A 72,089-nucleotide genomic window follows, 5' to 3' on the forward strand; every position below is an offset into this window, starting at 1 on the left:
GACTAAACAAACATGAGGAAGCACAGACAATAAGGCCCACAGCATGTGGACTGCAAAAAACAAGGCCAGAACTTATCTTAGAAGAAATGAACAGCCAAGCAGCAGAGACCAAGCAGGAATGTGAATCCTCCATGAACAATGGACAACTGGCATTAACTAAAGGGTGAAGCAAGACTAAATAGCCCAGTCCAAATTGCAATCAGTGGACACACCTGACAACTGCTGTGATCCACAGACATCAGCACTACCACTTATAACCACTGGAGGGAGCCCGAGAGCAGAATTCACAACAGTACCCCCCTTGAGGAGGGGTCACCGAACCCTCACCAGAGCCCCCAGGCCGATCAGGACGAGCCAAATGAAAGGCACGAACCAAATCGTCAGCATGAACATCGGAGGCAACAACCCAAGAATTATCCTCCTGGCCATAACCCTTCCATTTAACAAGATACTGAAGCTTCCGCCTCGAAAAACGAGAATCCAAAATCTTCTTAACCACATACTCCAACTCCCCATCAATCAACACCGGGACTGGAGGATCAGCAGAGGGAACAACGGGCACCACATATTTCCATAACAAAGATCTATGAAAAACATTATGGATAGAGAAAGAGGCCGGAAGGGTCAAACAAAAAGACACTGGATTGATAATCTCAGAAATCCTATAGGGACCAATAAACCGAGGCTTAAACTTAGGAGAAGAAACCTTCATAGGAACATGACGAGAAGACAACCAGACCAAATCCCCAACCCGAAGCCGGGAACCAACACACCGGCGACGGTTAGCAAAACGCTGAGCCTTCTCCTGAGACAACACCAAATTGTCAACAACATGAGACCAAATTTGCTGCATCCTGTCAACCACAGAGTCCACCCCAGGACAATCAGAAGGCTCAACCTGTTCTGAAGAAAAAAGAGGGTGAAAACCAGAACTACAAAAGAAGGGTGAAACCAAGGTAGCAGAACTAGCCCGGTTATTAAGGGCAAACTCAGCCAATGGCAAGAAAGCCACCCAATCATCCTGATCAGCAGACACAAAGCATCTCAAATAAGTTTCCAAAGTCTGATTAGTTCGCTCGCTTTGGCCATTTGTCTGAGGATGGAACGCGGAAGAAAAAGACAAATCAATGCCCAGCTTAGCACAAAAGGCCCGCCAAAACCTAGAAACAAACTGGGAACCTCTATCAGACACAATATTCTCCGGAATGCCATGCAAACGAACCACATGCTGAAAGAACAACGGAACCAAATCAGAAGAGGAAGGCAATTTAGGCAAAGGTACCAAATGAACCATCTTAGAAAACTGGTCACAAACCACCCAGATAACCGACATCTTCTGGGAAACCGGAAGATCTGAAATAAAATCCATAGAAATATGCGTCCAAGGCCTCTCAGGGACCTGCAAAGGCAAAAGCAACCCACTAGCGTGGGAACAGCAAGGCTTGGCCCGCGCACAAGTCCCACAGGACTGCACAAAAGAACGCACATCCTGCGACAAAGAAGGTCACCAAAAGGACCTACCAACCAAGTCTCTGGTACCGAAAATCCCCGGATGACCAGCCAACACAGAACAATGAACCTCAGAAATCACTCTACTAGTCCATCTATCAGGAACAAACAGTTTCCCCACAGGACAGCGGTCAGGTTTATCAGCCTGAAATTCCTGAAGAACCCATCGCAAATCATGGGAGATGGCAGAAAGAATCACCCCTTCCTTCAAAATACCGACCGGCTCAAGGACCCCAGGAGAATCAGGCAAAAAGCTCCTAGAGAGGGCATCCGCCTTAACATTCTTAGAACCCAGAAGATACGAGACCACAAAATCAAAATGGGAGAAAAACAGGGACCATCGGGCCTGTCTAGGATTCAGCCGTTTGGCAGACTCGAGGTAAGTCAGGTTCTTATGATCGGTCAAGACCACAATACGGTGCTTGGCCCCCTCAAGCCAATGTCGCCACTCCTCAAATGCCCACTTCATAGCCAACAATTCACGATTGCCGACATCATAATTGCGTTCCGCAGGCGAAAACTTTCGAGAGAAGGCACACGGCTTCATCACGGAACCATCAGAATTCTTTTTTTTTTTTTTTTTTTAATTTTTTATTTTCAAATTTTTCAACACATATAAACAAGTAAACAGTTATCAGTCATTCAGGTTACATGAATCAGATGAAGGTGGATACATATTTAAAATGAAATATACTGTCACGTTTCGGCCGAACCCTCATTGCGGATTAATAGCCGGAAGTGTCCCCAGTTCTGTTAATGGTAGTTCTGATGTGCGATCCAAGTAATAGGCCACGCACGCCGTAACCTGAATCTCAAGAAGAAGTCGTTCAGAAATTAAACCAAAAATACAATCAAAGAAAAATAAAAATTAAGAAGGGAGGGGAGAGGGGGTGGGGAATGTACCGGGGGGCGGGGGGGAGAGAGGCGGTCAAAGCAGAGCTCCTTATACAAATATACCCCATCAGAGATAAAAAACGGTCAGAACGAAACCAAAAACATATGGGGAGCAGAACAGACAATTTTGACCAATTAGGAAGCAGAGAAGCAAGTCGAATATCAAGTATGACATAAACAATTAGGAAGTTGAGCTGTATCCGGGTCCATCACAGTGCACTAAAAGAGCCTTAGGAGAAACCAGTTAGTACAACTATATGTTGTATAGGAAGAGTAGTGAATGAGAGGCTACGGGGTAGTTTGAGATGATAACTGCCAGGGCAACCATATACGAAAGAATTTGTCATGCGTACCATCAGAATTCTTTGGAGACAAAACAGCCCCTGCCCCAATCTCAGAAGCGTCAACCTCAACCTGAAATGGAAGAGAAACATCCGGCTGACGCAACACAGGGGCAGAAGTAAATCGGCGTTTAAGCTCCTGAAAGGCAGAGACAGCCGCAGAGGGCCAATTCCCCACATCAGCGCCTTTCTTGGTCAAATTGGTCAGGGGTTTAACCACACTGGAGAAGTTGGCAATGAAACGGTGATAAAAATTAGCAAAGCCCCAAAATTTCTGAAGGCTTTTCACGGATGTGGGCTGAATCCAATCATGAATGGCCTGGACCTTAACCGGATCCATTTTCATGGATGAGGGAGAAAAAATGAAGCCCAAAAAAGAAACCTTCTGTACTCCAAAGAGACACTTAGACCCCTTCACAAACAAGGCATTATCACGAAGGATCTGAAATACCATCCTGACTTGTTGCACATGAGACTCCCATTCATCTGAAAAAATCAAAATATCATCCAAATATACAATCATGAATTTATCAAGATAATTCCGAAAGATATCATGCATGAAGGACTGAAAAACAGATGGAGCATTAGAGAGCCCGAATGGCATCACAAGGTATTCAAAATGACCTTCGGGCGTATTAAACGCAGTTTTCCATTCGTCACCCTGCTTAATACGAACAAGATTATATGACCCTCGATGGTCAATCTTAGTAAACCAACTAGCCCCCTTAATCCTAGCAAACAAGTCAGAAAGCAAAGGCAAAGGGTATTGGAATTTGACCGTGATCTTATTCAAGAGGCGATAATCAATACAGGGTCTCAAGGAGCCATCCTTCTTAGCAACAAAAAAGAACCCCGCTCCCAACGGTGAAGAAGATGGCCGAATATGCCCTTTCTCCAAAGACTCCTTAACATAGCTCCGCATAGCGGCATGTTCTGGCACAGACAGGTTGAAAAGTCGGCCCTTAGGAAACTTACAGCCTAGAATTAAATCAATCGCACAATCACAGTCCCTGTGCGGTGGGAGGAAACTGGACTTGGGTTCATCAAATACATCCTGGAAATAAGACAAAAACTCAGGAATTTCAGAAGAGGGGGAGGAGGCAATTGACATCAAAGGAACGTCACCATGAACCCCCTGACAACCCCAACTAGTCACAGACATACTGTAGATTTCCAGTCCAATACCGGATTATGCATCTGTAACCATGGGAAACCCAGCACAACAGCATCATGCAAATTATGCAACACCAGAAAACGACAATCTTCCTGATGGGCTGGTGCCATGCACATGGTCAGCCGCGTCCAAAACTGAGGTTTATTCTTAGCCAAAGGTGTAGCGTCAATGTCCCTCAAAGGAATAGGACTCTGCAAAGGCTGCAAAGGAAAACCACAACGTCTGGCAAATTCTAAGTCCATCAAGTTTAAAGCGGCTCCTGAATCCACAAATGCCATGACAGAAAAAGACGATAATGAGCAGATCAGGGTCACAGACAACAGGAATTTAGGTTGTACAGTACTGATAGTAACGGAACTAGCGATTCTCTTAGTACGCTTAGGGCAATCAGAAATAACATGAGCAGGGTCGCCGCAGTAAAAACACAACCCATTCTGACGTCTGAATCTTTGTCGTTCAGCTCTAGACACAATCCTATCACACTGCATAGGCTCAGGACTCCACTCGGAAGACTGCGACACAGTGTGCACAACTCTGCGCTCACGCAAGCGCCGATCAATCTGAATGGCCAGAGACATAGAATCATTCAGACCAGCAGGCGTGGGGAACCCCACCATAACATCTTTAACAGATTCACAAAGACCCTTTCTGAAAATTGCCGCCAAGGCATCCTCATTCCATTTAGTCAGCACGGACCATTTTCTAAATTTCTGGCAATATGATTCCGCCGCTTCTTGACCCTGACACAGGGCCAACAAGATTTTCTCAGCATGCTCCACCGAATTAGGTTCATCGTACAATAACCCTAGCGCCTGAAAAAATGTATCAACATTAAGCAAGGCCGGATTCCCAGATTCTAGGGAAAATGCCCAATCCTGAGGGTCACCACGCAGCAGAGAGATGACAATCTTAACCTGTTGAGTGGGATCACCAGAGGAACGGGGTTTCAGAGCAAAAAACAGTTTACAATTATTTTTAAAGCTCAAAAATTTGGACCTGTCCCCAAAAAACAAATCAGGAGTTGGAATTCTAGGCTCCAAAACCGGAGTCTGAACGATATAATCGGAAATACCCTGTACTCTAGCAGCAAGCTGATCCACACGAGAAGACAATCCCTGAACATCCATGTCAGCACCACACTCCAGCGCCACCCAGACGTAAAGAGGGAAAAAAAGACAAAACAGACTACAGAAAAAAAATTGCTCAGCACTTTCTTTCCCTTCTTCTGAGATGCAATTAACTCATTGTAGGCCAGTTGTACTGTTATGATCTGGTGGCCCAGGAGCAACATGAGACGATCTCTGGAGTAGGTGGTACCTGTACTGACCGCAACCCTGAACCTAACGCTGCAACTAGCAGTAGCCGTGGAATGTACCTAGCGCTCCCTAGACATCTCGACTCAGCCGGAGGACTAATTACCCCTAAAGATAGAAAAGGGAAAACTATCTTGCCTCAGAGAAAATTCCCAAAGTATAGACAGCCCCCCACAAATATTGACTGTGAGAGAAGAGGGAAATAACATACGCGTACTTGAAATCAGGATTTAGCAAAGGAGGCCATTCTAGCTAGATAGAAAGGATAGGACAGAGTACTGTGCGGTCAGCATTAAAACACTAGAAAATATCCACCACAGAAGATACAAAAATCTCCACAACTAACTAAAGGCATGGAGGGTATATTTCTGCATCTCCAGAGATACCAGCTTGGATAAACAAATCCTTATACAGACCAAGCTGGACTAAACAAACATGAGGAAGCACAGACAATAAGGCCCACAGCATGTGGACTGCAAAAAACAAGGCCAGAACTTATCTTAGAAGAAATGAACAGCCAAGCAGCAGAGACCAAGCAGGAATGTGAATCCTCCATGAACAATGGACAACTGGCATTAACTAAAGGGTGAAGCAAGACTAAATAGCCCAGTCCAAATTGCAATCAGTGGACACACCTGACAACTGCTGTGATCCACAGACAGCAGCACTACCACTTATAACCACCGGAGGGAGCCCGAGAGCAAAATTCACAACAACAGGGGCTGTGATAGCACTTTTTTTAATAAAAAAAAGGACCCCACTTTGGGAAATTGGGCATGACATTACATTGGACCTACTTCTTAACTCTGTCTCCTGCAATGTCTCTTCTTTAACTGCCACTAGATCACCAGGGTGAACGTACTTTGAAGTACTTGAAGTTTGGGCTGTGATGGCCATAGTATATTTTTAAAAAGGGTACCCCCATTGGTGAAATCACATCCTTGTTGGCAAAGACTTCATAACATTTGTGTACCTTAAAGAGCTCACTTGAAAAACTCCTTTTTGTGTTGCCTGGTTGCTCACATTGGACACAATACACTTCATATAAATTTGATAAAGCAATGCTGTTAGTTTGGCTCAGCAGTTCATTAAAAATATTTTTTGCCCACTATATTACTTTCTCTCCTTGAGAGCCTTAACTTTGGCTGCTTCAAATGTACAAATGGCGAATATACCAAAGGTAATTTGGAATCCAGATTAAAATACTGTATAATGAATGCATTCAGACAATCACATAGCTGCATTTCTTGTAAAACATTTACAGATGTGACAGACAATGCTCATAGTGACACAATCTTGAGAAATGTTTGTTTATTCACTTCACAAACAGTTCTAAGCCTCTATATGTTTGCTGTTTGTCATTGTAAAACATTAAGGTTTACTGAATCTATGCCTGCGGTGGTGTGATTTAAATCCTTGTGGCTTTTATTTTCTAATGGTTTATGGCCCCTCGTCTGATGACTCCATGATATCTCAGTTTCATCCAACCTTGAAAAGTGGCCACTTGAAGGTCTGGGTGAAACTAGAGTTACTACATAGTGTAAATCACTATATAAGACCAGAGAAACATGACAAAGACAGATGCCAAAACTGGGGTACCTGTACATGTACAGTGTGCTGATACCTGTATTATTGGGGATGCCCATGCAGTGTAGGTAATCTCCCAGGGGTTCTCTGTCTTGGTGTTGCTTCTCTGATATTCCAGATGGATGATGTTTAAAAGCCTCTTGGTGATGATCTAAGTAGTATATTGTATGTACTTAATCTTCATATATATGTAATCACTATATGTATTTAATCCTTATTATGTACTTATTAACCTTTGTATGTTAACATTTACAAAAGTGTACGCACTCACACTACTCAATCATACTACTTTTGTAGTTTGCAATAAAATTGCGTTGGATTGCAAGTATTAGCCTTATTTAAAGATGTATCTGAACCGTAGTGTTAAAAACATGGCAAATACAATTGCCAAATTCTCCTGTAAATAATTTTGCAAAGAAGGAACCATCATACCATTAAAAAATACAAGTGAATTTTCATGGGCCCATCCAGTATGTGGGTTCCAAGGCGTAAAGGGCTGCATATGACTATGCAGCAGGGCTGGCCTTGCTGCCAATGGGTAAAACAAAAGAGTACGGGAGTACAAAATGAATTATGTGAAGTGAATTTTCCTGTGGCCATCCAGTACCTGGGTTCAAAAACTTATTGGGATGCATATGACTTGGTAGCAGGGCAGGCCTTGCTATTAATACATAAGAAAACAGTATGGCACAACCAATTGAATAATGTGAAGTGGGTTTTCCTGTAGCCATCCAGTACCTGGGTTCAAAGTCTTATTGGGGTGCATATGACTTAATAGCAGGGCAGACCTTGCATTCAATGCAACATTTTTTTAGGAAGCCCTCCTGTACATCTCGTGAAAGGGGTATTGGGTGCGTCATAATTCTTGCCAGCCCAGCCACTCACTGCATAGGCAATAACAGCATAGGAGACCCACTGTTTAATAATGGCCCATTAAGAATATTAATGTCGCCTGATGCCCCACTAAAAATAGGCTTCATGACTTTAAGAGTCCCTCCTTTCTAAATGAAACAAGATGGGTCTGCTTAAGTGTCACACACCACATGGCCAGCTAGGGGTGTTACATGTTACAATGACATTTCCCAGTGAATGCATTTGTAGTGGTTGAAAGCAATGTTAAAGTTGAAAAATGCTTCAAAAACGCTGCGTGTTCACTAAGCCTAAGTGGGGGAGGAAATTTTCAGTCTGGGGTTAAGTATTTGGCCTTACAGGCAAGTCATTAACCTGCAAAGGATGTACCTTGACATTTTTCCCAGCAAAACCCTTTTTGGTTTCCTTTTAATGTGTTTTTTGTGGCACTGGGAAAAATGGCATGAATTTTGGAAAAAATGATTAAAGCTGTGAACTAGGAGTCAGGAATGCTTCCAGGGGCGATCCACATGATGTTCCTGTGTCATTTGAGCCGTGTTTCCATCATTTTTAGATGTTTTTAGACCTTAAAAGGACCCCCAGGGGTGATAGCAGTAAAAATACTTGGGTTTTCCATAGACTTACATTGGGCTTGTTGCTCGGGTCGAGTACCCGAGTATTCCCATCTGTTTGAACCAAGCAACGAGCACCCGAGCATTTTAGTGCTCTCTCATCACTAGTGAACTGAACACCCTTGGTTGTGTCTCCTTCAGGTGTGTTGCCTGTAACTGTCAGGCTTCCACTTCCTTGGACTCAGCTACTTATGTTACTATCCTTACATTTTTCTGACAATGGCAGTCTAGAAAACTGACATTTGTGCCAACTGAGTGTGGCTCAGCATTAAAGCAGGTAGAAGTGTTGCATGCTGTATCAAGGCTTCCAGCAAAGGGGACCTACACTGATCCCTCACCCACCTCGTCTTTCTGTGATGTTCAATTGAAAGCTGTAAATGCTGTCCAGACCCCGATACCTCAGGCCTGGCTGATTGCTGCAGTTCCATGCTAAAATTTGTACTGTTAGTGAATTGAGGCCACGTTCTTGGTGTCTGTCCCTCAGTTGATGTATTTTGCCAGCATTTTGGGCCATTATAAGGTGTTGTACATGCATTTGTTTTTGCCTCCCTTTGACTATAATGGCGTTCTGTTATGTTCAACAAATATTTGATGAATTAATTAGCGAATATTGCAAATTCGGCGATTGTAATCCGAACTGAACATTGAAATATTTGCTCCTCTCTAGTCACTACCCCCTGTGTTTATACCATTTGTAGTGATGAGGCTATGATGCCAGCATCCTTTACAGTGCACTAGCCAGGGTATAGTAAGGTGACAGCTAGGGACTAGGCATCTGACAGCTGCGGGGGGAAGGACTTGCATAGGGCGTTAGGGGCAATTCTCCTGGGATCCTCAGAAATCTGCTTTGCTCATGCTATGAAACACTTCCACCAACATGAGTTGTGAAGATTAGATTTTGATATATCTCTGTTCTTTAAGTAGCACAGGTTGATTATTCACACATGATTTTCACTCATTTGATTAAAGACGCTGGACTCTAATTTCACCTTCTACTTATTTGCCAATTCAAAGGTTCACATTCTTTTGCCACTCACAGATATATGACATTTGATCATTTTTTTCAATAAAGTCTTATAAAACCTAATACGTTTTTACTTGTTTGATGTGGTTTTCTTTGTCTACTTTTAGGACTTTTGTGAGAAGTTTTGTCAAATTTATACTGAAATGTGAATAATTCTGAAATGTTATACTTTCAAGCACCACTACATAGCTATTGATAAATGGACTGCATGGTAATCAGTAGTATCAAACAGCATATTTAAAAACAATGTATTTTTTGAATTTTTTTATACATTAAAAACAGTCCAAAGACCAATTTTTAATGAGGGCACACCCATCTTAATTATGTAGTTTATTTTAGTCAGTCAATGACGATTTACATTTTATTTTTTTTTACAGAAGTAGATAAATATTTTGTAGAATTTTATTATAAAAAAAAGGTTTGCAGTGTGCCAATTTAGATTCCTTTTTCAAAAGTGGGAAAAATTCCCTTTCGCCTTTAAAGTGAGGATCTGAAAGCATGCCTTTGCAATAGTCAACTTTTCCCTTGATTCTAACAATGCACTTGTTAACCCACAAGAATTCCAGCATCCAACTTGCCGTGTTAACCGGTATGACTAAGAGTCTTTTTGGTTCTCTTCACCACCTCCTCTCTAGATGGTGAGTGTCATTATCTCAGTCATATTTTTCACACTAGCTGGCAATCTAAAAATCCTTTCAACTACATATTTTATCTAGAGAATATCATATTGTTGCTAAATATTCCATATTTATTGATCATTTCCCATAGAGATTTTTTGATGTCCTTATTTCTCAGACTGTAGATAATGGGGTTGATCAACGGGGTGAATACAGTATATAGAAGTGATAGGAGTTTACTAAAGTTTAAGGTCTCTTCTCCTTTAGGAAATAGATAAACACTTAATAGAGTAGAGTAGAAGATGGAGACTACAATGAGGTGGGAGCTACAGGTGGAGAAGGCTTTCTGTCTACTGATATTGGACTGGAACCGTACGATAGTGACAACTATATTAATATAAGATATTATAATCACTGTGAGAGGGATGAAGAGGATCGGAAAACACATTATGAAGACCTCCAACTCAATAGCGTAAGTGCTAGAGCAGGCTCTTTCTAGTAAAGGAACAAGATCACAGAAAAAGTGGTTAATAATATTCGGTCCACAAAACGTCAGCATCGATATTGTTATACAGTACATCAATGCAATAGAAAAACCCAGCACCCAACAGATGGCAGCCAACATCACACAGCGGTCACTTGTCATGGTAGACATGTAACGGAGGGGATTACAGATGGCCACATATCTGTCATAGGACATCACCGTGAGGAGGAAACATTCAAAAGCTTCTGCTGCACAGAAAAAATAAAACTGAGTGATACATGCATTAACAGTAATGGACGCCCCATTATTCAGTAGGATGTGAAACATGTTGGGAACAATATCTGTGGGCAACAAGATGTCACTGATGGACAGTTGTGAGATGAAGTAGTACATTGGAGTGTGGAGGTTCTTGCTGGTGGACACCAGGGTGATGATCAGGAGATTCCCACATATTGTTCCACCATAAATTACCAGGAGAAGACAGGACAAGAAAATAGTTGAACGTTGGTCATATTGATATCCTAATAGGAAAAATTCTGAATTCACAGTCAGATTGATCTCCTGAAAAAATAGTAAAAAAAAAATGTCATTAGCTATAATATCAGACAGGTCAAAACCAGAAATACTGTAATGGTGACAGCCTGAAACTATTGGTGGGCACAGCACATGCGGTATTAAGATAGTTATGTATAGAGGTATCCAAATTACACAAAGTGTTTTTATTGTGCTAGAATATCTAAACATAGATCCAGAGTAGTGATGAGCGAACGTGCTCGCCAATACTCGGTACTCGCCTGAGTATCACTATGCTTGGTGTACTCAGCGAGCAACGAGAATTTCTGAGATTATTCGGCAGGAGCTCGGGTCTCTGCCCTGCAATTATAGAACTATTTAGTGTGCCAATGACTATTCAGGGATTGTCTGCCATGTACTGTAATGCCGCAGCCATATTTGTTGTGGTATTACAACAAAGGGGAGCCAGGGGAGCAGGGCGCAAGCATATCCAGGATGGTTCTACAGCCTCAGGACACCGTTACCACCATTGGCCACCAATGATTGGCACTATTCTGACTATAAGTACGAAACAATATTTATATCTTACCAGACATGGAAAATATATCACATACAAAAAGCAACGCTTTCTTCTGCACAGGACTCTACCGGGCCTCCATTCAAAGCCTCTTAAGGTTACCTCTGACCTACTATCATTACCTGGTACATTTCATATTCTCCAAAGGTTACCATTTATTTACAGCCTACCACTATCTGCATGGATACTTATATACGGCTATTCCCTAACCCTGGCTCCCATTCCTTTTGAACCCAATTAAACCCCATGATAAAGACCCGGAAGGGTCGAAATGTTGCGTGTCTCTACTTTACTGGGTTTTGGACCAATTTTTGTAACTTGGCACTTTTATTTTTTCTTTGTCTAAAATAAAATTCCACAGATGGTTGCAAGTCATTCCACTGCTGAACAGTATTATTCAGAGCTTAGGCGGTGGTCTGTTGAGGTGTCTTGGGGTGATTCTGCTCTGAGATGCCTGTTTGAGAGAGGACTTTGTGATCATCTCAATGATGCCCTGGCCCTTCATACGCCACCCAGTTCCCTGGAGGAGGCCATGACCCAGGCCATTCATATTGACTGGAGGTTACGGGAGAGAATTATCCTGCATGAGATTCCTGTATTGCTTGACAAGTCTGAGGTGATGTAATTCAAGGAGACTATGGAAGTTGGTGCCACCAACTTCAAGGAGAAAGAGAGGAAGCGATGACGTGATGGGAAATAATGTTTATATTGTGGAGATCCGGGACTTTGGAAGAAGGTCTGCCCCTCTTTTCTATCGAGTAACAAGCTGCTGTGTCTGGATGATGGTCTTGGATGTCATCCAGACTCTCAAGTACCATTTTCATAATTTCAAAAAGTTTGTTAGAGGTGGAACTGTGTTATGGATGTAATTTTGCATCCACTTCAGCATTTGTGGACTGTGGATCTTCCATGAACTTCATTGACTCTAACCTGGTGTCCAAGTTAAAGTTAGGGACAGTTAGGCTAGAGACTCCTATCCATATCGCTCAAAATGTCCTTAAGTTTGTCTCTGAGGAGTTCCTCCTCAAGATGGGTTCTTTGCACCAGGAACGAATTTCATGTTATGCTATGAATAATATTCCTGCGGGACTGGTGTTGGGGTTCCCCTGGTTGCAGTGGCATAATCCTGTTATAAATTGGGGATCTTGTGATATTGTTAAATTGGGTCCTAACTGTTCCAATGTCTTTCTGCTGTTTTTGTGTCTGCCATTAGTCCAGAGGGTATTATTATTATTATTATTTATTGTTATAGCGCCATTTATTCCATGGCGCTTTACATGTGAGGAGGAGTATGCATAATAAAAACAAGTACAATAATCTTAAACAAGTCATAACTGGTACAGGAGGAGAGGACCCTGCCCGCGAGGGCTCACAATCTACAAGGGATGGGTGAGAATACAGTAGTGAGGATAGAGCTGGTCATGCAGCGGTTTGGTCATTCCGGAGTATCTAAAGGACTTTGGGGATGTGTTCTCCGAAAAAGAGGCTGCGGTCCTGCCACCCCATTGTCCTTATGATTGTACCATTAATCTTGTTCCGGGTTCTAAATTGCCCATAGACTGTTTGTACAATCTTTCAGGCCCGGAACGTACTGCTATGAAAAACTATATCTCTGAAAGTCTACGCAAAGGTCACACCCATCCCTCTGTCTCACCTATGGCCACGGGATTCTTTTTTGTCAAGAAAAAAGATGGTGGTTTATGCCCGTGCGTCAATTTCCGGGAACTAAATAAAATTATGGCTAAGTGGTTTTCCAAACTTGATCTCAGGTGAGCATATAACCTTATCCCCAATCAGGAAGGGGATGAGTGGAAAACGGCATTTCTCACCTCCGAGGGTCTGTTTGAACATTTGGTCATGCCCTTCAATCTCACGAACACGCCCGCGGTGTTTCAGAACTTCATGAATGATGTTCTTTTTGATTTTATTAGGCGCTTTATGGTTGTATACCTGGATGATATCCTTGTTTTCTCGCCTGACAAGGAATCCCACATTGGTCATTTATGTGCTGTTCTTCACAGGTTACAGGGAAATTCTGTGTTCGCTAAACCGGAGAAATGTTTGATTTGTGTCCAGGAACTTTCCTTTCTGAGGATCATCCTTTCTGCCAATGGGTTTTGGATAGATCCCGGAAAGGTACAGGCCATTGATGATTGGGTGCAACACAGAGACCTCAAGGGGTTGCAGCATTTTCTGGGTTTCACTAATTATTATCAAAAAATCATCAAGAGGTTTCTTAGGTGGTCAAGCCACTCACCGATCTCACTCACAAGGGGGCTGATCTCAAAGTTTGGTCACCCTTGGCAGTTGAAGCTTTTTTAACATTAAAGAAGTGTTTTATGTCTGCTCCTGTATTGGTTCAGCCCGATCCATCTGAATCGTTCATTGCAGAGGTGGACGCATCAGAGGTGAGAGTTGGGGTGGTGTTGTCTCAGGGACCCGTTACTTTGACCAATTTGAGACCATGTGCCTTTTTCTCCCAGAAGTTTTCGTCTGCAGAGAGGAACTATGACATTGGTAACCGGGAGTTATTGGCCATAAAATTGTCTTCTGAAGAATGAAGGCATTTTTTGGAGGGACAGTTCATCGGATACCGGTGATTACGGACCACAAGAACTTGTCTTATATTAAATCTACCAAAAGGTTATCTCCTAGACAGGCCAGGTGGTCGCTTTTTTTTCTTGTTTTAATTATTCAATCACTTTTCGGCCTGGTTCCAAGAATGTCAAGGCTGATGCCTTATCTCGCAGATTTGATCTGATATCACCCCCCGAACCTCCTTCCTCCATTCTTCAGCATGGGTTGGTGGTTTCCGGGGTATCCTCTGAATTGGAGCAGGAAATTCGAAAGGCTCTGTCTCTTGCTCCTCCCTCTTTGCCTGATAATAAGCTCTTTGTCCCGGTTCAGTACTGGTTTATGGTTCTCCGGGAATTCTACGATTCTGCTCTCAGTGGACACCCGAGGATCTCAGCCACCTGAAAAGCCATTGCTAGGCTGTTTTGGTGGCCTTCCATGACCTCTGATGTCACTGTGTTTGTGTCTGCTTGTGATACCTGTGCCGTGCTAAGAGCTCCCATAACCGGCCGGCTGGGGAATTGGTGTCATTGCCAATTCCAGATAGACCTTGGACTCATTTGTCCATAGATTTTATCATTGATCTCCCTCCTTCCAATGGCAAAACTGTAATCTGGCTAGTGCTTGACAGATTCAGTAAACAGGCACATTTTTTACCTCTAGCAGGATTGCCTAATGCTGAAGCACTATCTAAGTTGTTTGTTGAGCACATTGTATGGCTGTATGGCGTGCCTTTGAGTGTGGTATCTGATAGAGGGGTACAATTTGTGTCAAAATTTTGGAGGGAATTTTGTAAAAGTTGGGAATTTGTTTGTTTGCTTACCATCCTGAGACCTTCCTGAGACCAACTGTCAGACGGAGAGGACCAATCAGTCACTTGAACAGATTTTGAGGTGTCTTGCTATGTCTCAGCAGGATAATTGGTGTTCTTTGTTGCCTGTGGCTGAGTTTGCATTTAACAATCAGATTAACCAGTCCACTGTCACCTCTCCATTCTTCTGTGACTACGTTTTTCATCCCCATTTTGGCAAATTTTCTAGGCTGGATTCAGGATGTCCAGGGGCTGATACGGCAGTGCAATGATTGGATGAGGTGTGGAGGGAGGTCCAGAAGAACATTGGGGAGGCTCAGGGCAAACATAAACTTTTTGCGGATAAGCAACGGTCTGTAGGACCTATATTCCACATAGGAGAAGTGTGGTTGTCTATCAAAAACATTCTTTTAAAGGTTCCTTCTGCTAAGTTGGGTCCCTGATTTATTGGTCCTTACGAGATCATTGAGGTGGTCAATCCAGTTGTCTTTCGCTTACGCCTGCCTCTGTCGCTTCGGATTCCCAATGTGTTCCATAAATCACTTCTTAAGTAATTTGTACCATCCTCTACTGGGCTTCCATCCCCTCCACCTCCTGTGTCTGTGGATGGTCAGACCGAGTATGAAGTGGAACGGATTGTGGATTCTATCATGGTCCGTAGTTCACTTCAGTATATGGTTCTGAGGATCGATCTTGAGTCCCGATGCGATCTGTCCATGCTGATCGTTTGGCTCAGGTATTTCACGCATGTTATCCTGGGAAGCCAGGGGGTCCGGTGGCCCCCCTTAAGAGAAAGGTACTGTCATGATCCGTTCCAGGGTTTAATCCTGTTTGCCCTTTTTCCGGGTGGATCATTTCAAGGGTTAACTTTGCTCTGCCACATACTGGGTTAAGGTTTGCTATTTAGCTCCTATGCATTCTGCTGGCGGTGTCAGCTATAGTTCTGCCTTTGGCGTGTGAACCTGACTCTGGTAGCTCTTGATTTGTTCTGCTGTGATCCCTGACTTGCCCCCATGTCTGTTGACTCCCTCTGTCTGCCCTTTTCCCAGCGTTTCCCGGTTTGTTGGTTTGATTCTCTGGTTTCTGACTTGGCTTGTATTCAGACTCGCTTCTGCCTTCTGTCTTTGTCTTATCCGCTTATGACCGTTGCTGAACCTCCTGGCTTGACCCTGACCATGTGTACTGCTGATACTTTTTTTACTTCTGCTTCTGACTGTTTTTTGACTTGGCATATCTGACCACTCACTTGTCAATTGGTTGCGCCTGTGCAGTTGCTCTGTGGTGCTACTCTGTGTACACAGTCTCACTTCCCTCTCAAGCTCCATTTGGTGGAGGTTGCACTATGCTGCACTGCAGCAGCATGACAATGCCTAGCTGCAGTTATCCGTGGCAATTTTTTTTTCACAGCCTATACCTGCTAATTTTATTATAAAGCAATCTATATGGTTTTGTCCCAGGCACCATATGTGAGTGCACCAAAAAATGTGTCCTTTTTTGGTACTATCTAATATTTTGTAGTGGCTTACAACTGTGCTGCCCACAGTTCAAAACAGATACCAAGAGGAGTGAGGGTCCTGCTTGCAAGCTTACAATCTATGAGGAAAAAGGCGAGACAGGAGAGGTGGATGGTAACAATTGCTTTCGTTGTTCGGACCGGCCATAGTGTAAGGATCGAGTGTTTATGTAAAGATGCATGAACCAGTTAACAGCCTAAATATGTAACAGTACAGACACAGAGGGCTAATACTGCATAAAGTGTATGAGAACATGATGTGATGAACCTGATTATGGTTTAACTTATATGAATGGGACACACAGGGATAGTTAGGTTAATGCGTTGAGGCGGTAGGCCAGTCTAAACAAATGCGGTTTTAGGGCATGCTTAAAACTTTGGGGATTGGGGATTAATCATATTATCCTGGGTAGTGCATTCCAAAGAATTGGTGATACACGTGAAAATTCTTGCAGACGGGAGTGGGAGGTTCTGATTATTGAGGATGCTAGCCTGAGGTCATTAGCAGAACGGAGAACAACATTTGTGGACACAATTTTGCTGCCCCAGAAATCTGTAGCTGGCCCAAAAATATTTAGCTACAGTTCTTATATTTATCACTGTGAGTTGTACGCCACACGCATCGCATATACGCCATGCTCCAAATTATTATGCAAATGACATTTTTCACGGATTTTCCTAAATGGTCGGTGCAAATGACAGTCAGTCTAATAAAAGTCATCACCCGTTAGATTATACATCGAATTTTATTGAAGAAACCTCCCAATGATAACAGTATAATCTCCAAAATGAATAAAAGCTCACAATGCACTGTTCCAAATTATTAGGCCCAGTAGAATTTCTAAACATTTGATATGTTTTAAAGAACTGAAAATGCTCATTTGTGGAATTTGCAGCATTAGGAGGTCACATTCACTGAACAAAAAAGCTATTTAACTCCAAAACAACCTAACTGGCCAAGTTACATGTTATCATAGGACCCTTCTTTGATATCACCTTCACAATTCTTGGATCCATTGATCTTGTGAGTTTTTGGAGAGTTTCTGCTTGTATTTCTTTGCATGAAGTCAGAATAACCTCCCAGAGCCGCTGTTTTGAGGTGAACTGCCTCCAACCCTCATAGATCTTTTGCTTGATGATACTCCAAAGGTTCTCTATAGGGTTGAGGTCAGGTGAAGATGGTGGCCACACCATGAGTTTATCTCCTTTTATGCCCATAGCAGCCAATGACTCAGAAGTATTCTATGCAGCTTGAGATGGTGCATTGTCAGCATGAAGATGATTTTGCTCCTGAAGGCACGTTTCTGCTTTTTATAACATGGAAGAAAGTTGTCAGTCAGAAACTCTATATACTCGAGTATAAGCCAAGATTTTCAGCCCATTTTTGGGGGCTGAAAGTCCCCCTCTCGGCTTATACTCGAGTCATACCCAGGGGTCGGCAGGGGAGGATTAGCGGGAGCGGGGAATGTCTAATTATACTCACCTTCTCCTGGCGCGGTCCCTGCAGGTCCCTGGCTCCTTGGCACCCCAGCTTCTTCCTGTACTGAGTGGACAATTGTACCTACAATAGGGGTGGAGCGGCATATTCATTACTGTAATGAGTGGTAACGGTGACCGCTCAGTACAGGAGGAAGCTGCGTCGCCGGGGAACCAGGGACTGCACAGCGCCAGTTGCAGGTGAATATAACGGGGAGGGGAGTGCAGCGCGATAGTCACCTCTTCCCATTCCAGGCACCGCTCCATCTTCAGCGTCTTCTGCAGTGACACTCAGGTCAGAGGGTGCGATGACGTGGTTAGTGCGCGCCCTCTGCCTGAATGTCAGTGCAGAAGATGCTGAAGATGGAGCGGCGCCGGAACGAGGAGCAGGTGAATATTGAAAGTGCCGGGGGCCTGAGCGACGGAGATGTGAGTATGTGATTTTCTTTTTTTATCGCAGCAACAGCAAATGGGGCAATTGTCTGTATGGAGCATCTTATAGGGCCGTAACCTTTGTGCAGCACTATATGGGGCAAGTGTCTGTATGGGGCCATAATCAACGTTTGTGCAGCACTATATGGGGCAAATATCTTTATGGAGCATCTTATGGGGCCATGATTAACATTTGTGGAGCATTATATGGGGCAAGTATCTGTATGGAGCATCTTATGGGGCCATAATCAAGGTTTGTGCAGCACTATATGGGGCACATATCTTTTTGGAGCATCTTATGGGGCCATTATTAACCTTTATGCAGGATTATATGGGGCATATTTTAATATGGAGCATCTTATGGGGCCATCATAAACTTTATGGAGCATTATATGGGGCTCCTGATTCAATATGGATATTCAAAAACACTTAACCTACTGATGTCTCAATTAATTTTACTTTTATCGGTGTTTATTTTTACTTTTGACATTTACCGGTAGCTGCTGCATTTCCCACCCTAGGCTTATACTAGAGTCACTAAGTTTTCCCAGTTTTTTGTGGCAAAATTAGGGGGGTCGGCTTATACTCGGGTCGGCTTATACTCGAGTATATACGGTACTTTGTAGAGGTCATTTTCACACCTTCAGGAACCTTAAAGGGCCCTACCAGCTGTTTTCCCATGATTCCGGCCCAAAACATGACTCCTTCACTTCCTTGCTAATGTCGCAGCCTTGTGGGGACATGGTGGCCATCCACCAACCATCATCCACTACTCCATCCATCTGGATCATCCAGGGTTGTTCGACACTCATCAGTAAACAAGACTGTTTGGAAATTAGTCTTCATGTAAGTCTGGGCCCACTGCAACTGATTCTGCTTGTGAACACTATTTAGTGGAGGCCAAATAGTTTGTTTATATACCACAGCAAGCCTTTGAAGGCTTCTACACCTTGAGGTTCGGGGGACTCCAGAGGCACCAGCAGCTTCAAATATCTGTTTGCTGCTTTGAAATAGTATTTTGGCAGCTGCTCTCTTAATCCAATGAATTTGTCTGGCAGAAACCTTCCTCATTATGCCTTTATCCAGATGAACTCTGTATGTGCTCTGTTTCAGTCACAAATCTCTTCACAGTATGATGATCACTCTTAAGTTTTCATGAAATAGCTAATGTTTCATACCTTGTCCAAGGTATTGCACTATTTAACACTTTTCAGCTGCAGAGACATCCTTTTTAGTTCCCATATTGCTTGAAACCTGTGGCCTGCTTAAAAATGTGGAATAACATTTTTAAGTAGTTTTAATTTAATTAGAATCACTTGGAAACCTACTTATCACATGTTCTTAAGATTGATTTCAGTGATCCATTGAGCCCTGAGACACAATACCATCCATGAGTTTATTTGAAAAACAAAACAATTAAATCTTTATGACATTTAAACCCAATTTGCATGATAATTTGGATAATGGTATAATTGCGATAAATATCTTACAATTTTACCACTCCATTTTTTTTAGTGTCATCATAACTACAAGTTTGGCGTGCCCAAACAAATCAAGGCCACATTTTGATCAGTCTGTTATCTCAGGCTAACGCCTGGTGTATCTGTGATGTAAAAATCTTTACTTCGCAGGCATACATTGCATAGTTCTGTCTGCTAGCCTTGTTCTACTTAGAATTTATTGTTTTCCAAAATTACCAAAAAACATTTAAAAAAATGTATACAGTCTGTTATCTCCATCAGAGGCCTGGTGTATCTGTGGTGGAAAAATCTTGGGTTCGCAAGCATACGTTGCATAGGTCTGTCTGCTAACCTTGTTCTACTCAGTATTTTTTATTTTCAAAAAATTATCAAAAAACATACCCAAACATTTATACAGTCTGTTATCTCTGTCAGACGCCTGGTGTATGTGTGGTGGAAAAATCTTTGCTTTGCAGGCATACTGATCACATATCATTTTTGCCCAAATAAATCCATTTGTATTGAGCTTTTCAAACATTTCAGTAATCCATTTAAAATGGGCAAGGCAAGGGGCAAGGGATGGGGAAGAGGGCGTGATGCTGATATTGCATGCAGAGGATGAGGCCGTGGCCAAGCAGAAAGTGGGCTACAACAAAGACCCATATCTTCGCACTCGACCTTCCTGTCTCAGTTTCTAGGGGACCGCAGCACACCACTATTGAAGCCAGAGCAGTGTGACACAGTTGTTGGTTGGTTAGAAGATAATGCTTCCAGTCACTTAGCCACCACCACCACCATGTTTTCCACATGGTCAAGTCTGAGTAGCTGTGAGTGTGGACCGGATATTACTCACCCTGATCCTCCTTCCTCCCACCATGCCAAGTGCCCTGAGACAACTGATCCCACACTTGGACACTCCGAGGAGCTGTTCAGTTTTCCCTTTAAAGATTCTGGACTCTCGGCCGGTCAACTTGACATGGGGCCAGATGAGATCTAATGTAACAATGCCCAAAGATTTGAACAGCCACAGTCACATGAAGGCGATGGTGGGAAAGTGTCCCAAGAGTTGGATGATGATGAGACACAATTGCCAGAAAGTCAGGAGGAGGAGCAGGGTGCGGATGTGGATGATGAGGTGGTGGATGACATAGTGACTGACCCAACCTGGCAGGAGGACCTGCAGAGTGAGAATGGCAGCACACATGGGGAAGGACGCATATCACCCAAAAGGCAGAAGAAGTGTGGTGGCCACAGACAGAAGGTGTGCTTCCATTCCCCGTAACACCAACATGACAGAAGATGCCATTCCAACTGTTAGACCTTCCCGAGTCTGGTTATTTTTTAAAGTCTCTGCCGATAACGCCAAACAGGCCATTTGCAGTACCTGCAATGCCCGCATCAGCAGGGGTAGCAAAACTACCAGCCTGACAACCACCAGCATGATCAGGCACATGGCAGCAAAGCACCTGACTTTGTGGGCCAAATTCCAGGCTCCAGGAACACTTTCTGCAGGTGACACCACTGCTTCTTCCACTGTTTTGCGTAGAAGCCAATTACCAGTTCACTGTGCCTGTGAAGATGCTTCGGCACATGAACCTGTTGTTTCCCACAGTCAACCAGCGCCATCATCTAGCCCGTCCATGTCCTTGTCACAGCACAGCCTTCAGTTGTCTGTACTCCAGTCATTGGAATGCAAGGTTAAATACCCAGCCAATGACCCAAAGGCCAGAGTACTAAGTTCTCAAATTTCTCATCTGCTTGTGCTCAAAATGTTGCCTTTTAGGCTTGTTGAGATGGAAGCTTTCTGCCGCCTTATGGCGGCGGCTGTCCCCAAGTACTCGGTCCTCAGTCACCACTGTTTCTCCCAGTGTGCCGTACCAGCATTATGCCAGCATGTGTCCCACAACATTACCTATGTCCTCAACAATTTTGATAATGGGAAAGTCCACGTAACCACGGACACGTGAACAAGTGCTTGTGGGCAGGGACGGTACATCTCACTGATGGCACACTGGGCTAACATACTGGAAGCCAGGACCCAGTTGGACCTTGTGTCACGATTTGGTATAGAATATCACATAAGTAGTAGTTTCTCTGCCTGTTAGCACCATAGCTGAGGGATTTTTGGCACTTTTGACCATGGTTCCAAAAACACATGGCAGACCCTGGGCTCAAACCCCCCCCCTTCCCATTACTTCAGAGTTTAGCTTTCCTTCTCAGAGAGTGTGGGGGTTTTAGGAGAGCCAAGGTATTTACGACCGGCATTTCCTGCCGTGTAAGCTCTTGTCCAGCTATAAGTGAACTAGAGACTTCTAGGATTCATGAAAGTTCTTTGTTTTGGTTTTGTAAGATATTGTGCCAACCGTTTAAGGTACGAACGCAAAAATATATATTCTTAATCTCACTCGGTGGACCTACCCATCCCTCGAAACCCGGGCTTCTAACTCCATCTGGTAAAGAAGTAGGGTTTTCTCTGTAAATATGTATCCCAGACAGGACATATTTGATCTCATTAGAATGCCCACGTGAATCAGGGATGAATGCTGGGTTTGTTATGACTATGACATGTGTTGTAGCGAAGTTATAGAAATTAGATATAGATTAGGGTAAGATTAGTTAACTGAAGAGGTAGGAGGAACGAGGTGATCCAACCCCTTTCTGGGATGTTACAGGCTTAGCTATAACTGTCTGCCCACATCCCCAGCTCTTTCTTCTTGTCTGTTTTTCCTGGAAGAGCTGAGCACGTCCCATGAACTGGGACGTATGGAAAACTGCACTAGCCTGGGTGCCTGCCATGCTTTGAACATGTGAGTGTTATCTTTTCTCCTTTATTCCCTTTATGTTATAATTACCGTGTACATATTTGCAATTGTCTCATTTGTAACATCTTTGTAAAATATTTTGATAAAGCACTGCCTAAATTTGTGGGGTATATTATTTCATGCCAGTTCTTTCTCCATGCTCTAAAAACGTACCCTAAGTCTTCTGAAGGGAATTACGCTACTGTGTTGGGTTAGCTTCGGACCCGTTTATTCGAAGCTGGTGGTGGCGATACCGTGTGCAGGCTTTTGGGGTGCTGCTGTAGCGACTGCGGCATTGATAATTATTGTTCCTGCCTAAGTGGGAGTAGTTAATCGCGTCGCTGCAGCGTGCCCAATAGCCAGTACATAGCAGGCAGCCTGTCTGGTGACTAATTACCCAGGGTGCAGTACCTAATCTGACCTGAGAGTAAGGGGGGCACCAGAGAGCAGCAAGTGTTAAGTGGAACTGTAAGCGGGATATACATAAATCCCTGCAGTTCGTGGTATATTGAAAGCAGTGGGATACCTAAAATAAGCCCCTGCTGTAAACTAAGAGGTCAATAGCCTTGTGTGTGTTGTTTCATCACATCGTGGAGTGGAGGGATAACTAAGATAAGCCCCCCTGCACATGTGATAGCCGTCTGTTGGCCTAAAGTCACCTCGATCCGTGACGTAGGGGTGATGGTCACGGTGTGAATCGTGACAAATTGGTGACAGCGGTCAGGGGATTCCTGACAAATTGGTGGCAAGGCGGTGGAATATCTTAAAGCATTAGTGATTTGGTTTGAGTAATCATTCCTCTCACTAAAAACTTGCAGATAGTTCTTGTGAGGACTCTGCACAAATAAGTTTGGAGAACGAACTCAGTGTTTTATTAGTCTTGAGACAATTGCGTACTGGTAATTATCCCCTCCCTTCCTCTTCGTTTTTCTATCCTATCTTTTATATGGCAACCATGGCTGCGAAAGGGGAAGCCTGGTACAACCAGCAGAAGAAGGTCTTTCTTGCTGGGATATGCACATGCCATGGCCTGAACCCCCAGGGTAAGACCAAGACTCAAATGGTCACTGAACTGGTGCAATTTGAAGCAGATCAAGCCAGGCCACAGAGCCCAGAGGCCGCAGAAGCCAGCACAAGCGAACATGGTGCTGCAGCAGAGGTCCAACCACTGAATACGGGCCCTACTGGCAACCAGGAGGGCGCAGACCTCCTCCTGCAGCTGGCTCTGCAGCAAGGCTCCGCAGATGACCTAGAGAGACGTCTGCAGCTGATCCAGCAATACCAGGAGCGAGCTGAGAGGGAGGCCCGAGCCGAGCGGCAAGCGGAGCGGGAGTACCAGCTGCAGTTAGCCCAACTGCAAATGCAGGGGACGTCCCAGACCAACCGTGAGCCCAGCAGCGCTCAGATACCTAAGCCCCGGCCCAATCACTTTCCTGTTATGGAGAAGGACGGAGACTTGGACACTTTTCTGCGGGCCTTTGAGAAAGCCTGCAGACAGTACCGGCTGCCTACAGATGAATGGGCACGATACCTGACACCAGGGCTGAGAGGCAAAGCTCTGGAGGCGTTTGCTGCCCTCCCTCAAGAATGGATGGACAAATGTCTTTTTTCGGCCTTACTAACTATGTTACTATGTAAGAACAAGATGGTGACTATGAGGCCATCAAGCCGGCTCTGATAGCCAAGTACCAGCTTACACCCGAGGTGTACCGTAGAAAGTTCCGGACCCTCCAACGTGGCCCACACGACAGTTACAGTGATGTGGTGCATGGACTGGGGACCCACTTTGACCAGTGGACCCAAGGACAGTCAGTGACCACCTTTCCACAGCTGCGAGACCTGATGATCAAAGACCAGTTCTTTCATCTTTGCCCAGCTGAGGTGCGACAGTTCGTGATGGACAGAGAACCCAAAGACGTGACGAAAGCAGCACAGATTGCCGATGCCTACGAGGCCAACCGTAGATCGGAAGTGCGGAAGCCAGTCACCACCAGCTGGAGAGGGGGTAAGCCTGCACCCAACGCCAGTATCCCTGCCAGCCAACACACCAGAGGTCCTGGCCCCGTGGCCAACAGCACCAGACCTACCACCGAACCTCGCAAGTGTTACACCTGCAATCAGACTGGTCATCTCAGTTCCTCCTGCCCAACCAAGCAGAAGAACCCCCCAGCCTAAGGCCCCAGGGCCTAATGCAACAGTTCATTTGGTGGGTGGTGTGGTTGGGAGGGTGTGTGACAACGTACAGCACGTCACTGTGGGAGGCCATGTTGCTACAGGCCTCAAAGACACCGGGGCTGAACGAACCCTCATCCGACCCGAACTGGCGGCCCCTGAAGAAATCATTCCGGGGAAAACCCTAACTGTCACTGGGATTGGGGGCATCAGCTGTCCCTTACCGATGGCCCGGGTTTTTATTGATTGGGGTGCCGGGAGCGGGGTGAAAGAAGTGGGGCTGTCTGATAATTTGCCCACTGATGTTTTGTTGAAGACTGATTTGGGAAGGTTGGTTGCACACTACGTCCCTGACACCCCTCCCCAATCTACTAATAAGGGTAACGTTAACCCTGATGATGATGATGATGATGATGATGATGATGATGGGAAATCGCATGTGTTACCTGACCATGCTTTATCTTGTAATGATGCATCTAATAACCATTTTTTTCCTAGGATTGATGGTGAAAATGTTGTACCTGTGCCAGCTGAACCTGATAATGATTTCTCTGTGAAGGTTAATGTGTCCATAGGTACAGGCGTGCCCAGCCACGTCGCTCTGCGGAGTGAGACGGCTGAGGAACCCCTAACAGGGGCAAGTGTCGGTGCTACAGGAAATGGGGAGATGCATGGGAACCGTGAGGAAGGTGACGCCATGATAGTGACAAGTGCCACTGAGGAAGGTAACTGGCCCATAAGTAGCACTGCCCCTGGAGTGTTGGGGGTGGATGGGGAGGTCGAGCCCATAGCAGTGCCGGCTGATGGGACTGTAGAGACCCCCGGGGAGACAGCCTACGTAGCTGCTGTCACCCGCAGTCAGAGTGCCAGGAACGCAGATAACTGTCTGCCTTCCGGACCCTCCTCAGTCCTCACTGTGACTGAACCAGAGGTGGACCCAGAGCAGGTCCAAGAGGGTTCCCGTGGGGAATGGACCCTGACATCGCTTTTGGCTTCCCCTAGCCAGGAGTTTCAGGCCGCTCTGCACATAGATGCGAGCCTAGAGAGGTTGAGACAACTTGCCGGGACGCTCTTCTCCGAGACTGATAAGGAGAAGGTGTCCTGGGAACGAGGAAGGTTGTACCGGGAGACAGTACCCGGAGAATCACAAAAGGAGTGGTTGAGGGAAAGACAGCTGGTCGTCCCACAGCAATTCCGGGGTGAGTTGTTGCGGATTGCCCATGAGATCCCGCTAGCTGGACACTTGGGGATCAGCAAAACTAAGGCCGGCTGTCTCAACACTTCTATTGGCCTAAGATGGGGACAGATGTGTCAAACTACTGCCGCTCCTGTGTCACCTGTCAAAGGGTGGGGAAGGCGGGGCCTGCTATTAAGGCTCCCCTGATCCCTTTGCCAGTGATAGAGGAGCCTTTCCAGAGGATCGCGGTGGACATTGTGGGCCCGCTGGCCGTCCCCAGCAGCTCTGGAAAGCAATACATCCTTACTGTGGTAGACTATGCTACCCGGTACCCAGAGGCAGTAGCTCTGTCGTCAACTAGGGCAGATAAGGTGGTGGATGCCCTGTTGGCCATCTTTTCACGTGTAGGATTTCCCAGGGAAATGCTTACTGATCAAGGGACCCAATTTATGTCTCGCCTAATGGAGGCTCTCTGTAAGAGAATGCAGGTGAAGCACCTGGTATCGAGTGCGTATCATCCACAGACCAATGGCTTGTGTGAACGCTTCAATGGTACCCTCAAACAGATGCTACGCATGCTGGTTGAGACTCAAGGGCGCGACTGGGAGCGGTACCTTCCACACCTGCTGTTCGCTTACCGAGAGGTTCCGCAGGCCTCGACGGGGTTCTCCCCCTTCGAGCTCCTGTACGGCAGGTGAGTCCGGGGACCCCTTGGGTTGGTAAGAGAATCCTGGGAAGAGGAGTCAAACCCTTCTGAAGTGTCCATAGTGGAGTATGTCATGCGCTTCCGTGACAAGATGCAGACCTTGACGCAGTTGGTGCATGACAACATGACGCAGGCTCAGGCTGACCAGAAGCACTGGTACGACCAGAACGCCCGGGAGCGGACCTACCACGTGGGTCAAAAGGTGTGGGTGCTGGTTCCCGTATCAACGGATAAGCTTCAGGCAGCCTGGGAGGGCCCGTACGTCGTCCACCAACAGCTCAACCCGGTCACTTACGTGGTCACGCTTGACCACGCTCGGGGTAGGCGAAAGGCCTTTCACATCAACATGATGAACCTTTCGTCCTACCGGTCTGCAGCTTGCCCGAAGATGGTGAGGAAGACACCCTCCTGGACATGCTGGCCCAAGCCAAGGCCAATGGGTCCATCGAGGACGTGGAGGTAAGCGCCTCGTTAACTGAACCCCAGCGGTTGCAGTTGCAAACCACACTGGAACCCTTCCGGTCGTGTTCTCCAACCGACCTGGGAGGACTGAGTTAGCAGTCCACGAGGTGGACACCGGGAATCACGCCCCACTACGGTGAACACCCTATCGAATCTCTGACCAGGTGCAGCAGATTATGCGCCAAGAGATCGATGAGATGTTACAGCTGGGGGTGATTCGATGGTCAAAGAGCGCATGGGCATCACCTGTAGTTCTCGTGCCAAAGAAGGACCAGACCACCCGGTTCTGCGTGGACTACAGGGGGCTCAACGCCATTACAGCCTCCGATGCACACCCCATGCCGCGCATCGAGGAGCTGCTTGAGAAGTTAGCTGGCGCAAATTACCTAACAATAAAGGATCTGAGTCGAGGATACTGGCAGATTCCCCTGTGCCCTGAGGCACAGGAGAAGTCTGCCTTTATCACACCCTTTGGACTGTACGAGTCCACGGTCATGCCCTTCGGCATGAAGAATGCCCCTGCCACTTTCCAGCGGATGGTCAAACTCCTGCTTCAGGGACTGGAGAAGTATGCCGTGGCGCACTTGGATGACATTGCCATCCTCAGCCCCTCCTGGATGGAACACCTGCAGCATCTCGAGGAGGTGCTCAGGCGAATTCACCAAGCAGGACTGACTATCAAGCCGGGAAAGTGCCACATGGGCATGAGGGAGGTTCACTACCTGGGGCACCGGGTAGGCGGGAACACCCTGAAGCCAGAGCCGGAGAAAGTGGGCGCGATCGTGAACTGGCCCACTCCCGTGACCAAGAAACAGGTGATGTCCTTCCTGGGCACTGCAGGGTACTATAGGCGCTTCGTACAGCACTATAGTAGCCTAGCAAAACCTTTGACGGACCTCACCAGGAAGAAGCTACCCCACATTTGCAACTGGACAGATGGCTGTGAGGGGGCCTTCCAGGCGTTGAAAACCGCACTGTGCAACACCCCTGTGTTGAAAGCAGTCGGCAGCAGTCGACCGTTCTTGGTGCAAACCGACGCCAGCGAGTTTGGCCTTGGTGCTGTACTCAGCCAGGTTGACTCGGAGGACCAAGAGCACCCCGTGTTATACCTGAGCCAGAAACTTTTGCCGAGGGAAGTGGCCTACTCCACCATCGAGAAGGAGTGCCTGGCCATAGTCTGGGCCCTGCAGCGCTTGCAGCCCTACTTGTACGGTCGCACCTTCACTGTGGTGACCGACCACGACCCTCTACGCTGGCTAAACACCATGTGTGGAACCAATGGCAGGTTGCTACGCTGGAGCCTTGCCCTTCAGCAGTTTGACTTCACCATTGAACACAAAAGGGGCAGGGAGCATGGGAATGCAGATGGACTGTCCCACCAGGGTGAACCTACTGAGGTGCTCATGGAGGCATACCATGGGGTTCTACCTCCCTAGCGCACACCAAAAGGGGGAGGTGTCACGATATGGTATGGAATATCACGTAAGTAGTAGTTTCTCTGCCTGTTAGCACCATAGCTGAGGGATTTTTGGCACTTCTGACCATGGTTCCAAAAACACATGGCAGACCCTGGGCTCAAAACCCCCCTTTCCATTACTTCAGGGTATAGCTTTCCTTCTCAGAGAGTGTGGGGATTTTAGGAGAGCCAAGGTATTTACGACCGGCATTTCCTGCCGGGTAAGCTCTTGTCCAGCTATAAGTTAACTAGAGACTTCTAGGATTCATGAAAGTTCTTTGTTTTGTTTTTTTAAGATATTATGCCAACCGTTTACGGTACGAATGCAAAAATATATATTCTTAATCTCACTCAGTGGACCTACCCATCCCTCGAAACCCGGGCTTCTAACTCCATCTGGTAAAGAAGTAGGGTTTTCTCTGTAAATATGTATCCCAGACAGGACATATTTGATCTTATTAGAATGCCCACGTGAATCCGAGATGAATGCTGGGTTTGTTATGACTATGACATGTGTTGTAGCGAAGTTATAGAAATTAGATATAGATTAGGGTAAGATTAGTTAACTGAAGAGGTAGGAGGGACGAGGTGATCCAACCCCTTTCTGGGATGTTACAGGCTTAGCTATAACTGTCTGCCCACATCCCCAGCTCTTTCTTCTTGTCTGTTTTTCCTGGAAGAGCTGAGCACGTCCCATGAACTGGGACGTATGGAAAACTGCACTAGCCTGGGTGCCTGCCATGCTTTGAACATGTGAGTGTTATCTTTTCTCCTTTATTCCCTTAATGTTATAATTACCGTGTACATATTTGCAATTGTCTCATTTGTAACATCTTTGTAAAATATTTTGATAAAACACTGCCTAAATTTGTGGGGTATATTATTTCATGCCAGTTCTTTCTCCATGCTCTAAAAACGTACCCTAAGTCTTCTGAAGGGAATTACGCTACTGTGTTGGGTTAGCTTCGGACCCGTTTAATCGAAGCTGGTGGCGGCGATACCGTGTGCAGGCTTTTGGGGTGCTGCTGTAGCGACTGCGGCGTTGATAATTATTGTTCCTGCCTAAGTGGAAGTTGTTAATCGCGTCGCTGCAGCGTGCCCAATAGCCAGTACATAGCAGGCAGCCTGTCTGGTGACTAATTACCCAGGGTGCAGTACCTAATCTGACCTGAGAGTAAGGGGGCGCCAGAGAGCTGCAAGTGTTAAGTGGAACTGTAAGCGGGATATACATAAATCCCTGCAGTTCGTGGTATATTGAAAGCAGTGGGATACCTAAAATAAGCCCCTGCTGTAAACTAAGAGGTCAATAGCCTTGTGTGTGTTGTTTCACCACATCATGGAGTGGAGGGATAACTAAGATAAGCCCCCCTGCACATGTGATAGCTGTCTGTTGGCCTAAAGTCACCTCGATCCGTGACGTAGGGGTGACGGTCACGGTGTGAATCGTGACAAATTGGTGACAGCGGTCAGGGGATTCCTGACACCTTGGGATGGAACACATCCTCCCCATGCCCAGGATTGGGGCCATACGTCAATCAGGGCTGCCCCCACAGTCTACTCCTCCTGCTCCTCCTCTTCTGCCTCCTCCTCCTCTGCAGCCTCCATCTCTGAAATGAGCACATAAGTCAAAACCTGGAAGCACTGCAGCACTGCCTCAGCCAACACCAACAGGCTGTACTGAAGCTAATCTGCTTAGGTGACAAAACGCACAATGCTGAAGAGTTGTGGACAGCTCTGAAAGAGCAGTCAGATCTGTGGCTGACAACGCTTAACCTACATCCAGGCATGGTCATGTGTGACAATGACCGGAAACTGGTGGTGGCTCTGAAGCGAGGCAAGCTCACACACGCGTCATGCCTGACCCTTGTGAATTAACAATGTACGTCATGGTTCATAATGCAGTCAAATATCATGCTTAAGCCACCATAGTAGGTCACTTAGGCTACGTTCACATTGGCGTTCCGCCAATGTGCGTCGCTGTTGCGCCGGCGATGCAGCGGCGACGCAGCGGCGACGCGCCCCTATGTTTAACATAGGGGACGCGTGCGTTTTTAGGGTGGCGTTTTTCGACACTTGCGTCGTTTCTGACGCTAGCGTCGGACGCAAGAAAATGCAACAAGTTGCATTTTCTGTGCGTCCGATTTTGGTCAAAAAACGACGCACGCGTCGCAAAACGTTTTTTCGTGCGTCGCGCGTTGCGTCGCCGACGCAGGGCGGCACAACGCTAGTGTGAACGTAGCCTTATCTGGTCATTTCTGATCATTTGTCCAAGTCTTTTATATGGTGTCCCTATGAACCATGACGTACATTGTGTGACACCGTGACACCAGGTTGCCCTATTTTTGATTGGACATTGAGCCCAGAGGTACTGGGATGATGTGTCCTATCTAATCTATGTGTCTGCAAGAGTTTGATATAATTTCTCTATTTAATTAGGACACTGATAGGACATAAGGATTTTGTTGGTGTGACATATTTATGCTGATTCACTCTATATGTGGATATGTGACGTATATACTGACCCTATCCTTAGTAAGTCATGGTCACTGTGATAATAATGCAGTTGGTCTCTATCTAGTTAATTCAGATAGACCAATCACAAGCCGCTACGTCTTTGAAAGTCATTAACGCGCTCATTTTTAAAAATGAGCGCGTTAATAGCTTGCGGTGACGTTGCGGCTTGTGATTGGTCGCGTGGCGGTCACATGGGCGGCCCGCGACCAATCAGAAGCCGGGACGTGATTCTCAGGTCCTAAAAGCGCTGATTTTGAACAAAGAAGCCTGCCGGTTACCCGCGCTGAGTCCAGGGGCCGCCGGAGAGGTAAATATATCAATATTTTTTATTTTAATTCTTTATTTTACACATCCCTATGGATCCCAGGGCCTGAAGGAGAGTTTCCTCTCCTTCAGACCCTGGGAACCATGAGAATACCTTCCGATACTTGATGTCCCATTGACTTGTATTGGTATCGGATATCGGTATCAGCGATATCCGATATTTTTCGGGTATCGGCCGATACTATCCGATACCGATACTTTCAAGTATCGGACGGTATCGCTCAACACTAGTCAGCAGTATACTTTCATACACTATTTGGGCAATCTCATTGCCTAGTATTTCAGCTAGATAGAGGTTGTGTGTATGTTTGTTGGGTTTGGGGTGTGGGTAGTTGGCAGGGACATTTAGGGCTAGGAGGGAGTGGGGGCGCCACATTGATTATTAGGGTGCCAACCTCCACTGACAGGAAGGGCTAGTTCATTAGGAGCCCCCCAGGGTCGATATAGGCATATTTTCTCTCCCATATTTGGTATTGTTGCCCTGCGCCCACTGCCTCACCCAGCTTGGGTGTCAGTATTTAGTATTGTTTTTTTCAGCGATGGTTAGCATCTTTTAATGTATATCTATTAAAAGTATTTTTTTAAGGGTTGAAATGTTTGTCACCCCATGCACTTAGTGTTTGGGCATTCCAAGTATAGGAGAACCGCTCTTTTAAATTGGGAAAACATTCATAGGAGAACATTCTCCAAGTCTCTTCAGGCACCACCCCTAGAACACGTGATGCTACAGCCACTATAGTTTTTTGCAAGGGAGTATGATGTCCGTAAACAAATTAAAAAGAAAAATACCCCCCATGTTTGTCAGCCCATGCACTTAGTGTATGAGCATTCCAATTATAGGTGAAGTGCTCCTTTGTAAATTTACATTTTTTTATGAGACCCTCCTCCACGTTTCTTCCAAGGGGATTGTGGTGCATGCAAATTACATCTAGGTCTTGCATTCACTTCATGGACAAAATTTATGGTAATAAGAAAAAAAGTAATGGTAACTTTTGTTTTATGTGTCCATCTAGTATGTGGTTTTAAAGGGTTATTGGGGTGCATGTAACATTGGTGCAGGGCAGGCCTCGCATTCACTGCATAAGCAAACAGTATTGGATACACACTTTTTTCTAATGGGAGAAATTTTGTCATGAGGCCCTCAAGTACGTCTGCTGAAATGGTTATTGGACTGCATGTAACTTTGGGGCAGGGCAGGCCTTGCATTCAATGCAACATTTTTTTCATGACTCCCTCCTGCACTGCTTAATGGCCTTTTCAGAAGATTAATGCCCCCTGATGTCCATCTAAAAATGGGTTCTGTGACTTTAAGAGTCCCTCCTTCATTAACCCCTTTCTGACCTCGGACGGGATAGTACGTCCGAGGTCAGAAGCCCCACTTTGATGCGGGCTCCGGCGGTGAGCCCGCACCAAAGCCGGGACATGTCAGCTGTTTTGAACAGCTGACATGTGCCTGTAATAGGCGCGAGCAGAATCGCGATCTGCCGGCGCCTATTAACTAGTTAATTGCCGCTGTCAACCGCAGACAGCGGCATTTAACTACCGCATCCGGCCGGGCGGCCGGAAATGACGTCATCGCCGACCCCCGTCACATGATCGGAGGTCGGCAATGCTTCTCCATTGTAACCATAGAGGTCCTTAAGACCTCTATGGTTACTGATCGCCGGTCGCTGTGAGCCTGTGGTCGGCGCTCACAGCACACGTGCAATTCTGCTACATAGCAGCGATCAGCAGATCGCTGCTATGTAGCAGAGGCGATCGTGCTATGCCTGCTTCTATTCTCCCATGGAGGCTATTGAAGCATGGCAAAAGTAAAAAAAAAAAGTTAAAAAAAATGTGAAAAAAATAAAAAAAATATAAAAGTTTAACCCCTTCCCGACCTTTGACGCCACGTAGGCGTCATGAAAGTCGGTGCCAATCCGACCCATGACGCCTATGCGGCGTCATGGAAAGATCGCGTCCCTGCAGATCGGGTGAAAGGGTTAACTCCCATTTCACCCGATCTGCAGGGACAGGGGGAGTGGTAGTTTAGCCCAGGGGGGGTGGCTTCACCCCCTCGTGGCTACGATCGCTCTGATTGGCTGTTGAAAGTGAAACTGCCAATCAGAGCGATTTGTAATATTTCACCCATTATAACGGGTGAAATATTACAATCCAGCCATGGCCGATGCTGAAATATCATCGGCCATGGCTGGAAATACTAGTGTGCCCCCACCCCACCCCTCCGATCGCCCCCCCAGCCCTCCGATCTGGCCGGTACACTGCTCCGGCTCCCCTCCGTCCAGTGCTCCGCTCCCCCCCGTGCTCTTGTCCGCTCCCCCCGTGCTCCAATCACCCCCCCGTGCTCCAATCACCCCCCCCTGCACTCCGATCCACCCCCCCGGTGCTCCGTTCCACCCCCCCGTGCTCAATTCCAGCCCCCCCGTGCTCCGTTCCACGCCCCCGTGCTCCGCTCCACCCCTCCTGCACTCCGATTCCCCCCCCCCGTGCTCCGATCCCCCCCCCGTGGTCCCCCCCCCACCCCATCATACTTACCGATCCAGCCGGGGTCCCGTCCGTCTTCTCCCTGGGCGCCGCCATCTTCCAAAATGGCGGGCGCATGCGCAGTGCGCCCGCCGAATCTGCCGGCCGGCAGATTCGTTCCAAAGTGCATTTTGATCACTGAGATATAATCTATCTCAGTGATCAAAATAAAAAAAATAATAAATGACCCCCCCCCTTTGTCACCCCCATAGGTAGGGACAATAAAAAAATAAAGAATTTTTTTTTTTTCCACTAATGTTAGAATAGGGTTAGGGGTAGGGTTAGGGTTAGGGGTAGGGTTAGGGCTAGGGTTAGGGTTAGGGCTAGGGGTAGGGTTAGGGTTAGGGCTAGGGGTAGGGGTAGGGTTAGGGTTAGGGCTAGGGGTAGGGGTAGGGTTAGGGTTAGGGCTAGGGTTAGGGTTTCGGTATGTGCACACGTATTCTGGTCCTCTGCGGATTTTTCCGCTGCGGATTTGATAAATCCGCAGTGCTAAACCGCTGCGGATTTATGGCGGATTTACCGCGGTTTTTCTGCGCATTTCACTGCGGTTTTACAACTGCGATTTTCTATTTGAGCAGTTGTAAAACCGCTGCGGAATCCGCACAAAGAAGTGACATGCTGCGGAATGTAAACCGCTGCGTTTCCGTGCAGTTTTTCCGCAGCATGGGCACAGCGATTTTTGTTTCCCGTAGGTTTACATTGAACTGTAAACTCATGGGAAACTGCTGCGGATCCGCAGCGTTTTCCGCAGCGTGTGCACATACCTTTAGAATTAGGCTATGTGCACACGGTGCGGATTTGGCTGCGGATTCGCAGCAGTGTTCCATCAGGTTTACAGTACCATGTAAACATATGGAAACCAAATCCGCTGTGCCCATGGTGCAGAAAATACCACGCGGAAACGCTGCGTTGTATTTTCCGCAGCATGTCAATTCTTTGTGCGGATTCCGCAGCGTTTTACACCTGTTCCTCAATAGGAATCCGCAGGTGAAATCCGCACAAAAAACACTGGAAATCCGCGGAAAATCCGCAGGTAAAACGCAGTGCCTTTTACCCGCGGATTTTTCAAAAATGGTGCGAAAATATCTCACACGAATCCGCAACGTGGGCACATAGCCTTAGGGTTAGGGTTGGAATTAGGGTTGTGGTTATGGTTAGGGGTGTGTTGGGGTTAGGGTTGTGGTTAGGGGTGTGTTGCGGTTAGGGTTGTGTTTAGGGTTATGGCTACAGTTGGGATTAGGGTTAGGGGTGTGTTGGGGTTAGTGTTGGAGGTAGAATTGAGGGGTTACCACTGTTTAGGCACATCAGGGGTCTCCAAACGCAACATGGCGCCACCATTGATTCCAGCCAATCTCGTATTCAAAAAGTCAAATGGTGCTCCCTCACTTCCGAGCCCTGACGTGTGCCCAAACAGTGGTTTACCCCCACATATGGGGTACCAGCATACTCAGGACAAACTGCGCAACAATTACTGGGGTCCAATTTCTCCTGTTACCCTTGTGAATCAAAAAAAATGCTTGCTAAAACATAATTTTTGAGGAAAGAAAAATGATTTTTTATTTTCACGGCTCTGCGTTGTAAACGTCTGTGAAGCACTTGGGGGTTCAAAGTGCTCACCACATATCTAGATAAGTTCCTTGGGGGGTCTAATTTCTAAAATGGGGTCACTTGTGGGGGTTTCTACTGCTTAGGCACACCAGGGGCTCTGCAAACGCAACGTGACACCCGCAGACCATTCCATCAAAGTCTGCATTTCAAAAGTCACTACTTCCCTTCTGAGCCCCGACGTGTGCCCAAACAGTGGTTTACCCCCACACATGGGGTATCAGCGTACTCAGGAGAAACTGGACAACAACTTTTGGGGTCCAATTTCTCCTGTAACCCTTGGGAAAATAAAAAATTCTGGGCTAAATAATTATTTTTGAGGAAAGAAAACGTATTTATTATTTTCACGGCTCTGCATTATAAACGTCTATGAAGCACTTGGGGGTTCAAAGTGCTCACCACACATCTAGATAAGTTCCTTTCGGGGTCTAGTTTCCAAAATGGGGTCACTTGTGGGGGGTTTCTACTGTTTAGGCACATCAGGGGCTCTGCAAACGCAACGTGACGCCCGCAGAGCATTCCATCAAAGTCTGCATTTCAAAACGTCACTACTTCAATTCCAAGCCCCGGCATGTGCCCAAACAGTGGTTTACCCCCACATATGGGGTATCAGCGTACTCAGGAGAAACTGGACAACAACTTTTGGGGTCCAGTTTCTTCTGTAACCCTTGGGAAAATAAAAAATTCTGGGTTAAATAATTATTTTTGAGGAAAGAAAACGTATTTATTATTTTCACGGCTCTGCATTATAAACTTCTATGAAGCACTTGGGGGTTCAAAGTGCTCACCACACATCTAGATAAGTTCCTTTGGGGGTCTAGTTTCCAAAATGGGGTCACTTGTGGGGGGTTTCTACTGTTAAGCCACATCAGGGGCTCTGCAAACGCAACGTGACGCCCACAGAGCATTCCATCAAAGTCTGCATTTCAAAACGTCACTACTTCACTTCCGAGCCCCGGCATGTGCCCAAACAGTGATTTACCCCCACATATGGGGTATCAGCGTACTCAGGAGAAACTGGACAACAACTTTTGCGGTCAAATTTCTCCTGTTACCCTTGGGAAAATAAAAAATTGCAGGCTAAAAGATCATTTTTGAGAAAATAATTTTTTTTTTTTTTTCATGGCTCTGCGTTATAAACTTCTGTGAAGCACTTGGGGGTTCAAAGTCCTCACCACACATCTAGATTAGTTCCTTTGGGGGTCTTGTTTCCAAAATGGTGTCATTTCTGGGGGATCTCCAATGTTTAGGCACACAGGGGCTCTCCAAACGTGACATGGTGTCCGCTAATGATTGGAGCTAATTTTCCATTTAAAAAGCCAAATGGCGTGCCATCCCTTCCGAGCCCTGCCGTGCGCCCAAACAGTGGTTTACCCCCACATATTGGGTATCTGCGTACTCAGGACAAACAGGACAACAATATTTGGGGTCCAATTTCTCCTATTATCCTTGGCAAAATAGGAAATTCCAGGCTAAAAAATCATTTTTGAGGAAAGAAAAATTATTTTTTATTTTCATGGCTCTGCGTTATAAACTTCTGTGAAGCACCTGGGGGTTTAAAGTGCTCAATATGCATCTAGATAAGTTCCTTGGGGGGTCTAGTTTCCAAAATGGGGTCACTTGTGGGGGAGCTCCAATGTTTAGGCACACAGGGGCTCTCCAAACGCGACATGGTGTCCGCTAACAATTGGAGCTAATTTTCCATTCAAAAAGTCAAATGGCGCGCCTTCCCTTCCGAGCCCTGCCGAGTGCCCAAACAGTGGTTTACCCCCACATGTGAGGTATCGACGTACTCGGGAGAAATTGCCCAACAAATTTTATCATCCATTTTACCCTACTGCCCATGTGAAAATGAAAAAATTGAGGCGAAAAGAATTTTTTTGTGAAAAAAAAGTACTTTTTCATTTTTACAGATCAACTTGTGAAGCACCTGAGGGTTTAAAGTGCTCACGAGGCATCTAAATAAGTTCCTTGGGGGGTCTAGTTTCCAAAATGGGGTCACTTGTGGGGGAGCGCCAATGTTTAGGCACACAGGAGCTCTCCAAACGCGACATGGTGTCCGCTAACGATGGAAATAATTTTTCATTCAAAAAGTCAAATGGCGCTCCTTCCCTTCCGAGCCTTACCATGTGCCCAAACAGTGGTTTACCCCCACATGTGAGGTATTGGTGTACTCAGGAGAAATTGCCCAACACATTTTAGGATCCATTTTATCCTGTTGCCCATGTGAAAATGAAAAAATTGAGGCTAAAAGAATTTTTTTGTGAAAAAAAAGTACTTTTTCATTTTTACGGATTAATTTGTGAAGCACCTGGGGGTTCAAAGTGCTCACTATGCATCTAGATAAGTTCCTTGGGGCGTCTAGTTTCCAAAATGGGGTCACTTGTGGGGGAGCTCCAATTTTTAGGCACACGGGGGCTCTCCAAACGTGACATGGTGTCCGCTAAAGAGTGGAGCCAATTTTTGATTCAAAAAGTCAAATGGCGCTCCTTCCCTTCCAAGCCCTGCCGTGCGCCCAAACAGTGGTTTACTCCCACATATGAGGTATCAGCGTACTCAGGACAAATTGGACAACAACTTTCGTGGTTCAGTTTCTCCTTTTACCATTGGGAAAATAAAAAAATTGTTGCTAAATATAATTTTTGTGACTAAAAAGTTAAATGTTCATTTTTTCCTTCCATGTTGCTTCTGCTGCTGTGAAGCACCTGAAGGGTTAATAAACTTCTTGAATGTGGTTTTGAGTACCTTGAGGGGTGCAGTTTTTAGAATGGTGTCACTTTTGGGTATTTTCAGCCATATAGACCCCTCAAACTGACTTCAAATGTGAGGTGGTCCCTAAAAAAAATGGTTTTGTAAATTTCGTTGTAAAAATGACAAATCGCTGGTCAAATTTTAACCCTTATAACTTCCTAACAAAAAAAAATTTTGTTTCCAAAATTGTGCTGATGTAAAGTAAACATGTGGGAAATGTTATTTATTAACTATTTTGTGTCACATATCTCTCTGGTTTAACAGAATAAAAATTCAAAATGTGAAAATTGCGAAATTTTCAAAATTTTCGCCAAATTTCCATTTTTATCACAAATAAACGCAGAATTTATTGACCTAAATTTACCACTAACATGAAGCCCAATATGTCACGAAAAAACAATCTCAGAACCGCTAGGATCCGTTGAAGCGTTCCTGAGTTATTACCTCATAAAGGGACACTGGTCAGAATTGCAAAAAACGGCAAGGTCTTTAAGGTCAAAATAGGCTGGGTCATGAAGGGGTTAAATCACCCCCCTTTTGCCCCAATCAAAATAAATCAATTAAAAAAAAAATCAAATCTACACATATTTGGTATCGCCGCGCTCAGAATCGCCCGATCTATCAATTAATAAAAAGCATTAACCTGATCGCTAAACAGCGTAGCGAGAAAAAAATTCGAAACGCCAGAATTACGTTTTTTTGGTCGCCGCGACGTTGCATTAAAATGCAATAACGGGTGATCAAAAGAATGTATCTGCACCAAAATGCTATTATTAAAAACGTCATCTCGGCACGCAAAAAATAAGCCCTCAACCGACCCCAGATCATGAAAAATGGAGACGCTACGAGTATCGGAAAATGGCGCAATTTTTTTTTTTTTTAGCAAAGTTTGGAATTTTTTTTCACCACTTAGGTAAAAAATAACCTAGTCATGTTAGGTGTCTATGAACTCGTACTGACCTGGAGAATCATAATGTCAGGTCAGATTTAGCATTTAATGAACCTAGCAAAAAAGCCAAACAAAAAACAAGTGTGGGACTGCACTTTTTTTGCAATTTCACCGCACTTGGAATTTTTTTCCCGTTCTCTAGTACACGACATGCTAAAACCAATGATGTCATTCAAAAGTACAACTCGTCCTGCAAAAAATAAGCCCTCACATGGCCAAATTGACGGAAAAATAAAAAAGTTATGGCTCTGGGAAGGAAGGGAGTGAAAAACGAACACGGAAAAACGAAAAATCCCAAGGTCATGAAGGGGTTAATGAAACAAGATGGGTCTGCTTATGTGTCACACACCACATGGCCAGCTAGGGGTGTTACATGTTACACTGATATTTCCCAGTGAATGCATTTGTATTGGTTGAAAGCAATTGTAAAGTTGAAAAATGCATCATAAACCCTGAGTGTGAACATAGCCCAAGTGGTGGAGGAACATTTTAGTCTTGGGTTAATTATTTGCCTTATATACAAGTCATTACCCTGGAAAGGATGTACATTAACATATTTCCCAGCAAAATCCAATGATGGCCAGCAGTAACTAGTGATCTGGCAGATGAAATGTACAATCGCAAGAATGCTAATAACAATAATAAAGCACTGATTATATCAGTAAAAAAAACTAATATAAAATCACAGAATTTTCTGACAAAAAAGTGTACTTACATCAGATTTCATAATTTTCCAATATATTCAAACCTCTATTACTTTGAATGATGCTTTAATCTCCTGTTTGCTTGAAAATCTTCCTGTGAATAAAGTTTGGAAAACATGAGTTATCAAGCAGACTTGATATATGATAAAGTGATTTTCCTGACCATGAGACAATTAGACATAGGTCGCATTCACACGTTCAGTATTTTGTCAGTATTTTACATCAGTGTTTGTAGCCGAAACCAGAAGTGGGCGATAAATACAGAAGTGGTGACGTGCTTCTATTATAGTTTTACCACTTCTGATTTTGATTTACAAATATTGATGTAAAACAACTGACGAAATGCTGAACGTGTGAATGTGGCCTTAAAATAGTGAAGTCATCTGTCCTGTTTCTGTATCTTCCTGCACTGTTTCTAGATTTCTATTCACTTCCAGGGGAATCACAAATCAGAATATTGCATAATTCATCTCATTCCAATATTTCCATTACTAAGACCACTTGTAAGTAGCCCATGGATTCAAAGGTTCTCACGCCATCAATTAGTAAGAATGATGTAACACAACAGCAGAACCATAAATCTTGAACCATTTCCTATAAACATGAGACACCTGAAGGTACTGGACACATCCAAAGATAAAAACAAGAGAAAGATAGGAGCGCACTTACCCAGGTAAAATAGTCACCACTTTATTAGGACTTTGTACAAAAAGCAGGGAAGGGGGTGGACAAAAATCGGACGACGGCCGTTTCGTGCAAAGTGGCACTTCAACGGGACCCGTTGAAGTGCCACTTTGCACGAAACGGCCGTCGTCCGATTTTTGTCCACCCCCTTCCCTGTTTTTTGTACAAAGTCCTAATAAAGTGGTGACTATTTTACCTGGGTAAGTGCGCTCCTATCTTTCTCTTGTTTTTTTCTTCATGAACTCTGTATGCTTTTGTTGGATGCAGCACCCCGTTGGTAATGTTAAAGGATATTATCAGCCATACATGCCCATTTTATGTGATTTAAGGTGTTGTATACTTTGGGGTCAGTTAATCGCAGCAGTGTGGAAGTAGAACCTTCTTTGACTTCAAAACATCCAAAGATAAGACGAAAAGTAAATACAAAATCAATATAAAAAACTCCTCTATCTACACAACAGATTGATTATCAACCAATGGCATTATGCCTAGATGCACAAAGATATAATAAAAAAGCATTATAAAAGGTGGAGGAGCAGAGGAACACACAAAAAATGCAGGATACAGTCATATGTGCCACCACCGAGTTATAGACCATCAAATATAATAATACAAGTGCGTTGATATTATAGTTTCAAAATAATATTTTATCCCCTGACATACCTTGTGCCATTCGTTACTGGTGTGTTCTTTAGAACTTTGGCCCCCTCAGTCAGTAGGGTCAGGGTGTGACTGACATATCTGCATGTCCTGCCATGACCATGGATCTTCCGACTTTCTGAGGGAACAGAACAATTTCCCCGTCTTTTTCTGTGTAAGACAAAGACAAGACAATGTTATTATTCCAACTGCTTTTTATAAAGATTTTACATCTCCAGCCACAGCCGTACCATAGAGATTTCTGTACATATGGGAAAAATACAGAATTACGTAATTGAACTTTACGAATAAGAAAGTTGAAAAAGTAAGTGATATAACTGGCACCATTACTAACACAATGAATGTCTGCACCTGATACAGTCTACAGAGTGACCTTTCATCCAAATCCAAATCCCCCCAAAATGGAACCAGGAAGTGTCTTCAGACGAGAGCTGTGCCCCAAAACCTTGAAATTGATCAATATAATACTAAGTCGTAACTAGTGATAAACAAGTTTGTTCAAGAAACGATCGCCAAACAGAAATTTGACTCGAATGTGGCACATTCGGCTTCGTGTTCGGAAACAGGAGCAAAATTTTATAAAATCGGGAAAAATCAGTAATATTCGAAAAAAAAAGTGCGGTAAAATATTTGCGCTGCCACAAAAGTATTTTCAGCACTTTGGCTATGATAATAGTGGTGTATCATGAGCATGCAGCACGTGATTGATGAGGGAAGGGAGTTTGCAGAGCTCAGAGGCGCAGCATGCTTGCAAACAGTATTTTTTTTCTAACTTTATCTGTGCCCATTGTGGTTAGCCAATCAGGGTGCAGGAAACATCCACAATATCTTGACACAGTGGCATATGGCATTAGCTGCCGAAATCACATGTCCCTCTCCATACGTCTTGTTTTAGCATCATTTTGTATTACTAATGTAATACAGTAAGATGTGACTTTTCTCGGGCGACTGTGAGCTGCTAATTTTAGGCTAGGGTGGCAACATTCATGGCACCTTACCAGCCTGAGAATACAAGTCCCCAGCTGTCTGCTGTAGCTTTTCTGGCTGTCCTAAATGGGGAAAATCCCCATGCTGCTTTTTTCATTTATTTAAATAATTTCATAAAATGGTGTGGGGACCCCTCTATTCTTGTAACCAGCCATGATAAAGCTGACAGCTGAGGGTTGCAGCCAACAGCTGTCAGTTTTGCCTGCTCTGGTTATCAAAAATAGAAGAGACCCCAAGTGGTTTTCTTAACCTTTTAAGCCCCGAGGGTGGTTTGCACGTTAATGACCGGGCCAATTTTTACAATTCTGACCACTGTCCTTTTATGAGGTTATAACCCTGGAACGCTTCAACGGATCCCGGTGATTCTGACACTGATTTCTCAAGATATATATATCACTTCATGATAGTGCTAAAATTTCTTTGATATTACCTGAGTTTATTTGTGACAAAAAGAGAAATTTTGCGAAAATTTCGCAATTTTCCAACTTTGAATTTGTATGCCCTTAAATCACAGAGATATGTCACACTTAATAAGTAACACTTCCCACATGTTTACTTTACATCAGCACAATTTTGGAAACAAAATTTTTTTGTTAGGAAGTTATAAGGGTTAAATTTGATCAGCAATTTCTCATTTTTGCAACACCATTTTTTTTTAGGGACCACGTCACATTTGAAGTCATTTTGAGGGGTCTATATGATAGAAAATACCCAAGTGTGACACCATTCTAAAAACTGCACCCCTCAAGGTGCTCAAAACCACATTCAAGAAGCTTATTAACCCTTCAGGTGTTTCACAGGAATTTTTGGAATGTTTAAAAAAATGAACATTTAATTTTTTTTCACAAAAAATTTAATTTGGCTCCAATTTGTTTTATTTTACCAAGAGTAACAAGAGAAAATGGACCCCAAAAGTGGTTGTACAATTTGGCCTGAGATACCCCATATATGGGGGTAAACCACTGTTTGTGTGCATGGAAGAGCTCGGAAGGGAAGGAGCGCCATTTGACTTTTCAATGCAAAATTGGCTGGAATTGAGATGGTACGCCATGTTGCGTTTGGAGAGCCACTAATGTGCCTAAACATTGAAACCCCCCACAAGTGACACCATTTTGGAAAGTAGACCCCCTAAGGATCTTATCTAGATGTGTTGTAAGAGCTTTGAACCCCCAAGTGTTTTACTACAGTTTATAACGCAGAGCCGTGAAAATAAAAGTTCTTTTTTTTTCCATAAAAATTATTTTTTAGCCCCCAGTTTTGTATTTTCCCAAGGGTAACAGGAGAAATTGGACCCCAAACGTTGTTGTCCAATTTGTCCTGAGTACGGTGAAACCCCAAATGTGGGGGGTTACCACCATTTGGGCACATGGCAGAGCTGGGAAGGGAAGAAGCACCATTTGGAATACAGACTTAGATGGAATGGTCTGCAGGCGTCACTTTGTGTTTGCAGAGCCCCTAATCTACCTAAAAAGTAGAAACCCCACACAAGTGACCACATATTGGAAACTAGACCTCCCAAGGAACTCATCTAGATGTGTTGTGAGAAATTTGAACCCCCAAGTATTTCACTACAGTTTATAATGCAGAGCTGTGAAAATAAAAAAAATTTTTTTTCCTCTAAAATTATGTTTAACACCCAGTTTTGTATTTTCCCAAGGGTGACAGGAGAAATTGGTCCCCAAAAGTTGTTGTCCAATTAGTCCTGAGTACGCTGATACCCCATATGATGGGGGAACCACCATTTGGGCGCATGCAGAGCTCGAAAGGGAATGAGCGCCATTTGGAATGCAGACTTAGATGGATTGGTCTGCAGGCGTCACGTTGCATTTGCTGAGCCCCTGATGTACTTAAACAGTAGAAACCCCCCACAAGTGACCCCATATTGGAACCTAGACACCCAAGGAACTTATCTAGATATGTTGTGAGAACTTTGAACCCCCAATTATTTCACTACAGTTTATAACGCAGAGCCGTGAAAATAAAAAGTAATTTTTGTCCCACAAAAATGTTTTTTTAGCCCCCCAAATATTTATTTTCCCAATGGTAACAAGAGAAATTGGACCCCAGAAGTTGTTGTCCAATTTGTCCTGAGTACGCTGAAACCCCATATGTTGGGGTAAACCCCTGTTTGGGTGCACGGGAGAGCTCGGAAGGGAAGGAGTGCCATTTTACTTTTTCAATGCAGAATTGGCTGGAATTGAGATCAAACGCCATGTCGCGTTTGGAGAGCCCTGATGTGCCTAAACAATGGAAACCCCCAATTCTAACTGAAACCCTAACCCAAACCCTAACCCTAACCCTCCCGTGAGCGCGGCTGATCGCGCTGGACATACTATCCCATCACTGGGAATTAAGTCCCAGGTCACCTTGACGGGATAGTACGTCCAATGGGATTAAGCGGATAATGTTTCTATTTGTAGCACAAGCACCAGCTGATGAATACTCACAACAGCGACACCTGCTCTTCTTTTTATGAGGAACAGCATGCTTAGGCTTGTGGGAACAGTACTCTCTCATCAGCCAACGACTGTGACCAGTGGTAACCCTTTTACCACCAGCCACAGCTGCTAGCTCACGATATCATCTGATAGTATCGAAGATAAAGATTTCTGACTAGCGGTAATAATATTACCAACGATCAAAGCCTGTATTTTCCATGTTGTCATGTAGATGACAGGGTGGCAAACAACAGATGTTTGGGCACCCCATTCATTCGAATTGGGTCGGGGTCCAGGTCCGTGTACCGTTCGGGTGCCCAAACTGATTCTTTTTAGATTTTCAGCCAAACCAGCCAGACAAGAACATCTATGGGTTCGCCTATCACTAAAGAGGGTGCTATGAAAGTGTTATGAAAGTAAAATACTAAGTTGCTTGGCATGCGTAAGTAGAGAAGTCTCTGGAGAGTAATGAGATGAGATAAGTGAATATTTCAATGTTCAGTTTGGATTACGATCGCCAAATTTGCAATATTCGCCGATTTCTTCATCGAATATTTGCCAAATATAACCGAACATCATTCAAGTCAATGGAAGGAAAAAACAAGGGCATGCACAGCATCCTCAATCATCCCGAAAAGCTGCCAAAACACATCAATATAGGGGGAGATACCAGGAAAGTGGCCTCAATTTACCCACAAAATAAATTGCAGCATTGCACAGCAAATATCAGCCATGCATGAGGTATGGGAGTCTGGGCCAATAATTACAGCTTTCAATTGAATGTCAAAGTCGAGATGGGTGATGGATCGGTGTAGGCCTGCTGTGCTGGGAGACCTAATACCACAGGCAAAAGCTCACTCTTATTTTATGTTCAGCCACACTAAGGAGGCAAAAATTTCAGTTTCGTAGAGTACTACTGAAAAATCTAAAGATAGTAACATGGGTAGTTGACCCAAAGGAAGTGGAGGCCTTTCGGTCTCGGAAGCCTATTGCTACATGCAACATGCATGAAGGATACCCAACCAAGAGTCTACACATCTACCAAAATTATTGGCAGAAATCACTGAAGTGGCATCAATTTCACCAGACTACAAATAGCATAATGGAGAATGATATCTCTTTCACTAAACTTAACAACAGCAGATTGATACCCAACCAGGTGTGTTCACATTTACAAAAAGTATTGGCAGACACTACCAAAGTAGCATAAATTCCATCGCAGTAGAAATAGTTTAATAGGGACCGAAAGGTCTTTCACTACACCCAACCCAGCAGATGGACACCCAACCAAGAGTGTTCACATTTACAAAAATTAGTGGCATCAATTTTATGAGAGTAGAAACAGTATAAAAGGGATTGACACCTCTTCCACTACATCCAACTCTACACATGGACACCCAACCAGGAGTGTTCACATTTCCATAAATTAGAGCCTGACACCATTGAAGTGGCATAGCATAAAATTCATGAGAGATTCAAAGATTCAAAGATTCAGTAGAGTAGATTCAGATTCAGAGAGTAGAAATAGAATAATACAGTATGCACAGATACGTATTCCACTACAGCCAACCCAGCAGATGTAGACCAACCATAACTGTTCACATTTCCAGAAAATTATGCTAACTTCTGCCGCAGCCTCAGCAGGCACAGAAGCCATACTAAAGATTTCACAGAGTGAAGATATTCAAAATTAATGCAGCTCACTAAAAAATGCAATATCGCCTAGTCTGTAAAGTCTGAGATTGGGGTGCAAAAGTCCTTGGAGAACCATGAAATCTTCATCTTGATGAAAGATAGGTGGTATACATTTTCTGGAGACAGCCAACTGCTCTTATCTGTCCATATACCACCAGCAGCGCTGAAGACACATTCTGAGAGAATGCTCGCGGCAGGGAATGATAAAACCTCCAAGGTGTGTGAGGCGAGCTCAGGCCACTCATTCATTTTGGAAGACCAAAATATGAAAGGGTCTAAACTTTCCTTGATGGTTTATTGTTTAGTTCTAGATACTCCTGCACTATCCTCTCCATTCATTCACCATGTGTTAGACTTGTACTCTCTTGTGCTGGTGCACTCACTGGTCTAAAAAAGGTGGCAAATTATTGCTTCTTCCATGTACACTACTGTCTGAATGATCTCTTAATCAGAATACCCACTGCACCCAAGAATCCTATGTACTCCTCTTCCTCTGCTTTAACTGGTACGTCTGAGCGATCTCTTAATCCAGAATACTCACTGCACCCCAGAACCCCATGCACTCCTCTTCCTCTGCTTTAACTGGTTCATCTGAACAATCTCTTAATCCAGAATACCCACTGCACCACAGAACCCCATGTACTCCTCTTCCTCTGCTTTAACCGGTACGTCTGAATTATCTCTTAATCCAGAATACCCACTGCACCCCAGAACCCCATGTACTTCTCTTCCTCTGCTTCAACTGGTACGCTGCTGCTCCTTCCCTGACTTTAATTCCATGTATCATACTTTAAATTTACTGAATGCATATTGATATATCCATGTTCTTCTCACCTAGCACTATCCTTTCATCTTATTGTCTTTCTTCAGCTTTGATGGTAGTCAAATGTTCATTTAACTGCAATCTGTTAATTGTTCCCTGCTGTGAACTGTCCTCCACCCCCTTCCTCCTCCGTCTCCCTCCCTCACCTGGCTTCATTTCATGGACACTTAAATGGTATAAGTTGAATGGAGCATGTCAGATATGAACTCGGTCAGATGTGACATAATTTCAAGTGACATCTTTTAAGTGTATCATCATAAATATACCAGAAATAGTCCAGAAATTGGCCAGATGGTAAGACTAATCACTATCTTCTTTCTAATTTTACTTACCTTTTCTCTTCTTACCCTTCTCTTTAACATGCTCACATTTTCCCCCACCGTTTTGCTCCACTAATCCTCACTCTACTTCGCTAGCCCCAAACCCTTGCACCCTCAAACCACATAACTATCTCCTCCTCACTCTTACCTCCATCTCGCTTCATCTGCAGACCTGCTCTTTAACCTCAGACCTCTGCTACCAAAATATAATATAAGCCGATCACTCTCCTTCACCCACATGCTTTCCCTTTCTCTGCTCTTTCTCACTTCTGGCGACATATCCCCCAATCCTGCCCCCCCCCACCTCATACATCCCACTAATCCTCACCCCTAACCTTCTCACACTAAGAGAAACTACCGCAATCCCTCACACTTAAAATCTGTGCCACTGACCCCCACCCCATGCTTCCTCTCTCTGGGGCACTTTGGAATGCCCGCTCCATCTGCAACAAGCTCCACGTGATCCACGATCTGTTTACTTCCCACAGCCTTTCCTTCCTGCCCCTCACTGAGACCTGGCTGATGGCCCTGACACAGCCTCCCCTGCTGCGCTGAGTTACGGCAGCCTCCAATTTACCCACACTCCTCACTCTGGCAACAGACATGGCGGAGGAGTGGGTTTCCTTCTTTCAAAAAACTGTTCCTTCAACCCTATCCAACTCCCACCCTCCCTTATACTCCCTTCTTTTTGAGGTTCACTCTGTCAGCATCTACTCTCCCTCTAATCTTCAAATGGCTGTCATATACCAACCACCGGGCTCAGTCACTGCTTTCATCGACCAATTCTCCACCTGGCTTCTTCACTTTCTCTCTGCTGACATTCCCACCATCATCATGGGTGACTTTAATATCCCTACTGACACCTGCCAGCCAGCAGCCTCCAAGCTCTTGGCCCTTACTTCATTCTTTGGACTCTCTCAGTGGTCCTCCATAGCCACCCACACAGATGGACATACACTAGGACTCATTTTCATCCATCTCTGTTCCTTATCTAATCTCAGAACCTCTCCTTTCCCCTATCTGACCCCCATTTACTCACCTTCTCATCCTTGTCCTCCTCACCCGCCGTCCATGTCCAGCCATTACCACATCCTCAAAGAAATCTCACATACCTAGACATTCGCAGACTCTCATACTCTTTTCTACCTCTGTCCTCCATATCTTCGCTCCATGACATGGACAGCGCCATCGCTTTCTCTAACACCACCCTATCATCAGCAAAAGACTCAGTCGCCCCTCTCATGCATGGCAAAGTGCAACAAATCAATAGACAACTCTGGCATAACAATCTCACCAAAAAACTTCGACAAGCATCCAGGGTCGTGGAGCTACACTTGCCTTCAAATTAGCCCTCACCTCTGCCAAACAGACATATTTCACAAACCTTGTATCTTCAATATCCTACAACCCAAAACAACTGTTCACATTTAACTCTCTCTCTGCCCACCACTGCCAGCTCCAACTCCCCTCATGTCTTCCGAGGACTTTGCCACCTACTTCAAAAACAAGGTCAACCAAACAAGGCAAACATTTACAAAATTCACCACCCCAACTACTCCATATATCAGACCTCTGCCATTCCCTAATAACCTCCCTCTCCAACATCACTGAAGGAGAGCTTACTCACCTCCTTTCCAAATCACACCTCATCACCTGTGCACTTGACCCCATCCCTTCCCACCTGCTCCCCAACCTCACTAACACTCTTATTTCAGCCCTAACCCATCTCTTCAACCTAGGGTTGAGCGAAACAGATTGGCACTTTTCAAAAGTCGCCGACTTTTTGCAAAGTCGGGTTTCGTGAAACCCGACCCGATCCCACTCTGGGATCGGGTCAGCGGTCGGCGATCTCAACTGAAAAGTTGGGTTTCGTTTTATATATATATATATATATATATATATATATATATATTTATATTAACTTCAGTGCGATATAGCAGAAAAGCCGGTAATTCAATTACCGGCTTTTCATTTCTCCTGCCAAAACCCGAAATGATATGAGAAATTGTTTACATACAGTAAACCATGTCATATCCCCCTTTTTTTGCATATTCCACACTACTAAATTTAGTAGTGTGTATGTGCAAAATTTCAGCGCTCTAGCTCTTAAATTTAAGGGTTAAATCGCGGAAAAAATTGGCGTGGGCTCCCGCGCAATTTTCTCCACCAGAGTAGTAAAGCCAGTGACTGAGGGCAGATATTAATACCCTGGAGAGGGTCAACGGTTATTGCCCCCCCCTGGCTAAAAACACCTGCCCCCAGCCACCCCAGAAAAGGCACATCTTTAAGATGCGCCTATTCTGGCACTTGGCCACTCTCTTCCCATTCCCGTGTAGCGGTGGGATATGGGGTAATGAAGGTTTAATGCCACCTTGCTATTGTAAGGTGACATTAAGCCAGATTAATAATGAAGAGGCGTCAATTATGACACCTATCCATTATTAATCCAATTGTATGAAAGAGTTAAAAAAAACACAAACACATTATTAAAAAGTATTTTAATGAAATAAAAACACAGGTTGTTTTAATATTTTATTGTACGCTCAATCCACTGGCTGAGGACTCTCGCTCTGTAACAAATAAAAAATAATAAACCAACAATATCCATACCTTCCGTAGATCTGTAACATCCCACGTTGTAAATCCATCTGAAGGGGTTAAAATATTTTACAGCCACAAGCTCTGCTAATGCAGCTGTGCTTGTGGCTGTAAACCCCAGTGAATGAAGGTAATGTAGGTCAATGACCTATAGTTACCTTCATTCGCGGTGATGCACCCCCTGCTGGATGTCCTCATATGACCTCGAGCCTGGGAACTTTTCCCACGCTCCAGGGACATCCAGCAGGGTGCGCATCACCGTGAATGAAGGTAACTACAGGACTTTGACCTACATTACCTTCATTCGCTGGGGTTTACAGCCACGAGCAGCGCTGCATTAGCAGAGCTCCTGTGTTGTGAATTCTGTTTTGGAACTCCCTCCTGTGGTCATGAATGGTACTTCAGCGGGTTCTGTCCATGGACTCCCTCTGGTGGCTGTGAGTGGAGCTGCTGGTTCTGAGATTCCATCCACAGGTGACCTGGTTTATTCTTAGGCTGGCTGCTCTATTTAACTTCACCTAGATCGTTACTCCATGCCACCTGTCAATGTTCCAGTACTGGTTCAGTTCGCTCTTGGATCTTTCTGGTGACCTGAATATGCCAACAGAAGCTAAGTCCCTGCTAGCTTATTTTGCTGTTCTTGTTTTCTTGTCCAGCTTGCTAATATGATTCTGTCAGGCTAGCTGGAAGCTCTGGGATGCAGAGTGGCACCTCCGCACCGTGAGTCGGTGCGGGGGTCTTTTTGCACACTCTGCGTGGTCTTTTGTAGTTTTTTGTGCTGACCGCAAAGTTACCTTTTCTATCCTCTGTCTGTTTAGGTAGTCTGGCCTCCCTTTGCTGAAACCTCTTTCATTCCTGTGTTTGTGTATTTCATCTTTACTCACAGTCAATATTTGTGGGGGGCTGCCTTTTCCTTTGGGGAATTTCTCTGAGGCAAGGTAGGCTTTACTTTCTGTCTCTAGGGGTAGCTAGCTCTTAGGCTGTGTCGAGGCATCTAGGCCTGTTAGGTACGCTCCACGGCTATTTCTAGTGTGTGTGATAGGATTAGGGATTGCGGTCAGCAGAGTTCCCACATCCCAGAGCTTGTCCTGTGTTCGTTTACCCATCAGGTCTTTCCGGGTGCTCCTAACCACCAAGTCCATAACACTCCTGGCTGTAAAATATTTTAACCCCTTCAGATGGATTTACAACGTGGGACGTTACAGATCTACGGAAGGTATGTATATTGTTGGTTTATTATTTTTTATTTGTTACAGAGCGAGGGTCTTCAGCGAGTGGATTGAGCGTACAACAAAATATTAAAACAAACGGTGTGTTTATTTCATTAAAATACTTTTTAATAATGTGTTTGTGTTTTTTTTAACTCTTTCATACAATTGGATTAATAATGGATAGGTGTCATAATTGACGCCTCTTCATTATTAATCTGGCTTAATGTCACCTTACAATAGCAAGGTGGCATTAACCCTTCATTACCCCATATCCCACCGCTACACGGGAATGGGAAGAGAGTGGCCAAGTGCCAGAATAGGCGCATCTTACAGATGTGCCTTTTCTGGGGTGGCTGGGGGCAGGTGTTTTTAGCCAGGGGGGGCCAATAAACGTGGACCCTCTCCAGGCTATTAATATCTGCCCTCAGTCACTGGCTTTACTACTCTGGCGGAGAAAATCTGCGCGGGAGCCCACGCCAATTTTTTCCGCGATTTAACCCTTAAATTTAAGAGCTAGAGCGCTGAAATTTTGCAGATACACACTACTAACATTAGTAGTGTGGAATATGCAAAAAAAAAGGGGGATATGACATGGTTTACTGTATGTAAACCATGTCTCATATCATGTCGGGTTTGGCAGGAGAAATGAAAAGCCGGTAATTGAATTACTGGCTTTTCTGCTATATCGCCCTGAAGGAAATGTAAAAAAAAAAAAAAACCCCATAGACTTACATTGGGTTTCGAGTTTCGGCCAATCCCCACCCCGACCCCAACTTTTCAATAGGATCGGCCGACTTCACTCGACCTGACTTTTGAGAAAGTCGGGTTTCGTGAAACCCGACTCGACCCTGAAAACCTAAAAGTCGCTCAACCCTGTTAGGACTGGCGGAACGCACCAAAAAAGATGATGTGGATGCGTTCACAGTCCGGGGTCCACTGTGCAGGTAAAACCTGCTGCTAGTAAATGGCTGACTATATGGCGGTACTCAAAAGTATACACACGTAGGTTAAACCTCACCCAGTGTGAAGAAAGCGATCCTGTTAGCGTCACAGGACCGCGGTACCACACTTAGAGCGCGAGCAAGTAGTCAGCGAACTAAATCCCAACTGGGATAGAAGTCCGATTAGACCCTTGCTGGCACAACACCGAAACTAGGTGTATAAAGAACCTTATGGTATAATATGAGCACAAGAGTGCGGGCTATGCCGCACTGATGGACGCCGCTAACCACCCAAGCATGGGAATGGAAAGCGCAAGGCAAGCCCACGGCGCGGTACTGGCGGACACAGCAAAAGGACGCTGTGAAGTGTGTAACGTGCAGATGGTTAGTCGGGCGCTAGACAGCTACCATCATCCGCGAGCAGACAACAACACTAGGGAGGGATACTTAGGAGCTTTCAACCTTCGACATACATCCATCTACACACACACCACAAAATAGTATACTAGCGCATGGCCGTGCGGTCATGCGCAGTTTATATAGTTGCAGCACAGGAAGTGGCCACATAAACTTTGCCCTTCCAAGACCTGCCAAGAGGACCAATGGAACGTGCTGCAGAGCCTGAGCACATGACCCTCGATCTCCAACGGGAGATCTTGCCCTGGGCATGCTCAGTGTGTGCAGACAAGGACTTAGTCCCAGAGAAGTCCGCTCGCCGCTGACCAGCACTGGCTTTAATGGCAGGGGCTGAAGAAGCAGCAGTAACTCTCTGTACAGAGTGAGACCGAGCAAGACGCTGGGACCGTCGTCCTTGCTGAGCAGACTCCACTGCGGCTGGACAAGAATGGGAGACCGCAGTGGAGATGGCTCGAGATTCCCCCTGTGCAGAAGCGGGAACTCGAGACCTAACAAACCCTACTTCAACCTATCGTTATCTTCTGATACCTTCCCCTCTGCCTTCAAACATGCCACCATCACACCCATCCTCAAAAAAACTAACCTTGACCCAACTGCTATGCCCAGCTATCACCCCATATCAATGCTCCCGTTTGCTTCAAAACTCCTTGAGCAGAATGTCCATGCTCAACTTTCCTCCTACCTCTCATCTAACTCTCTCCTTGACAAACTCCTATCTGGCTTCTATCCCCACCACTCCACCAAAACTGCCCTGACAAAAATTACTAATGAATTAATCACAGCCAAAGCTAACAGACAGTTCTCCATCCTCCTCCTTCTCGACCTGTCCTCTGCCTTTGACACAGTCAACCACTGCCTACTGCTACAGATTCTTTCTTCCCTTGGCATCAAACATCTTACCCTGTCCTGGATTGCCTCATAGCTTTCTGACACCACATTTAGCGTTTCCCACTCCCACACTACCTCCTCATCCCGCCCTCTCTCTGTTGGAGTCCCTCAAGGTTGTATCCTAGGGCCCCTACTTTTTTCCATTTTAACCCTTGACCTAGGTCAACTCATAAAGTCCCATGGCTTCCAAGACGGTCTGTATGCGTACGACACTCAGATCTACCTCTCTGGACCAAATGTCACCTCTCTGCTGTCCAGAATCCCAGAGTGTCTGTCAGCCATATCCTCCTTCTTCACCTCTCACTTCCTAAAACTCAATGTAGACAAAACCGAACTCATCACCTTTCCTCCATCTCACGTATCCCCCTTACCTGATCTATCTATTTTGGTAAACGGCATCACGCTCTCTCCTGCACCTGAAATCCGCTGCCTCGGGGTAACTCTCGACTCTGCCCTGTCCTTCAAACCGCACGTCCAAACTCTTGCCACCTCATGTCGCCTCCAACTCAAAAATATTGCCAGAGTCCATCCCTTCCTCAGCCCACAATCTGCCAAAACTCTTGTGCATGCCCTCATCATCTCCTGCCTCGATTACTACAACACCCTCCTCTGTGGCTTCCCCGCTAACTCTCTTGCACCGCTCCAGTCTGTCCTCAACTCTGCTGCCCAGCTAATCCACCTCTCTCCTCACTACTCCCTTACTTCTGCCCTCTGCAAATCCCTCCACTGGCTCCCAATTCCCCAACAAATCCAATTCAATCTACTAACACTGATCTACAAAGCCATCCACAACCTGTCCCCTCCCTATATCTCTGAACTAATCTCCCAATAGCTTCCAACAAGTAATCTTTGATCCTCCCAAGACCTCCTACTTCCCTCCACACTTATTCATTCCTCGCACAACCGCCTCCAAGATTTCTCCCGAATATTCCCCATTCTCTGGAATTCCATCCCTCAACACGTCCAATTATCCACCACCATCGGATCCTTCAGATGGAACCTGAAAACCAATCTCTTCAGGAAAGCCTACAGCCTGCAATAACCATTCCTCCCCCTCACCACCACCCGAGCTGCACCAACACCATCACCCAAGCTGCCGCCTCACCACCACCCGAGCTGCCGCCTCACCACCACCAGAGCTGCCAAACCCCCAACCTTCTGTCTCTTCCCCATTATCTCATAGAATGTAAGTCCACAAGGACAGGGTCCTCTCCCCTCTGTACCAGTCTGTCATTGTAAATTTGTTTACTGTAAACGATATCTATAACTCTGTACGTAACCCCTTTCTCATCTACAGCACCATAGAATTAATGATGCTATATAAATGAATAATAATAATAATACTGCAGCTGCTGCTGCTGTTTCTATTGTTTTGGCATTGATGATAAACGTGCAGGAGGTTGGAAGTCTAGAGATGCAGTGCGAACTGTGTGACTCACTGCTGTCTTGGGGAAAACCTCTCTTAAGGTTGTGTAAAAGTGTGTTTCGACACTCCAGCATTTGTGTGTCTCTTTCCAGGGCTGGAAGCATCTTGCAAAATTTGGTCTTATAACGTGGATCTAACTTAGTGGCAATTCAGTAGTCAGCAATAGTGTTGAGCATTCCGATACCGCAAGTATCGGGTATCGGCCGATATTTGCGGTATCGGAATTCCGATACCGAGTTCCGATATTTGCCGCATATCGGATACCGGAATCGGAAGTGCCCAGAATTCAAACTGCACGAATTCAGCCAATGAGGAATGATTAGAAGTGTGGGCACATCCTGTTCAGCATGGTGGGCATGTAACTACTGGCAAGGCTGTGATTGGCTGCTGAAATGATGTCATGATGCACTATAAAAAACGCTGCCGCCATTTCTGGCTCACTCTGCTGTGAATTCAGTTAGGCATAGGACGCTGTGTTCTGACTGAGGGCCAGTTGAGATAGCAATTTGCTTCTTTGTGCTTTTCCCAGGCTAATTTAGCAACAGCTGTGTGTTCACCTTGCTTTTGCCTTGCAGCGCTGTTTTCACAGCGATCTGCAAGGTCTCTGTGTGTGTGTGTGAGTGCAGCCCACTCTGTAGTCTGTGTGCAGCCATAGTCGGTTGTATTCAGCTCAGGGTTGTTCACTGCCTCATACTGTTCTATCCATTGTCCTTTTTTGCAAATAGTGCAGCCAGCTGCACATTTTTTCAAATAATTCCTATTAGTGGCTTTCCACCCATATCAGCTAAATTGTGGAAAAACGCTACAGAGGATAACGTAGAGGAGGTTTTTTGGGCCTTGCAGGGCTGTTTACGGCTGTCTGCACGGTCTCCCTGTGAGTGCAGCTCACCCTGTAGTCTGTGTGCAGCCACAGCCGGTTGTATCCAGCTCAGGGTGCGTCACTGCCTCATACCGTAAAATACATTGTCCTTTTTTGCAAATAGTGCAGCCTGCTGCACATTTTTTCAAATAATTCCTATTAGTGGCTTTCCACCCGTATCCAGCTAAATTGTGGAAAAACACTACATAGGATAACGTAGAGGAGGTTTTTTGGGCCTTGCAGCGCCGTTTACGGCTGTCTGCACGGTCTCCGTGTGAGTGCAGCTCGCCCTGTAGTCAGTTCTGCCAAAAAAATAAAAATAAATAATAAAGTTCACCAAACACACCACTTTACAGTTGTGTAGGCCACATTAGCTCATATTAAAGTCTAGTCCACACTTTAGTTAATTAGTGTTCTTATACCTGTTAGGAGCTGATCAGGAATAAGCACACTAAGCCCTTAGTACTTTTCTGCTTATCTTTATCAGTCAACCAAGATGAAGAAGGCAGGGAGTAAGGCATGTGGGCGTGGGCGCGGAGCAGGGAGAGGACGTGGGGATTCTGTGCCTGCTGCGGGCACCGGTGACTCATCATCACCCAGTTTCAGCAGGGAACAGGCCTTCATGCGCAGCTTTGTCGGAGAGCGCCGTACACCACTGCTATGTGAAAACCAAATTGAAGCCGTTGTCGGATGGATGGCAGCTAACGCATCGACTTCAATTAGTGCCACATCCTCTCAGGCACAAAGCACTGGAGAGCACCCATCTGTCTCTTCACCACCTGCCAAATTGCCCAGGCAGTCAGAGAGCCCAGGACAGGAGCCGTCTCTACTTCTGTTCTCTGAATCTCTTGGCTTGGAAACAGGGGGCCAGCCAAGCAGCATTGGAGAAATGGAAGAAGAGGCAGTGTGCAGTGATGCCCAACAGCTTTGTCTCTCTGACTCTGAAGAGGCGGGTGGACCAGTGCCTCCGGTCACCACACTGCAGTACGCATCTGATGATGACACTCAGGGACCACTTTCTGGTGCGTGCTGTGCTGCCAAGACTACCCAGGAGGAGCAGTTGGTGGCGTGAGGAACAGGAAGGTGGTGGGAGCAGCTCTGAGGAAGAGATTCCCCGAACGGGCCAAAGAGGGAGAGGGAGGGGGAAGACTGCGGAGCCTGTAGCCTCCACTTCGGCACCCGTTAGGAGCCTATCTCTTCCAAAAGCCAAAAAGGGCGCTCCCAAGACTTGCAGTGCCTGGTCCTTTTTTGACACAGTTGCAGATGACATTTGCTTTGTCAAATGAAAGGTGTGTCAACAGAAAATCAAAAGAGGGAGAAATGTCAGCAACCTCAATACCTCAAATATGTGGAAACATGTGCGGACCAGGCACGCGCTGGAGTTACAAAAACACACTGAAGACCTAGGCCAACCAACAGCGGCAGCTACCACCTCTTCAGATCGTGTTGCCTCTTCCTCCAGCTCACACACAGCTGGTTCGGCTTCCTCCCAGGATCGCCATGGAAGAACCTCTGGCACTGTTGTCCAGAGACCCACTGTAATTCCACCCGCAGCACCACGTTCCCAGTAATCCTCACACTCCCAGCCCAGTCTACAGCCATCGGTAGTACAGGCATGGGAGAAAAGGCAGCCATTCTCGGCAAACCACCCACGAGCACAGGCTCTGAATGCAGGCATTGCCAAACTTCTGTCACTGGAAATGCTGTCATTCAGGCTGGTGGAGACTGACAGCTTCTGTGACTTGATGGCATTGGCAGTCCCACAGTACAAGGTGCCCAGCCGCTTTTACTTCAGCAGGCAAGCCGTCCCTGCCCTGCACAAGCATGTGGAGGGACACATAAAACACGCGCTACTGAACGCCGTCAGTAGTAAGGTCCACCTCACCACCGATGCGTGGACCAGTCACCATGGACAGGGGCGATACCTTTCCCTCACTGCCCATTGGGTTAATATTGTTGAGCCAGGTACAGATCGTGCGAGTGGCGCAGGACGTGTCCTGCCAACTCCAAGGATTGCAGGAATCCAGTCTGTATGCATTGACTCCTCCTCATACACAAGTTCCTCAGAATCATCGCTGCAGGAGCCATCACAGTCCACCTCCACATGGACCTGTGAACGTTTACCTGTTACGACCGACATGAGCACAGCCGTGGCCAAACGTCAACAGGCCGTCTTGAAATTAATTTCTTTGGGGAATCGAAGCCACACAGCGCAGGAGCTCTGGAATGCCATCAAGCAGGAGAGAGATGTGTGGTGTGCCAGCGAATCTCCAGCCAGGCATGGTAGCGTGTGACAATGGCTGAAATCTGGTGGCAGCTCTGGACCTCAGCAACCTCACTCACATCCCATGTCTGGCACATGTGCTCAACTTGGTCTTGCAGAGTTTTTTGAGGGACTATCTGGATCTTGATGCACTGCTGCACAAGGTCCGCCTAGAGTGTGCTCTTTTGCGGCATTCCAGCACGGCAAGATCGCGCATTGCAGCCCTGCAGCGCTGATTCCGCCTTCCGGAACATCGCATCATATGTGACCTACCCACCAGGTGGAATTCCACGTTACATATGTTGGAGCGGTTGTGTGAGCAGCAGCAAGCAGTAATGGAGTACCAGCTGCATCAGGCGCAAAGAAGTCGCCATCCGCGCCGTTCAGACTTCACAACCACAGAGTGGGCCACTATGAAGGACGTCTGCCAGGTTTTGCGTCTCTTTGATTATTCCACGCGGATGGCGAGTGCAGATGATGCACTAGTCAGCATGACTGCTTCAACAAACACTGGAAGCGCTAAGGGATGATGTTGTGGAAGAGGTGGAGGATGAGGAGTCACCACTTCCATCAGCTTCTGGACAGTCAGCGCCACGTGGTTCCTCACAAAGTCGTAGGCATGGGACACTTTGTGAGGAGGATGAGGAGTCAATGGACGAGGAAGACCTCCGTCCAGAGGAGGGAGTTACACAATTGTCCAGTAGTCAGTGTGTACAGCGAGGGTGGGGTGATGACGAGCGGGCAGAGATCATGCCTCAAGCAGGGGACAGCGTTTCTTGGCCAGTTGGCAGTCTGCTGCACATGGTTGATTACATGCTGCAGTGCCTGAGAAACGACCGCCGCATCGCCCACATTCTCAACATGGCTGATTATTGGGTGTACACCCTCCTCGATCCTCGCTACCGGGACAACGTACAAAGCCTCATCACACCATTGAACCGGGAGCGTAAAATGCGGGAGTACCAAGACACACTGGTGAATTCCATCATCTTCTCCAGTCCAACTGAGAGGAGTGCTGCTAGTGCTTTACAAAGCAGCTCAGTGCATCCAGGCAGTGGAGGAGGCTCTGCACAAAGAGGGAACAGAAGCAGTGCCTCTGCCCAAGGCAAGACCAGTATGGCCTAACTGTGGCACTGTTTTGTGTGCCCGCCACAAATGTCTACACCATCACAGGCGGCTCCAGTCAGCATGAGGCAACGGATCCGTCAGATGGTGACAGACTACATTTCTTGCCCTCTTACTGTACTCCCAGATGGCTCTTCCCCTTTCAAGTTTTGGGTCTCTAAGCTGGATACATGGCCAGAGCTAAGCCAGTATGCATTGGAGGTGCTGGCTTGCCCTGCGACTAATGTATTATCGGAACGCGTCTTTAGTGCTGCAGGTGGTGTACTAACAGACCGTCGCATGCGACTATCCTCCGATAACGTTGACCGACTTACTTTTCTGAAAATGAACCAGGCTTGGATCTCGCAGGAATTTGCCACTCCTCTTCCTGATTAAATAATTGATTGTCATCCAGGTCTCCTGATGTGTTCATCTTTCTACCACCTGAACTGTAAATCCTGGGCTCCAACACCGCCAGTTGAGGCTCAGAAGTGCCGTCTGCACAGTCAAAACATACGACCCAGTGTTATTGGGTTTCAGTAACGTCAGCTGATCCCCAGCTGTGTAGCCGGCAATGTGTCCTGAGACCGCCACACTGACTCAACAACTGAAATTTAAGGGAACCTGTCCCCCCCAGGCGATTGTTACTGAAAGAGCCACCTTGTGCAGCAGTAATGCTGCACAAGGAAAGGGTAGCTCTTTTAGTTTAGCTCCTTGCACACGCAGAACTTAACACTTATAAAATGTGTCCACTGATACCGTAAAACCGTCCCGGAGGTGGGACTTTCCTTCGTAATGTGACGCAGCACAGCTGTCATTCCTACCCCCTTGGTGCTGTGCGCCGCCTCCTCAGCGTTGTTTGAAGCTGTCCCGGAGCCTGCGCTGTTCTGTTATCCCTTGGCCATGCACACTTAGCGCTGCCCATCTTCTGACATCATTTGGTGTCAGGCTGGTCGTGCCTGTGCGGCCGCTCTGACCGAGATCCCGCCTCGCAGTGTCTTCTGATTTAATCACACTGCGGGCCTGGGATCCATGGGCATGCGCAGTGCATGTCTTCACCTCAGGCTCTCACTCATCTCCCTCCGCCTTCTTCAGACTGTGCGCCATCAGCTGATCCCTAATAGCATGCCACGGCCGTGACGCTGCAGTCTGAAGAAGAGGGAAGGAGGGGAGTGAGAGGCGAGGATATGCACTGCGCATGCCCATGGATCCCAGGCCCGCAGTGGGATTACATTAGATGACACTGCGAGGTGGGATCTCGGGCAGCGTGGCCGCACAGGCGCTGCCAGCCTGACACCTAAATGATGTCAGAAGATGGGCAGCGCTACGTGTGCATGGCCAAGGGATAACATAACAGCGCAGGCTCCGGGATAGCTTCAAACAATGCTAAGGAGGCGGCACACGGCACCAAGGGGGTAGGAATGACGGTTGTGCTGCGTCCCATTATGAAGGAAAGTCCCTCCTCCAGGACGGTTTCACGGTATCAGGGGACACATTTTATAAGTGTTTAGTTCTGTGTTTGCAAGGAGCATAATTAAAAGAGCCACCTTTTCCTTTTGCATCCTTGCTACAAACGCCTTGGGGGGGTTAAAGGTTCCCTTTCAACATGCTCCAATCAGGCTTCAGCCTACACTCTGTTCCTCTGCTCCTCCTGCTGTCCCTGGGCTCTAACACCGCCAGTTGGTGCCTGCAAGTGCTGTCCGCACAGTCAACAGTCGCTCCTCTGTTATTGGGGTTCAGTAACATCAGCTGTTCCCCAGCTGTGTGTGCGGCAAAACCTCCATTCTGCTCCTCCTGCTGTCCCTGGGCTCTAACACCGCCAGTTGGTGCCTGGAAGTGCTGTCCGCACAGTCAACAGTCGCTCCTCTGTTATTGGGGTTCAGTAACATCAGCTGTTCCCCAGCTGTGTGTGCGGCAATACCTCCAATCTGCTCCTCCTGCTGTCCCTGGGCTCTAACACCACCAGTTGGTGCCTGGAAGTGCTGGCTGCATAGTTAACACTTGCTGCCTTGTAATTGGGGTTCAGTAACGTCAGCTGCTACCCTGCTGTGTATCCGGCAACGTGTCATGCGACCGCCACGCTGGCACACTAACAAGACATTTACATGTCTCGAGTGCAGGCTTCGGCCTACACTCTGCTCCTCCTGCTGTCCCTGGGCTCCAACACTGCTGGTTGCTGCCCGGAAGTGCTGTTTGCACAGAGCCAAACACCTCGCCAATGTGTTAGTGGGGTTCAGTAACACCTGCTGCTCCCCTGCTGTGTATCCAGCAACGTGTCATGCGACCGCCACGCTGTCACAACTAAAATTTAAGGGAACCTGTCCCCCCCCCAGGTATTTGTTACTGAAAGAGCCACCTTGTGCAGCAGTAATGCTGCACAAGGAAAAGGTGCCTATTTTCGTTGTGCGCCTTGCACACGCTGAACCTAACACTTATGAAATGTGTCTCCTCACACTGTTAAACCGTCCCGGAAGGTGGGACTTTCCTTTGCAATGTGACGCAGCACAGCCGTCATTCCTACCCCTATTGGCACCGTGCGCCGCCTCCTCAGCGTTGTTTGATTCTGTCACAGAGCCTGCGTTATGTTATCCCTTGGCCATGCACACTTAGCGCTGCCCGTCTTCTGACATCATTTGGTGTCAGGCTACCTGCGCCTGTGCGGCCGCGCTGCCCAAGATCCCGCCTTGCAGTGTCTTCTGATTTAATCACACTCCGGGCCAGGGATCCATGGGCATGCGCAGTGCATATCTTCACCTGAGGCTCTCACTCATCTCCTTCCGCCTTCTTCAGACTGTGCGCCGTCAGATGATCCCTAATAGCATGCCTCGGCAATGACGCCTCACAGTCTGAAGAAGAGGGAAGGAGGGGAGTGAGAGGCGAGGATATGCACTGCGCATGCCCATGGATCCCAGGCCCGCAGTGGGATTACTTTAGACGACAATGCTAGGAGGGATCTCGGGCAGCGCGGCCGCACAGGCGCAGCCAGCCTGACACAAAATGATGTCAGAAGACTGGCAGCGCTAGGTGCGCCTGGCCAAGGGATAACATAACAGCGCAGGCTCCGTGACAGAATCAAACAACGCTGAGGAGGCGGCGCACGGCGCCAAGGGGGTAGGAATGACGGCTGTGCTGCGTCACATTACAAAGGAAAGTCCCACCTACGGGATGGTTTTACGGTGTGAGGGTACACATTTCATAAGTGTCTAGTTCAGCGTTTGCAAGGAGCATAATTTAAAGAGTCACCTTTTCCTTTTGCAGCATCAGTGCTGTACAAGATGGCTCTTTCAGCAACAAGCGCCTGGGGGGGTGGTTAAAGGTTCCCTTTCAACTTGCTCCAGTGCAGGCTTCGGCCTACACTCTACTCCTCCTGCAGTCCCTGGGCTCTAACACCGCCAGTTGGTGCCCGGAAGTGCTAGCTGCACAGAGAAAAACACCCGTCAATGTGTCAGTGGGGTTCAGTAACGCCAGCTGTGCCCCTGCTGTGTAGCCTGCAACGTGTCCTGCAAACGCCACGCAGACACAAAGCTGCCGCCAGTGCAGGCTTCGGCCTACACTCTGCTCCTCTGCTCTTCCTGCTGACCCTGGGCTCTAACACCGCCAGTTGGTGCCCAGAAGTGCTAGCTGCACAGAGAAAAACACCCGCCAATGTGTTAGTGGGGTTCCGCAACGCCAGCTGTTCCCCTGCTGTGTAGCCGGCATCGTGTCCTACAAACACCACGCAGACACAACAGACCTGAAACTGCCTCCAGTGCAGGCTTCGGCCTACACTCTGCTCCCTCTGCTCCTCCTGCTGACCCTGGGCTCTAACATCGCCAGTTGGTGCCCGGAAGTGATAGCTGCACAGAGAAAAACACCCGCCAATGTGTCAGTGGGGTTCCGAAACGCCAGCAGTTCCCCTGCTGTGTAGCCGGCAACGTGTCCTGCAAACGCCACGCAGACACAACAACTGAAATTAAAGGGGACCTTTCCCCCCCAGGCATTTGTATGTATAACAGCCAGCTTGTACAGCAGTTATGCTGCATTTGTACAAGGTGGCTCATTAAGTTATTCTCCTTGCACACGTCGAACTCAACACGTATAAAATGTGTCCCTTGATACCATTAAACCGTCCCTGAGATGTGACTTTCCTTTTTAATGACACGCAGCAACCCCCTTGGTAGCGCTGCCCGTCTTCTGACGTCATTGGTTGGCTGGCTGCGCCTGTGCGTCCGCCCTGCTCGACACAACGCCCCTCGGTGTCTTATTTATTTTGACTGCGAGGGTGTGATTGATGGGCATGAGCAGTGCATATCTTCACCTGTCACTCATCTCCTTCCGCCTTCTTCAGACTGTGCGGCTTCATGGCCGTGGCATGCGATAAGGGATCAGCTGACGCCGCCCAGTCTGAAGCAGGTGTAAGGACCTGATAGAGAGGCGAAAATATTTACTGCGCAAGGCCATGAATCCCAGCCCCGCAGTGTGAATTAATGAAAAGACACTGCGGGGCTGGGATTCATGGGCTTTGCTTACCGCACCGGCTGACATGAAATGAGGTAAGAAGACGGGCAGCGCTAACAGCGCATGGCCAAGGGATAACACAACAGCGCAAACTCCTGTACAGCAAATAACGATGCTCAGGAGGCTGCGCCCAGCACCAAGGTGGTATTTTTGACAGCTGTGCTGCGTCTCATTAAGAAGGCAAGTCCCGCCTCCAAGACAGTTTGACTGTATAAGGGTCTAAATTTTAAACGTGTTTTATTCAGCATGTGCAAGGAACAAAATTTAAAGAGCAACCTTTTACTTGTGCAGCATTACTGCTGCACAAGGTGTGGCTCTTCTAGTTTGTAACAACTGTGGGGGGTTTAAAGGTTCCCTTTAAAATTGGTTCAATTAGGCTTCGGCCTACACTCTGCTCCTCCTGCAGACCCTGGGCTCTAACACCGCCAGTTGGTGCCCGGAAGTGCTGGCTGCACAGAGGAAAACACCCGTCAATGTGTCAGTGGGGTTCAGTAACGCCAGCTGTGCCCCTGCTGTGTAGCCGGCAACGTGTCCTGCAAACGCCACGCAGACACAAAGCTGCCGCCAGTGCAGGCTTCGGCCTACACTCTGCTCCTCTGCTCCTCTTGCTGACTCTGGGCTCTAACACCGCCAGTTGGTGCCCGTAAGTGCTAGCTGCACAGAGAAAAACACCCACCAATGTGTCAGTGGGGTTCCGCAACGCCAGCTGTTCCCCTACTGTGTAGCCGGCATCGTGTCCTGCAAACACCACGCAGACACAACAGACCTAAAACTGCCTCCAGTGCAGGCTTCGGCCTACACTCTGCTCCCTCTGCTCCTCCTGCTGACCCTGGGCTCTAACACCGCCAGTTGGTGCCCGGAAGTGATAGCTGCACAGAGAAAAACACCCGCCAATGTGTCAGTGGGGTTTCGCAACGCCATCTGTTCCCCTGCTGTGTAGCCGGCAACGTGTCCTGCAAACGCCACGCAGACACAACAACTGAATTTAAAGGGGACCTGTCCCCCCCCAGGCGTTTGTATGTATAACAGCCAGCTTGTACAGCAGTAATGCTGAATTTGTACAAGCTGGCTCATTAAGTTATTCTCCTTGCACACGTCGAACTCAACACGTATAAAATGTGTCCCCTTATACCATTAAACATCCCTGAGGTGTGACTTTCCTTTTTAATTACACGCAGCAACCCCCTTGGTAGCCCTGCCCGCCTTCTGACGTAATTGGTTGGCTGGCTGCGCCTGTGCGTCCGCCCTGCCCGACACAATGCCCCTCGGTGTCTGATTTATTTTGACTGCGAGGGTGTGATTGATGGGCATGAGCAGTGCATATCTTCGCCTGTCACTCATCTCCTTCCGCCTTCTTCAGACTGTGCGGCTTCATGGCCGTGGCATGCGATAAGCAATCAGCTGACGCCGCCCAGTCTGAAGCAGGTGTAAGGACCTGAGTGAGAGGCGAAAATATTTACTTCGCAAGGCCATGAATCCCAGCCCTGCAGTGTGAATTAATGAAAAGACACTGCGGGGCTGAGATTCATGGGCATCGCTAACCGCACCGGCCGACATGAAATGAGGTCAGAAGACGGGCAGCGCTATCAGCGCATGGCCAAGGGATAACACAACAGCTCAGACTCCTGTACAGCAAATAACGACGCTCAGGAGGCTGCCCCCAGCACCAAGGTGGTATTTTTGACAGCTGTGCTGCGTCTCATTAGGAAGGCAAGTCACGCCTCCAAGACAGTTTGACTGTATAAGGGGCTAAACTTTAAGGCCATGTTCACACAGTGCGTTTTTTACTGCGGAACCGCAGCGTTTTTGCCGCTGCAGTTCCGCAGCTGTTTTCCATGCAGGGTACATTACAATGTAACCCTATGGAAAACAGGAACCGCTGTGCACATGATCCTGAATTTCCCATAAAAAGCCGCGCTGAATAGCTGCGGGAAAAAAGAAGGAGCATGTCACTTCTTTTTCCGAAACAGCAGCGGTTCTGCACCCATAGACCTCCATTGTGAGGTCAAACCCACAGTAAAACCCGCAGATCGAAAATATATCTGCGGGTTTTATTGCGGTTTGTGGTGCAGAACCGCTGCAGCAGGAAGTGCGTGGGAAGCGGGAGGAAGTTGGTGCGCGGAAGTGCTTGGGCGGAGTGTCGTTCCCGAAGAGACTGTCATGGAGGCATACCGTCGCATGGGGATCGATGTCGGGCGTCTGATTGATTTGGTATGTATGTCTGTGTGTGTCTGTGTGTGTGTCTGTGTCTGTATGTGTGTCTGTGTGTGTGTCTGTGTGTGTGTCCCCATGCGACGATAGTGCCTCCATTGTGCTAAGTCGCCGTATGGGACTACTACTCCCATCCGGTATTAGGATGGGAGAGTTGTCCCTGTGTCCGGCGACTTAGCACAATTGTAAAGTTACACAAAACACCTACACACAATACACATACATGACACACAGTACAGTACATACAACATATAACACAGAAAGTATACTCACCAACAGCACACTTGTAGGCGAAGCCCTCGATCCTCCAGGAAAAAATCCCAAAATAAAAAATAAAATTCATACTCCCTGTCCGCAGAATCCATAAACGAGTGTCCCACGCCGATCGGCTGCTCTCCGGCGATACACTGCCAGGAGCAAAGCTCCTGGCAGTGTATCGCGTACCGTCCCGGAGTTCCTTTCGGGTTAGGATCCCTTTAGGGGTAGGGGTAGGGGTAGGGTTAGGGGTAGGGTTAGGATCCCTTTCCGGTTAGGATCCCTTTAGGGGTAGGGTCCTTAGGGTTATGAGCCCTAACCCTACCCTAACTATTTCAGTTTATAGTAGGTTTTTTACTTAATGTTGTTGATTGGCGCACGCACCGCTCAGGATTGACGGCGCCAGAGCTAGTAGTAAAACAACTGCACACAAACGTTTTTATTGGTGTTTGTGTTTTCAGTTTGTGCTTGTGTTCATTTATTAGGGGTTACTTTGATATATTTCAACTTTTTAAAAGCATTTGTGTAACATTACTTGGTCGTGCTATAGATTATGAGATGACACTATTGTATTCATTGTAGGTTCGTGATTATCCGGCCCTGTGGGACCCTTCCGATGAATCCTATAAGGATAAGTACTTCAGGGAACTTGCGTGGACCAAAATAGTTCGCGACATGTTCCCGGATTGGGACAAATATCCTGGGGCAACACAGCAGAAAATAGGTAATTATACTTACATTTATTTAGTAAACCTTGAGTATATTAAAAATATAATTTGTTTAGATCTCTAAAAAATTGTTGTTGTTTTTTGGAACCTTTTTTTGGTAGATAAAGATGTGAGGCAACGTTGGCGCTCCATCAGAGACCGATTTACAAAATTTCTAAATGATTGCTCAAAGAGTGGCTCTTCGTCAAGCAAAACAAAATTCCTCTTCAGTGAAGAGTTACAGTTTATTGTGACCAGCAGGACATTGAGAAAGTAAGTTAAAATCCACTCCACAAGATTATTTATATAGAATATGTTGTGCTAAAAATTGTATTAATGATCTTTTTTTTCCCCCCACAGGACGGAAGGAAACATGTCTGCAGCTGATTTAGAGGACAGCGACACAGAGGATGGAGCAGGCAGTTCCTCTGGAGTGGGAGGGACCATCTCTCCCTCCATTCCCACAGCTTCTGCTGAATCAGCATCCACTTCAGCAGCTGCTGCATCAACATCTGCTTCAGCAGCTGGTGAAGCATCTGATTCCGTAGAAGCTGTGAGAGTGGAGAAGAGAGCTGTCTATCCAATGGCAGCAGAGAAAAAAAAGCAAAAAACAAAGAAGAACCAAGAGGACCAAACGGTTCAAATTGCCTGTGACACATTGGATTTATTAAAAAAAATCAACTACCGATGACCATTGCGACTCGTTTGCACTAACTGTCGCCAGAAAAACACGCTCCCTGCCACCGGATAGATAATCTCTTTTTATGTCTATGGTCCAGATGTCCCTCACTGCTCTGGAGGACCCTGCTCCTATTTCTCCATACAATGAGGTTCTGATGGGGGTGTTGGGACTTTTCAGGCCCCGACACAGAACACCTGAAACACCAGCTACAAGACCCCAGTATTTGGCCAACAGCCAAGGAAGTTCTGGACATAGAGGCATCCAAGGAAGTTATGGAGATAGAGGCAGTTCGCAGCAGCTGGGGGGAGCAACGTATCAAACTGAGGGAACAAATTTCCTCTATTCTCCAGAGTACACCTTTCTTAATTGAACGTAAATTGTGCAAAAGTTTTTAGTAGCACAGAAAACCACAAGAAAAACGAAGTACATCATATGTGATAATCGTTAAACTTATCAGTTTATTGAAAATAATAAAAATGAACAAAACATAATATAACAGAAAAACCGTATTGGTATTCAAATAATAGGGAACAGGTGCACCACAACATCAACTATCACATAACAGGAAGGGAGAAGGACATGCGTTGTCAAAGGATTAAAAAATATAACTGAGTACTGGCACTGGAGGTCTCAATAGAGATGTACAGGGACACATAACTCCTTTGACAACTCCTGCCCTTCTCCCCTCCTGTTATGTGATAGTGGATGTTGTGGTGCACCCGTTCCCTAATATTCGAATATTTCACTATTAAAACGGTTTTTCTGTTATATTTTGGTCATTTTTAATGTTCAACAAAAAACTGACAATTTTAATGATTATCCGAGATATAATGTACTTCTTTTTTCTTGTGGTTTTCTTGAGTTTTTTTCTATGACTATGGTGTCCGGACCTGTGCTTTTGTTTGTAGCTCCAGTTGCCTGTTGGATTTGAAAGGGGCTGTTTATATTTTTTTTTCAAATTGAAAAATCATTTGTAAAAATTACCACTAATTTGTGTTCTTTACAATAAATTTTATTTTTCACAAAATATTCTCTTCTTTTTAGACAATGGGGACAAGGCCGCTGTCCTGGGTTTATGGGCTATCGATTAGTGGTTTATGGGTTGATGTGTTAACTATTGTATATCTCATACTGCTGTTAATTTATGAAAACACCAACCATTTTTTTGACATACAAAAAAACAAAAGAAATTAAACCAAAATAAATTTTTTATTTATATTACAACCAAATTTTTTTTTCTTTTTTGGATAACATGAAAAAAAATTTTTTTGAAAAACTTTTTTGTGTTGATTGCTGTCGTTTATCATTCTTCGGGATGTTTTCAAAACTGTTAGCAGCGATGTCGGCAACTTTTTGGGGACAGTCAGTGTAGATGCATCCTTCTCTGCTGGTCAGGCTGCCCATCACCAGCACAGGAGTATTGCCAGTGCACTCCACCTTCTGGACTCATGAAGTAGTCAGTGAAGGATTCTCTCACACGCACACCAGAGTTGGACGGCCTGCCCAGACCCCCATTGACCACTGGATTAAATACTGGCTGCTGGTACTCCACATCTACGTCAGTGTTGTACTCACGAGCGTAGTTGTGGAGTACACAGCAAGCCTTTATCACAGCGTCAACAATGTCTGTGTCCACCTGAATGGCAGTGTGAAAGATCCTCCACTGACTAGTCATGATCCCAAAGGTGCATTCCACATATCTGCGTGCACGACTCAGCCGATAATTAAAAATCCTCCGTCGGGCATCCAGTCCCCTCCGTGGGTATGGGCGCAGCAGGGTTGTCGTTAAGGGAAACGCCTCATCCGATACCATCACAAAGGGTACTGGATGTGTGGAACCCGGCAAAGGTCTTGAGGCTGGGAGCGTGCCGCCATCTCGAAGAATTTGCATCCCAATCTGTGACGTTCGCAACACCCGAGAATCCCCAGTACTACCATAGGCACCAACATCAATGGCAACAAATTTGTAATGGGCATCAGCCACCGCCATCAGGACCACTGAAAAATACTTCTTATAATTAAAGAAGCGTGATCCTGATCGTGGTGGCTGCTGAACCCTAACATGTTTACCATCGACTGCACCTATGCAGTTTGGGAAATTGGCCACAGACTGAAAGCCTGCTGCAACCTGCAGCCAAGTCTCCTCGGTTGGGGAAGGCATCACCATGGGCTGCAACTTCTGCCAGATGACGGTACATGTACACCTCACAATGTTAGAGATGGTGGATTTACCAACCCTAAATTGGAGGTGCAGGGATGTATAGCTCTCTCCTGTGGCCAAAAATCTGGAAAGAAACAAAAAAGAAAATTAGAAATGTCACACAAAAATGTAATTACAACATGTCACAAGTTAAGGCCGCTATAATATGCGTCCAGCACCATTCAATAATGATGGCATTAAAACCCAGCACAACACAAAGGGTGTAAAAAACCTTAATAAAAGGCCTGATGGGACTTGTGCACACACGCATGCGAGATATGACCGAGTGTTGCATGGTAATCCCCGGACCTGCTGCATGCACTCCGTTGTGGAGCGTGCGGCTCCATGTATTGGTATGTGGGTGCACACTCCACTCCAGAGTGCAGGCGGCAGGGCCGGGGATTACCATGCAACACTCGCCCGTATCTCACGTGTGAGTGTGTATGTGTGCCCCCTGTCCAACAGAAGGACTGGGTGGGTTTAATCACACATACTGGACACAGAGACATGTAAAATAGAGACCTAACGACATTCCCCCCCAAAAATTGTTACTTACAGCAAGGTGATGAGCAGCCTTTCCTCTGCAGAGATGGCCGTCCTCATCACTGTGTCTTGCTGTGTCAAATGGGGTGCCAGGATGGTGAGCAGTCTGTCAAAAGCCATAATTGGTAGCCGACAAAAAGAGATAAATTTTTCAGGATATCTGAAAATTGAAAAAGAAACACAAAAAAGGGTTACTTCACAAGTATTGTTAGCAAAAAAATGTAACTTTGTCATTCAATATATTTCTACTTGCCTCCTCAAATCATTGTACAGCACATAAAAGTGCCCCTTCTCTGTTCGGTCTGCTACAAGCGGGTGCACCCACATCCTTTTCTGCGCACGTCTTCTCTGCCGCCGCTGCCTCTAAAGTAAAAAAAATATATATATTTTGGAAAACACAACAATGATAAAAAAATATCAAACATGCCTGGAAAGCAATGCGGATTATGTAAGGGTACGTGTCCACGTTCAGGATGGCCATCGTTATCGTTGGAGCGCCTAAGCCGCTATGTGCAAAGCCCCACCCCCTTCTGGACGCGATGATGCCAGATGTGTTCATTGTACAAATCCGGCATCATCGCACCCCACGCATAGGGCCCTGTTTTATTCCTTGCGGAGCCGCAGCTTCTCAACAAGGAACACGGACATGCTGTGATCATAAAAGACGCGCAGCATGTCCGGAGTCACAGGGCTGACGGATGACACACAGTGGACACGTGATTTCATGAAATCACCTCCACTATGCTGTTACATGTGGACGCTGCATGTTTGGCGCTGCGGCCACACGCAGCGCCAAACACACAGCGTTTCCAGAACATGGACATATACCCATAACCCAATATATAAAACAAACAGACATCTGCTTACCTGACGTGCATGTCGATTCAGAATTAGAAGCATCAACCCCAGGATTGCAATCCGGTGTGGCGTGCGGAGCTGGATCCCCCACTGCAGTAAGCTTTATTTGGGTCAAACACAGACAATCTGCAGAGAAAACTGCATCAAAAAACGCACTAAAAACCGTATCAAAAAATGCATCAAAAAATGCACCAAAAACGCACCAAAAAATGCACCTGCGTTTTCTGCAAAGAGCTGCGGTTTCAGTCCTGAAAAAAAAGGAAGGAAATCAGGAACGTGTGAACATACCCTAAACGTGTTTCATTCAGCGTGTGCAAGGAACAAAATTTAAAGAGCAACCTTTTACTTGTGCAGCATTACTGCTGTACAAGGTGTAGCTCTTCTAGTTTGTAACACCTGAGGGGGGTTTAAAGGTTCCCTTTAAAATTGGTTCAATTAGGCTTCGGCCTACACTCTGCTCCTCCTGCAGACCCTGGGCTCTAACACCGCCAGTTGGTGCCCGGAAGTGCTGGCTGCACAGAGAAAAACACCCGTCAATGTGTCAGTGGGGTTCAGTAACTCTAGCTGTGCCCCTGCTGTGTAGCCAGCAACGTGTCCTGCAAACGCCACGCATACACAAAGCTGCCGCCAGTGCAGGCTTCGGCCTACACTCTGCTCCTCTGCTCCTCCGGCTGACCCTGGGCTCTAACACCGCCAGTTGGTGCCCGGAAGTGCTAGCTGCACAGAGAAATACACCCGCCAATGTGTCAGTGGGGTTCCGCAACGCCAGCTGTTCCCCTGCTGTGTAGCCACCATCGTGTCCTGCAGACGCCACACAGACACAACAGACCTAAAACTGCCTCCAATGCAGGCTTCGGCCTACACTCTGCTCCCCCTGCTGACCCTTTGCTCCAACACC

General features: G+C 46.2%; 1 long non-coding RNA gene across 1 annotated transcript; it reads right to left on the bottom strand.

Moving 5' to 3' along the window:
- Positions 1-10,799: 10,799 nt before the first annotated feature.
- Positions 10,800-41,351, bottom strand: LOC138674379 (uncharacterized). Its single transcript, XR_011320608.1, has 3 exons — positions 41,272-41,351; positions 39,936-40,018; positions 10,800-10,985 (listed from the first exon to the last, which is right to left on the bottom strand). It is a non-coding gene; the product is annotated as an uncharacterized lncRNA (long non-coding RNA).
- Positions 41,352-72,089: the final 30,738 nt, after the last annotated feature.

Source organism: Ranitomeya imitator, chromosome 4 (genome assembly GCF_032444005.1).
Source record: "Ranitomeya imitator isolate aRanImi1 chromosome 4, aRanImi1.pri, whole genome shotgun sequence".
NCBI classification, from domain to species: Eukaryota; Metazoa; Chordata; class Amphibia; order Anura; family Dendrobatidae; genus Ranitomeya; species Ranitomeya imitator.